This window comes from Quercus suber, unplaced genomic scaffold (genome assembly GCF_002906115.3).
Source record: "Quercus suber isolate HL8 unplaced genomic scaffold, Cork oak 2.0 scaffold_423, whole genome shotgun sequence".
Taxonomy (NCBI): domain Eukaryota; kingdom Viridiplantae; phylum Streptophyta; class Magnoliopsida; order Fagales; family Fagaceae; genus Quercus; species Quercus suber.
The window spans coordinates 99,813-170,503 of NW_027069874.1; the positions used below are offsets into that span (position 1 = coordinate 99,813).

The following is a 70,691-nucleotide window of genomic DNA, read 5'->3' on the forward strand; positions in this document are numbered from 1 at the left end:
CATGAGGGGTAACAAATTTCAACCATATGGTGCACGGCACTTGCTAATTTTCTTTTCGTTTGCGACCTGGATATCTTTGTTTTCATGTTTCATTCGCATTGTTCAGCACTCTTTTTTCCTAGAAAAACTAACAATCCATTGACATTTTGTTTTTTTGACTTGAACAAAAATAAGAAAGAGAGAGAAAATTATTAAAAAATAATATAGATCCATAAACCTCTCACTTTCTAGCATGCTAAACTTCAACAAACGCATCAGCGAAATTGATTAAGACTTATTCCATAGAAAAAATTATTATTATTATTATCATTTTGATTGATACGGTATAATTTCAACCTATAACGCTGACTCTTGATGATATCATTAAGATAACGTACCAATCGATTTTTGATATAGATAGGATTTGAATTCCCCAACAAAAGACTTAATTAATTGAGTTAATTAGACCCCAACCACCAAATAAAAAAATATTAAAAATGAGTAGTGCTTCCAGCACACAATTGACAATAATTGAGTTAAGAAGTTTTTATTGGATTTTAGCTAGACCAGTATCGAATCACTTATATCTACTATCAACATATATTTTGTGACTATAGAGTTACTATAAAAATAAATTAAATAATCTCAGAAAATTTGAACCAAAGACAAATCCCATGGTTGACAATTGGCACTATTCAAACTGAGATAAGTTAAGTTATGGTAGTTGGTTGGACACAATGGTCCCCAAAAAGAAAAGAAAAAGGTAGGCTGGAGTCGGGTGTAGTTTGGACCAGTGTTTGGTGGTAGTTCGGATTCAGAGCCCCAATTTGGGTTGCTTCTGCCCAGATCTAGATCCCTATCATCAGTTGAAGCATCAGACTCCACTGATGTGATGTGGTGTCACCACAGGATAAGATCTTATAGAGATTCCCAATAGAAAATACTAGTCCTCTGCTTTCCTAAAACAAATAGTTTGTAAATAAAGCCAACAGAAACCAATCTACAAAATTAAAGATCAACCCAACAAATATAATATATCAAAAAGAAAAATGATACAAACCCCAACACTTGAGTGTTCGAAATTAACCCATAATTAAAAACAGAAAAGATAGATAGATAGACAGACAAACAATCAAATAAGTGCAAAAAAGAAAGAAAAAAAAAAGAAGAAAAACAAAGATGGACTCAGATCTTTACATTAAAAAACCTAGCTATGATAGTAGTAGTAAAGATACCAAAGAAAACTAGGCATGCATGAACACGAGGTGGTTGAAATAATATATCAGCGTCTGATATGCTTGACTTTATTCCAGCCTTTCTTGCATGAATCTCCCACAATCTTCACACCTTTCTTGAAAAAGATCTTGAGCTCCCTGGCCCTTTCCTTCACCTGATGCTCAAACCCAGCCATTTCTTTTTTTTTGAAATAGAGAGAGAGAGTGAGAGAGATAGAATTCTTTAGAGAGAGAGAGAGAGAGAGAGATATGAATTCTGAATATATGTATATATATAGAGAGAGAGAGGGATTAAGGAGGTTAGGAGGCTCTTGGTTTAGGTTTTTTTGTTATTTCCAGTTTTTAGGTGCGAGCTGCTAAAAAAAAAACTAGGAAGTAGTTTCTTGCTTGTGATAGTCTAGGTTGTTTTTTAAAACCTATGACCTCGTGGGATCCAGCGATTTAGGGACACGTGTCGTAGATCTAGTAGCTGTCTTGGTTTTCGGGGATTTTTGATGTTTTCTTGCTGAATTTTGACGCTAATTGCGGAATAAGCAAATGTGGATGTGGGGTATCTATTTGGGCCCACATGACCAATGTAGCCTTTTTATTTCTCCGCCCAACTCAGCATACCGAATTAGCTAATGTCTGCGGGGCCCACTCTACTTGGCCCAAAAACAGGGCAAGAATAATAAAAAACAACTTGCTATTTGAAAATTATTTGTTAGATAGAGTTTCAAATGCCTATCTTAAATGTCTTATTCAACTATTAAAATCTTTATTAAGATACTAATTAATTTTTACTATTTAAATTTGATGGTTGATATTTTACTGTATATATATATATGAGTTGGGTTCAAATTACACTTGGTGTTACTCTAAGTAATGTTATATCATTCAATAACTTGTTATAAAATTCATATTTTGAAAATCTCACAGTTAAATTACATATTTTAAATGTTATTAACATTTATGCCAATTTTCATGTCAATTGAATTTTATTTATCATTCAATCCATAAACTTATCTCTTATACATTATTTTAAATTACAAAAATTTGAATTTAAATAATTGATTAATGACATAGCTATTAATCTTTGATTACTATGAAATTTTGCAAGTATGGAGAATATACAAAGATAATGTAATCTAACAGTGAATTTGTCAAAATTCGCATAAAAAAAAAAAATAAATAAGTAGTGTAATATTACTTAAAATTATCTAGATGTATCTTAAACCCAATCCTATATATACAATAGAAATTTATAAAAATTGATTGATGCATTTTAAAACTTTTGTATCTTTATAGGCATGTCATACGGTCACTTTCTAGCATTTTTAAAGTTACCCTAGATGCATTTTGAATCCAAACCTTATATATATATATATATATAATAGAAATTTGTAAAAATTGATTGATGCATTTTAAAACCTTTGTATCTTTATTAGGTATGTCATACGGTCACTTTCTAGCATTTTTAAAATGGTGAATTCATGGACAATCAATAATGACTTATAAAAGCGAGTTCTTAAAATGAATTTTTTTTTTTTTTGAAGACCTTAAAATGAAATTCAATAGTTTTTTTTTTTTTTTTTTTTTTTTTTTTTTTTTTTTTTTTTTTTTTAAATATGGTTCGTGAATTTCATTCAACACCAAACTGCCCGAGACTTTGAAATTATCGCAGATGAATTAGAATTTTGAGATTTTCAAACTTTTTTTTTTATGACAATTACACAATAAATTTTTTAAAACTTATCATTTGGAGAATAAATTGGATTTTTGTATATCATCCTCAATAATTCAAACAAATAACAAACTATTTCTAAAAATAAAACACAAAATATGATTAGTATTGTTTAAATATCGATGAGGATAAAGAATGTCATCCACTCTTTTTAAAATGAAGGATAAGATTTTACAAAATTTTTGGTGAACTTATCATTTAAGAATACTAGATATCCTATAAACTTATCTTTTTGTAAATGCATATCCATCTGCCACACAATCCAAAGATGAAACGCGTCACAACGGTCAAATATATCTTTTGGTTGAACACAACGGTCAAATATAAAAGCTTTACACCATGGATTAATGATTAATGATTAATCAACTATAAATATTATGCCTACTTTTTTAGTAAAATAATTGCAACTTTAATGCCAACACAGACACAGTTATAGTATGTTAGATTACAAAAAAAAAAAAAAAAAAAAAAAAAAAAAAGGCCCCGGGTACCGAAATTGATTTCACCAGCTGGAAAATGAGCTTAAGGAGTCAGAGATGAGCCTTTTGATACTTTAAGGTCATTAAAAAAGTACATCAACGACTTGGAAAGTAAAGTTAAAGTGTGTAAATTGCCATGTACCTGTGCGTTATTAGATTTAGTAGTTCAATTTTGAAAATGCATAAAAAAACATACGGTAAAAACTTGGAAATCATGACTTGATTTCAGTTTTTTTTTTTTTTTTTTTTGCCTTGTATATTAAGGTGTGCATAATAAACATGGCTCAAAACTTAATGTTAATTATGGTTTGATGTAATCCAGCTAAATGTGCCTGTCAATTCAAGTTGAGGATAATGTTTAAGACATTGGTGGATAAAAAAAAAGAAAAAAGTTTAAGACATTGGGAGCACAATCATTCTAGGAATTCTTCTTAAGAGTGGGGCCTATTGGCCTTCCTGTCAAATTAGTAAAGCATCACAATAAGTTGGTGGCACAAAGAAAATAAGTGGGTGACAAAGAGTGTTGTGTCAAAGGAAAAGACGAAGAAAGAATTCCCTAGAAATTTATTTATTTTTGGATAACCAAGAAAGATCTGTCTAGAAGAATATGAGGAGATGAACCCAAATTCAGACTGCCAAGTAGATCTGTCTCCTTTTAATGTCACCAAGGCCATGGCCACATGAAAAAGCTTCTTGATTCAAGAATACCACCGTGTCCAAGAAATAAGTAACCTCAAAAAGTAGTGGGCTTTTAATTTTGAAGCCAATTTAGTATAAAATTAAGGGAAATGTTTATAAGCTTTTGGGATACTGATTAATAATTTATTTTTAAAAAAATTTTGATACTATTTTTTATAAAAAATAAAAAAAAATATTAAAATATTAATTACTTTTTTTTTATAAAAATTTTCTTTAAATAAATTATTAACTAATACTCTAAGAGCTCTCATTAGCATTTCTTTAAAATCAAAACAACGAGGGATCAAAGTTGGTGGGATAAGTCAGTTCATGCTCAATTAATATTATCAAGCAACCACCTCGAAGTGGATAAGTGCATATTAATTCCAACTCGTTGATAATTCCCACCACCTATTTAGATAGCCTCAAAATTGGCAATAGTAACGAGGGAAAAGTTAACGGAGGTACTGATTTGTGTAATATTTTTAGAAATTTTTTATTGCAGAGTTTTTTTTTTTTTTTAAGAAAGTAATATTATAGAAAATGGTCTATTGTAATAATAAGTAACACTACCTTTACAGGACTCATGATAGTAATGACAAGTAATGCTATGTTAACAATATTTTTATAATAAATTTTAAGTGACAAATTATTATTGGTTATAATCTTAGTTCACTATTGACATCACTTTTTTAGTACTAGTCATATAAAATTTGTTATGAAAATATTATGATTTATGAACATAACATTACTAATATTGAGTCATTGACAACAAAAATTGAATAATATTAACTTGGGACCGTCATTGCAAAACTAAAAAGGTGGTTGAAAGAAAAAAAAAATTAAAAAAAAGAAAGAAAAAAAAAAGTAATTCTAGAGATATAAATTTTTTTACAAAAAATTTTACAAATAACTGAAGTGATAAGTAATTATTGGTAAATGAAAAAGGGAAGTTAGTTGTGGGTTTAGATGAAAACCAGTAAGAAGTTGCTATAGGGTCTGCATTTGTAGCCCAAGCCCAAAAGATATGGGTTAAAAGCCCAACGAACTCAAGACAATGAATTTGTAGAGAGTGGGCGAAAGAGCTGGGCTAGTTATGAATTAAACAATGGTTGGCTAGGTTACTTGCAGTGTTGATAACATGAAATAATACTTGAAAAACTCCCTGAATGAATGTCCGAAGAGGTGTTTTATTAAGTGAACAGTAGTTACAACATTCAGAGTTACAGTAAAGTTTTTCTTTCTTTTTTCTCCGTCCCCCATTATCAGGAATCCTTCTTCTTTATATAGCACCCTTTCCCATCATCTCCATCGTCCACCTGTTCTTCATCTGCGTATCTACTCAAGTACATGTCACGTCATGTGTCTACTTTAGTTCTTTGTGAGTGGCGGTAGCTGAGGTTACACTGTTCAGGGGTCTTCTCCACATAAATACGGCCAGAAAAGCTGTTGCAGTGCATTAAATATGGTGGTAGCAGCTTTTCCTTTAGATATTTTTTAGTTCTGATCATCTCCAGACCTACCCAGAACTTATCATTATCATTGAGATTGCTAGGAAGATCATTTGGACCTTCCACACGTTTGATTGATCAAGGTTATTTGTGACCGAGGAGTAAGACATCTTTGGACCAGTAGTGGCCTCTTCGAACGGTACTCCCCCTCTACTTCTGGGCTTCCTGCCTTCAGATGGGCCGTTCCAGCCAACTATTGCTCCTCGGAAATATAATACTCCTCAACATGGTGCTCCAGGCCCATTGAGTAGCTCTGGGTTTTTACCCCCCACAGTTGCCATAACAACATTTTATAAAAATATTATAAAATAATTTGTGGCTGTAACATTACTCATCTGAAAAGAAAAGAAAAAAAAAAAACCTTACTGTTATTTGTCCACAATTTTGTATACAAATTGTCCCATGCTAGTTATGTAAAAGGAACAAGGACGCTGATTGCAGCATTCTATTATCTTCTTTCTCTTTGTGCTTGAGTTGTAGGGCAAGATTTGATCAACTTGAAAGAGTACGCTAAGAGTTTTGTAATTCAACTGATTGACATCTCGTGGTGTTTCCAATATATCTAGGATTTAAATCCCATTAAAAAAAAAAAAATACTTGAAAGAGAATGATCTATCATCTATATGATGTAATGTGTGATCACTTTAAATTGCAGTTCCAGGGTTCTAAATTCAACTAAACATCAATGGTTTATGTGGATTAGTTTGATCCCCTCAAGATTGGCTTTAGAGCAAACACAATCTCTTAGACTAGGTTGCTCTTGGTGTTGCTGTAAGGGGTTACAAAGGAAGCCTTGTAAATTGTAATGATCATACACTTGCTACAAATTCAGCTCACAGGAAGCATACGCTTAAGATTACAAAAATTGTTTCATGTTGCAGTACTTGGGGGATTCAATAGAATTTCACGAGGTGCTAATCAAGGCACTAGGAGGGTCCACAATCCAATTGACTATGATATTAGTAAAGCTCTCCGTCCAAGCTATGGTGGATTCATAGATCCTAAGAATTCTAATCATACAGTAGCATTAGAAGAGCCATTTCCTGCCCTATCAAAAAGGCTCTGTCTCCTGAAAAAAAGAAAAAGAAAAAGAAAGGCTCTCTCTGGGCTTTGTTCCAAAGAGAATCTATTAACCATTGTCTTTTTCTCTTCTTTTCTTGTCTTTCTTGCATGCCGTTATCATATAGCCAAACAAATAATGCAGATAGCTAGATACCTATATTTACATACATTACTAGGAAGATAGTAATGCATATGTAGTGTATATTACATACATTACAGTATAGGGGCAATGTAGAAAGCCTCTCTTGTTATCACATTTTATTTATATAAAAGGAATATAAAAAATTAATGAGTAGAAGAAAATCTTGGGTTTGAAGAATCCTTGAGCTATGGAAAACAAAGGAAAGAGTTTGTCAATTGAGTTCAAGCAGCATACATCCTGTCATGCTTTCCAAACGTAGATGATCTTACAACATATCTATCCCAAAATAGCATACTAAATAGTTTGCTACAAGAGCAATTAAACATGATATATGAAAAAAAAAAAGTAAGAAAGAAAAACAATAAGACTTAGGAGATTTTAAAACAAATTACTCAAACATATAGACATATATTGACCTGGCTTAAGAGAGATCCGTTAGGAAAATAGATCATGAAGTTCTCATCCTGTGGATGCTTACAGGTCCGATTTCATAACTGAATGTAAGTGAGCATAATATATTATAGTTAGATTTAATATCAATGACCCGAGGAAAAAAGTAGGTCCAACTTCCACAAAATCCCTGGCTATCAAAATGGCTAAAATAAAATTTTTAGGACAAAAATGTTAATAATAGTGTCATGGCATTGTACAGCGAATGTATTAAAATGGAGGAACTTAAATTTCCAGTCCAGCAATAAGAACATCCAAGGACACACCCAATGATGAATAACTGTAAAGAGTTCTCACCGGAAAAGTGAGCTGCACTAAAGATGACTGAGCTTATGAAGACTGCTCGCTGCCATTTCATTGTGGCTGAAATTGATCTCAACAGAAACCCTCTGTAAACAGTTTCTTCCAAAAGGGGAGTTGTAATACAGTAAACAAGGAAACAAGTTGCTTTTGAAATGTTGCTGCTTAGGAGGATCTCCTTCAATACAGGGTTGTTCACAGCCTGCATGCAAATGTCATAAGAGAAGTTACTTGAAAGAAAGCTGCATTTCCAAAAATTCAGAGCTCCAAGTCCTGTGAAACCCCAGCCTCCACTGATTAAAATATCTCTTTTCATGAGATATTTAGGAACACATAAATATGGAGGAAATAAAACCCCCAAATTCCCCCTCCCAAAAAATAAAACTAGAAACTCAACAAAACGAGGCAAGAGGTGAGAATTTATGAGTTCCTTCTAAAGCAATAAGGTGTTGTATGCATACACCAAAGCCTTGAAGCATATTACCCAAGCAAATGCCCTAAGATGAAGTTCTAAGACAAGAAATCAAGAACTCTTTGGTCCACACTGTAGATTGAAGAATAGATGCCACCAAACTCATCATTCTTTTTCCTTATTCCATAATATATAATGAGGTAACATTTAAACAACTGTGGAAATTTAACGACTTCTTTTTGTTCCCCATAGCATTTGGATAGAATATAAAGCCTTCGAAATTAACCCATAACCAGGAATGATGATCAGGTGATCCTTCACCATCCAGCTTCCAAAATATAATAAATTCCAGATTAAAAAATAATAATTCAGATTTTTTATGAGTGTAAATTCTCCAACCTTTGCAACTCTTGACCAGCACGGCTGAATTCCAAAGATGCAATTACAATGTTCACTCGAAGAGGTTAAAGAAAAGATAAAATTACAGGCATAAGATACCTTAGAAAATACTATCTAAATTTGATGTGAGACCCACTTGGGGAATTTCTAGTTACCAAGTTATGTCTAATAGTCTATCTTTTCTATAAGGTTATATGTTGATGTTTTAGTTAACCCATGTTCTATAGGTTTCAGAAATCAAGAATGGTCTGTTAATTTCTAGATTTTGAGAACAGACGCAATAATGTGGTCTGGTCTCAGGTCCAATGGACTATAACTTTAATTTCAAGTCCTAGTCTCTGTTAGAATCAGAAGTGCCAATTATCTAATTACGTCAATCCAATCTATCAAATCTTCAATTAAAAAAAGTGCAGACAGCAGCTCAGAAGCTCCTTTTGAGGGTATGATTGAATTCTTTGACATAGTATATGAGTGATTGCTTAAGAAACATATGAATGATTGTTGAGACTTTTATCCTAAATTGTTTCTTCATCTTCTTCTTGAAAGCATTCATTTTTAACTGCTTGCAAAACAGATGTGATTTGCTACTTAATGCATCAGCCTGGAAAATTCTAATTGTTCAATTAAACCTATAAAATTTCCTTTAATTGATCCCCAAGGTGTGGCACAATTGGCTAGGCACCACAGCTCATGAAGCTGAAGTTGCTCTGAAAACCTCTTCTAAATGCTTTAGTTGTCTGAAGAACTATGCACATCATAATACAAGTTGTACAACCTATAATTCTCAATGAAATTTTCATCATCTGAAAATTTTTATCAAGCTCTATGCAAAGAATACAACCCCTTCAACTACCAAAACTCATCTTCGATCAATTCCTAAGTATACTAACACTCTAACTGGCTCACTGTATCTTTATCCAGTTTTCCAATAATAAACATGTATGCATTAGGCAAATGAGAAAGCAATTCCTCAGCAGTTTGACATAAACAGCTGTGGCATCTCTATCAGCTAGTTAGCTAGTGTCATTGGCCTTCAGCTTCTGGTTTTCGGACTAGTAGCTAAATTGCTTTTGCAAAAATCTTCGGATCATATCAGTCTTTTATTCATTTAAAAGATTAACTTACTCAAAAACTATAGATAATCTCATGAACAAAAAGGAAAAAACTAATCTCAAGATTTGGTGTGGATCAGCAGAAAACTGTAATGCACCAACCTTGGGCCCAATCAATCTGTCAGCAAGGATTGATGTAATGAAAACCAACAGAAACAGAAACCCACATCCTAGTACTGATGCCAACAACCAGTTCCGCTCTTTCGATAACTTGTTAGCTTTAAAGAAGTTTATAAACTTATATTGCGGCTTAGCAGTCCACTGTAGTAGAAACAGAGTCCCAATGAGCTCTAGAATTTGAACTGCAAGCAGTGATAATATCTGCAAGGGGGTCAAACATCAGTCATCAGTGAGCAAATTCATTATCAGAATCACAGGCAAAAGTGAGAGTTTAAACAAACAAGTGCAGCAGAAAGCAACTTGGGATTCTTAATTTGAACACTGTGCAAGAATGTAATCAGAAAAAGAGCCCACAAAAGAGTTAGACTGATGCACTCAGCATCATCATTGAAGAAAAGAGAGAAAAAAAATAAATGCTTTAGTTGTCTGAAGAACTATGCACATCATAATACAAGTTGTACAACCTATAATTCTCAATGAAATTTTCATCATCTGAAAATTTTTATCAAGCTCTATGCAAAGAATACAACCCCTTCAACTACAAAAACTCATCTTCAATCAATTCCTAAGTATACTAACACTCTAACTGGCTCACTGTATCTTTATCCAGTTTTCCAATAATAAACATGTATGCATTAGGCAAATGAGAAAGCAATTCCTCAGCAGTTTGACATAAACAGCTGTGGCATCTCTATCAGCTAGTTAGCTAGTGTCATTGGCCTTCAGCTTCTGGTTTTCGGACTAGTAGCTAAATTGCTTTTGCAAAAATCTTCGGATCATATCAGTCTTTTATTCATTTAAAAGATTAACTTACTCAAAAACTATAGATAATCTCATGAACAAAAAGGAAAAAACTAATCTCAAGATTTGGTGTGGATCAGCAGAAAACTGTAATGCACCAACCTTGGGCCCAATCAATCTGTCAGCAAGGATTGATGTAATGAAAACCAACAGAAACAGAAACCCACATCCTAGTACTGATGCCAACAACCAGTTCCGCTCTTTCGATAACTTGTTAGCTTTAAAGAAGTTTATAAACTTATATTGCGGCTTAGCAGTCCACTGTAGTAGAAACAGAGTCCCAATGAGCTCTAGAATTTGAACTGCAAGCAGTGATAATATCTGCAAGGGGGTCAAACATCAGTCATCAGTGAGCAAATTCATTATCAGAATCACAGGCAAAAGTGAGAGTTTAAACAAACAAGTGCAGCAAAAAGCAACTTGGGATTCTTAATTTGAACACTGTGCAAGAATGTAATCAGAAAAAGAGTCCACAAAAGAGTTAGACTGATGCACTCAGCATCATCATTGAAGAAAAGAGAGAAAAAAAAAGAAGTAAAATTAAATGAAGAACTCTCCATCATGAGATAAAAAAATAAAAAATAAAAACTAGGTTACACAGTGCCCAGATTACCACACCCTATTGCTTAGCCACATTATAGAGCGAGAGGCATGAAAACAAGACTCGTTGCCATTAAGTAATCATTGTCCCTTTTACCAAAAAAACAGCAAGGGTTTGGCGAGTACATGATTACATGGTGTGTCATTAGCCTTAATTGCAGATGCCTATTCAGACTTGTCCAATTTCAAACAATATAAGCCCCCACCCAAAAGCACCTTCTGAGCTAGATAAGCTGCATTTTATGAGAAGCAAAGAGAGTTTTATATAATAACAAAAACAAATACTAAAAGAAAATAAAATAACAATGATTGGTTATTTTGTTTCTTGACTTTGCCCCCACAGTACATCCCCAACGTACTCAGGCTGGCTAGTTTCTTTTTAAATAACATTTTTTCTTTACTTATCCCAAAAAAAAAAAAAGCCACAATGATGATTGGTTTCCTTTGTAAATCACTTTTCATCATTTTCTTCTCTCCTATTTCATTGTTACCGGTAACCAAACAGAGTGTAATAAACGGCAACTATTGATCAGAAAGATCAAATGCACTCACTTCAGTCTGTGGATCCAGATGAGGTTCATGCAAAATCTCAGCAACCACAGACAACCCTCCAAAACTCAAAGGAATGTGCAAAATAAACATATAAAAAGCCATGGTGCTCCATATACTCCCACTATCCCATGGAATATCTGTTGACAGCACCGAGAAGCCCTACAATCAAGGATCACAAAAGACCCCATCCCCGTATTAGTAACAAAATACACATAATTGAAAATGGTAGTTAATGCATGCTAATTATTCAGCATACATGTCACAACCACATTTTCTGTATTGATAAAAAAAGTAATTGAAACACAAACCCCATTTCACATTCACAATATATATAGCCTATAATGTTTTTTTTTTCTTCTAATAACAGAAAAACCTTGGCAACCAAAGTCTTGCACACCCATTTCTGAAACACCCATGTCTGTATTTTAGTATGTCAGAATTGTTAGAATTACTTATCAATTAATGTAGAAAAAAATAATCTTTAACAAAATTTCGGATAAACCCAGAATATGATACGAATGGAATTAAATTAAGATAAAGCAAGTAGTAATTTAGAATCAACCTGAGAAGAGGCTTCATGGTCATGGGTGTTTTCATTTTCGGTGCAATAACACTGGAAAGAAGCTTTGGATCTTAGCTTGAGTTTGCATTCCGAGGAACAGAGAAGAACACTTGAAGATGGATATAAAGTTGGGTTTTTGCTAAACTCTTGGCTTAATTTAGGCGGTGTAGGATAGCATTGTAAGTGTAACAATATCATTTCACTCAAAACGCTTTCCTCAGCTACTCACTCTACAGCGTTAGAATGGCCCTTTTATCTGGTCATCTGCTTTTTATCTTCTTTTACGTCTGTCTAGTCCCCACCCACCCCGCGGAACTTGACGGTATTTGGGGACTAGCACAGTAAAGAGATGAAATATAATAAGTTAACACGGGTTTGAAAATTTTTAGCAAACTAGCATCTCAAGTTTTAAACTTGAGATCCATATATAACTCGAGACTTAGGTGTTGTTTGAATTTTGCCAAACTCAATTAACAAAATTGAGTTTTGTTAACTCATATCTCAAAACTCGTGGGCCTCACATGTATAATGTTTGTTTGGCTTTTTTTCCGGATGTTAACCTAGTTAACAAAACTGAGATTTTTGGGATATGAGTTATCAAACTTGAAAACTCTTCCGGGCTGTTTTCAATTTTTTTGAGTTTTGAGTTATGTTAACTCAATGGCANTAAAATTTCTCCAAACAAACAGACCCTTATACTTGAATCGGACTTGAACTTATTGCTAGATCTGTAATGTATTCGTGACTTGAATTAGGTTTCACGCTATGTGTATATGTAAGAAAGAATGCAATTAAACTAAAACAATCCTCATCAAAAGCACTGTTGGCAAATATTGGGGGGGGGGGGTTAAACTTTGTGTTTTTTTATAAAAGATAACAAAAAGGTTTTGAAGAAAACAAAGTCTATATTTAGAAATCATTTGTAAAGAAAATTAAACAAAGGGAGCAACAATTTATTTGGGAAAAAGGTTTTGAAACCCCAATTAAACATGAGAAAGGATTGATTTAGAGAAAATGGTTTCATGGGTTTTCTTTTGAAAATGGGAGCTTTAAGCTAAAAATCCATGGTTTTTATTCATCTTTGAAGAAGTAAGAAACTGCCTTAACTCCAGTAGAAGTTGCAACAGCTCTAGCAAAGCTGGAAGCTCCAATAGAAGCTCCAGCAATTGACACATCCAAAAGTGACATCATCAACCCATTAATGTCCAATCCTAGCAGCTTGTTGCCATACCCAAATAAGCAAGGGTCCTATAAAAGAAACATATCATTTTAAACTAAGATTCTTACCTCCAGCTGCAGTACTAGAAATAGGAAAATCCCATAAAAGTTATCCATTTTAGCCAAACCCATGAATTTAATATAGAATATTTTCTCTAGCAAAATACCTCATACAGCTACATCATCCAGCTTGTTAGAACAACTACTGCTGTAAAGCTGTCAGCCGAGCAATACTATTATATTGTTGTGTCAGCTGCAGCAGCAACCTTAAAATTTCAAACTTTCTTCTTTTAACTAAAAACCAAAAAGCCACTAATGAAATCACTTACTTTGTAAAAACTTTTTCTTATTTGCTAAATTTCCCTTAAACTAATTCTAATCTAATTACATATTGGCTCTATATAAAGAAAATCAAGTCACACACTAACACACCCACTATCCATCTCTCTCTCACTTTCTTATTCTAAAACTTCATCATTTTGCTGCCCATAAACATATCTTCATTTCCTTCTCCATCTCTCTCACAAAATCTTTCTCCTTTGAAGGCAACATAACCCATGACATAACACAAAAAACACTCCAGCACCAGCTATAATCTCATGTATTTACTATATTTAACTTCAATATCTCTCAACTTCCTATATTCTACAAACACATTCTCCAAAATATCCATACATACTTCTCATGATCTTTAAACTCCATGTCTCACAAAGTATATATATACAAGATCCATATTCAAAAAAGTTTCTACATATACTTCCCATACATATTACAACACTATTTCTCACAAAACATATATATTTCTTTTCATCTCCGTACGCCTTAAAAGACATCAAACACTCTTCCAATAACATATTACAAAGTCCTTTCTCATGGAAGGCATATGAACATTAAAGACTAAAAGTCATTCTCTAGAAGACACAATGATTTCATATTAAAGCCATTCTCATGAAAGACATAAAATTTCTAATACTAAAAGTCCTTCTTATGGAAGGCAATATCACTCATATTTGACTAAAAACTAAAAGAGTATTACATGAGGAAAATTATTTAAGTGCATGATAAAGAGGATAAATTAACCAACTTATGCACATGGCTGAACATATTTTCTTTCCCTCCAGTTGCACCTATTTTTCTCCTTTAATTGTGAAGTCACTAGAAATGACTCATAATATCACATTGTACCGTTGGACTCATTTTATCATGATAGAATGCAATACCACTCATATTTGACTAAAATAAAAGAGTATTACATAGGGAAAATCATTTAAGTGCATGATAAAGAGGATAAACTTAACCAACCTATGTACACGGCTAGACATATTTTCTCTCCCTCTAGTTGCACCTATTTTTCTCCTTCAATTATGAAGTCTCATGAAAGAACTCATAATATCACATTGTACCGTTGGACTCATTTTACGATGTTGCTTAAAGTTTATAAGTCCACTGATATTATACGACTGAAGCCACAAACTATGAGATAAGTCATTATATTTTTATCTCCAAATTATACTGTTGAGTATATTTTAATTCATTATCATTGTACTGTGGACTCATATTATTATGCGCTAGAATGTTATCAGCTCATAATGCTATACGGCTGGAGCACAAATTAAATAAATAGTAAAGTGATGCTATACAGCTGGAGTCAGAAACATAAAAGATAAGTCAAAGTTTTCTCCATCTTTAAAATTACATTATTAAGTATATGTTAACTCATTATTATTGTACCTTTGGATGCAAGTTACTTTAATATCATCTCATTATTTTATAAAACACGATCTCACTAATACTTCATTAATGAACATAGTATTAATAAATTGATCTACCATCGTTGAGCATATTATTCGACATAAACCACTGATAGACATATATTATTTGGACATAAATCACTGCTGGACATATATTACTTGGACATGAACCACTTTGGATATGTAATATTTGGATATAAACCACAACTTGATATATATTATTTGGACATAAACCATCACTGGACATGCATTATTTGGACATAAACCATTGCTGGACATACTTTATTATATTGAATATGAATTATACCACAACTGGATATAAACTATTGGACGTATCCCATTACTAGACATATGACTACTTAATTAATTATGGTCTATCGTCAAATAATTTGGTCTAGCAAACATCTCAGCATTAAAGACACTGATCTGAAATACTACGAGATAAATGTTGATCATTTCGTCACTCTTGTTTCGAAAGAAGCTTTCTACCAAAGACCTCGAGAACGCTCGAATTCACATCATTTACCAGCACAGTACCTTGCCGCGACCTGTTCACTGGTCCTAAGCAGGTCTCCAGGCTTCAACAGACAACTTAGCACATTTCCGACCTGTCTTTTATGAAGCCTAGTAATGGAGAGCTTTGATTTGATGTGGAGGTTCTTGCTTTAGTTTCTTTCTTGCGCCATCCCTGAAAATGCCCTCACTGTTGAGAGACTTGTGGTGTTACGATCGAGAATTTAACCTTAGTTAGAAATTCGTCATTCAGTAGAGAAGCACGGCTATTCGTAAGTGTCCCCCTACTCGTGAAACCGAATTCCGGTCAGAGTTCCCCGTACCGATTGTTCTATTGCTCTGTCATTCGGATCAACCCTTCCACCGACTTACTCGTGCTGCTTACCACTTCAGATGTACTTTCTCATGTGAAAGTCTTAAAAGCCAAGAAGTTCATCCCTACTACGCAAGAAAGACATCGTGGCTACGTAGCAAAAATGGTCCCCAACAAATATACTATTTAATAACTTTTCATTAAATTAATATTTTGAAAATTATACTATTAGATTACATGTTTCTTACGTTCTTAACACACTTACACACATACTAAATTTTGTATCAATCGGATGTTATTTGCTATTCGATTTAAAATCTATCTCTTATGCACAAATTAAATATATACAAAAACTTAAAATTTAAATATTTGATCAATGACATGGTTATTGATCTCAAATCATCTTGCAATTTTGTTAGAGAGTATAAGAAGAAAATCTAATTCAATAGTAAATTTGTTCAAAATTTTTCATCTATTAAAAAAAATGGGTAAATTACAATTTACCCACCTGTGATTTGGCCAAAATTTAAGTTGTCTACAGTGATTTGAAATTTGCACTTTACCCATTGAGTCTGTCCCATTAGGGTTTCGTAACCCACTCCTCACTTTTTTGTTATAAACATGAAAAACACAACAAAATTAGCGCGACGATTGGCAATGAGGTGAGGCGAACGGAAAAAAGATCAAAATGTGGCATTTGTATATATTAAAAAAATTATGTCTTCTCAAAACATCAATAGAATATTGAATTTAGCAAATCATCCTTAATTCCTTTAATAACTCTGCTTGATTCTCAAGAGAATCAATCAACTTGAACCATTGAAACCCAAAATTTGCAAATTAGAATTAGAAACTACCATAAACACATCTCAGTTACTCAATTCAAAGTCCCACTCAAATTTTCCACACACCCATTGAACAAAATTCTAAATGAACAAAGATAAACCTAGAATTCAAAATTGAATTTTGTTCCTTTTCCCACACTTTCCTAGCAACAATCAACTTAAACCATTAATTCCTAAATTCCGCAACTTAAAAACCACCATAACACATCTTAATTATAAAGGCCAACTCAGATTTTCCACAACCCCCACTAGAAAAAAAAAAAAAAAAAAAAAAAAAAAACCAAAATATCCAAATACCCAAACGATCAAAATACCCAAATTATAGCATGCAAAACCATTCAATCAAGCCCAAAGCAAAGAATTTTTACCCCACCTTGTATTGTTTCAGTCTCCAAAGACTAAACAAATAAAAGCCCAAAATTTAAAATTCAATTTCATTCATTTTCCTACACTGTCCTAGCAACCAAATAAGGAAGGAAGAAGTTTGGAAGGCTAGAGAGAGAGACCTTGGAGCAAAGGTGAGAAGAAGTGGTCAAATTATCTCATATTGTGGTTCGGTGGAGCTCAATTGTGGGCCTAGACTTTGGATTGAGAGAGAGAGAGAGAGACTAGTATGAGCATTTTCATCTTTACTAAATACCAAAATGTTGCTCAAGTAGTTGATTTGATGGTACAAGCTAATGTTTGAGTGACTTTTGTGTTCTATTGAAATTCTTGAGTTGAGGTTTTAAATTTTTACATGTATCTCATTTTGATCTTGTTTTCTTTAATTTTGTTATGTTTTTCTTGTTTATAATGGAGAAAGTGAGGAGGTTGGTTACGGAACCTTAATGAGTCAGACCTTTGGTGGGTAAACGCCAAATTTCCAACCACAGGTAGACAACTTAAATTTTTGCCAAAATGCAGACAAGTAAGTTGTAATTTACCCAGAACACATTGGGTGGAGACTTGAATGCAACTCATTTAACATATATGTATAAGAACCTATATGACCTAAACGTACAATCTATTCTACAATCTTTTTTTTCTTTTCTTAAAAAAAAAAGTACCATCTATTCTACAAAAATTTTCAACAAACAATAATGATCACCAATAGAATCATCTTACTTCCAATAGTAATAAGCTGAGTTTTATTAAACCATTGTCATGATAGTTATGTCCATGAAAGTAATGATGCCATATGCTTCTATTGGAACTCTTATCAAACACCTAGAAGGCTAGAACCATCTAGAATGAATATTTTATTATTCATGCATATTTGTTTATCTTTTTAATATATATATATATATATATATTTTGCATCTAGCTTGGATCTTAGCTAGTTTTAAGTGAAATCCAGATTAACTAAAAGGAGATAGGAAAAAGAAAAAGAAAATAAAGGTATATATGTATTATTGAAGTTTCCATTAGTTAAGATTATAAGTCTTAAAAATTAAAACTTAGTAAATTAGTGTTTTTTCTTAAGAAAATAGTAAATCGGTGTAGATATTAAAAATAATCACAATTTTTATTGCTCAAAGTTTTCTAGGAAACAAATAGAATAAGTGTAAAAATATATTACTAAAGACCATAGTCATAAAATTTGGATATAAAATTTACTTTTATTTTTATTTTATTTTATTTTATTTTTATTTTATTTTATTTTTTGATAAGAAGACAGCACTTTTATTTAAACAAGAGAAACAATGATAGAATCCTGGATGAGGGCTTGTACAATACAAGAAGGAGGCTCCCCAATCCAAACACATGAGTCCTTTAAGCTAAGTGCAAACTTTGCTAAAAGATGGGCAGGTTGATTCCCTTGCCTTCGGACATGAGAAACATTAACCGAATGAAACTCCGAGCTGATTAGCTACATACCAAGGCACAAAGAATCAACAGATGAAAGGGGGACGGACTGACCACAGAGAGCACGTACCATCACCAAAGAGTCTCCTTCCAAAACCACATTTTGAAGACCCAAATCCCATGCTAGTTGAAGGCCAACTTCAAAAGCTTTTGCCTGAACTTCAAGTGGGCCCAAAGGAACATGAAAATGTTTGCCCATAGCTGCCATAATACGCCCAGCATCATCCCTTATCACAACTCCCATTCCCACGGAGCATCTAGGCTTGGATAAGGCGCCATCCACGTTAATCTTAAGCACGGATGGTGGTGGTGGGGTCCAGGTGATTGAAATGAACTCCGGTATGACTGTTATAGAATTTGTCGCTGCTGCATAATTTATCAGGTAATGAGAAGCCCATTGAACAAGAGCTTCTGGAGTCTTCCTAGAACCCCTATGTCGGACCGAGTTACGGTTACTCTACAATGACCAGGCTATCGTGACCACCAAAGCCACCTTCTCCTCATCAAACTCTTCTATCATCAACAAGAACCACAACAGATCAAAAAAGGAATGGAACTGGCCTGACCTGAGTGAACTAGGAAGCTTCGAATAGCTCAGAACCAACTGTGCTCTAGGACAAGACCAAAACAGGTGACCAGTAGATTTGGAAGCAGAGCCACATTGGTCACATTGGTTATCCGTGAGCACTTTACGTTGAAACAAAATATCTTTGGTAGGTAGAATATTACGACATGCCCTCCAAGCGAGGTGATGAACCTTGTGAGGGATGGGAAGACGCCATAGTTTCCTCCAAAAACTCCGATGACTGGAGTCTTCCTAGAACCCCTATGTCGGACCGAGTTACGGTTACTCTACAATGACCAGGCTATCGTGACCACCAAAGCCACCTTCTCCTCATCAAACTCTTCTATCATCAACAAGAACCACAACAGATCAAAAAAGGAATGGAACTGGCCTGACCTGAGTGAACTAGGAAGCTTCGAATAGCTCAGAACCAACTGTGCTCTAGGACAAGACCAAAACAGGTGACCAGTAGATTTGGAAGCAGAGCCACATTGGTCACATTGGTTATCCGTGAGCACTTTACGTTGAAACAAAATATCTTTGGTAGGTAGAATATTACGACATGCCCTCCAAGCGAGGTGATGAACCTTGTGAGGGATGGGAAGACGCCATAGTTTCCTCCAAAAACTCCGATGCGAACTATCTGATGAGACTATAGCATTCTGGGTAACACGATGACTCTTCATAGCCATCGTATAGGCACTACGGACTAAAAAGCAGCCATTATTAGTTTCCACCCAAATAAAACAATCCCCAGGCAATCTGATACTCAGCGGTATGCCCAAAATAGTATCGGCATCAACAGGTAAGAAGATTTGGCGAACAACATCTTCATTCCATGTTTTCCTCTCCGTATGGATAAGCTTACTCACCCTAGTATCCTGATGAAGGAAAATTCTGGGAGAAATAACTTCATAACATGATCCCCTAGGCAACCATTTATCCCCCCAAATACGGATATCCTTGCCATTACCAACCCTCCAACGAACACCCTGCTTGACAATGGATTGAGCCGAAAAAATACTACACCAAGTATAAGAAGGGTTGCTTTCGAGAGTAGTGTTCAAGAAGTCACCATTAGGAAAGTATTTGGCCTTGAGGACCCGGAAAAGAAGAGAATTATGGCCAGTTTGAAGCCGCCAGCCTTGTTTAGCTAGCAAGGCCAAATTGAATAATTTTAAATCTTTGAAACCCATCCCACCACACTCCTTTGGTTCACACAACTTATCCCAACTCAACCAAGCCATCTTCTTTTCCTCTCCTCGTTGCCCCCACCAAAATTGCCTAATCATACTAGTAAGCTCATCACAAAGAGAATTCGAGATCTTGAAACAACTCATGATGTACGTTGGGATGGCTTGGGCCATCGCTTTTATCAAGACCTCCTTACCTGCCTTTGAAAGAAGTTTACCTTTCCAACCGGCCAACTTCTTGGAAAGTTATCTTTTATATCATTAAAGCTGGCTCTTTTGTTTCTCCCCACTAGAGATGGCAATCCCTATTATTTTTCATGTTGCTTAATAACTTTTGCTCTAAACCTATTCTAGATTTCCTTCTGAATCTCTCTTGAGGTGTTGGTGCTAAAAAGCAGAGACATCTTAGCACGATTGAGTTGTTAACCCGATGCCTTCTCATACACTTAGAAAATCCGTTGTAAAGAATCACAATCGGATAAGGTAGCCTTACAAAAAATGAGGCTATCATCGGCAAAGAACAAGTGTGAAAGTTTAGGACCCCTCCTGCAGACAGAAATACCCTCTAGAAACCCTTCCTCCACTAACTTCTTAATCAGAGCAGATAGACCTTCAGCCACAATGAGAAAAAGATAAGGCGATAAATGATCACCTTAGCGAATTCCCCTTGAAGGATAAATGTAATTGCTAATCTTCCCATTAATTCGAAAAGAATATGAAACTGTAGTCACACATCTTATAATCAAACTCCTACATCTTGAATCAAACCCCAATTTCTCCATAATCTTCTCCAGGCACACCCATTCAACACGGTCATATACCTTGCTCATATCAAGTTTCAATGCCATCTCACTCTTCCTCCTAGCATTCTTCTGGCTAATGTGATGCATAGCCTCAAAAGTCACAAGAACATTATCTGTAATCAACCTACCATGCACAAAAGTACTTTGGGTATCACTGATGATAGAGGGGAGAACTTTTTTGAGCCTGTTAGCAATCACTTTAGAAAAATTTACTTTTATTATTTGGTGGGAAAAAACCATCCAATTGGATATATTGTAGGTTTAGGGTTCGTTTGGATACAACTTATTTTACTAAAAACTAAAAATACTACAGCAAAATAATTTTTAAATATATAAATAGTATCGTAGGACTCATTTTTAATGAAAATATTGTTAAAAAATTAAATTTATGAGTCTCATAAACAGTATACAGACCTACTAATATCCTGAAAAACGGCTGAAAAGTAAGTAGGTAAGTATTACCACTACTGTGTACTTTTTTACTGTTCATATTCTTGGTGCACTGTTCATATTCCATGAACAGAGCATCAGGCGCTGGTCTCAAAAAAAGGAAAAAAGAAAAAGGAAAACGCGCAATGAACGCGCTGAAAAAAATACTCCTATTTTTATTTAGTTTATTTTGAAAAAGAACTTTCATCATTAATTTAGATTTAAGAGTGAAACCAAAGCATATGAATCGAAAGTTGAAACAGAGCAAAGGAAGAAAAAAGAACGCTGAAACTCATCAATGTCGTCGAGTGGGGTCATAGCGGAACTGCATAGAAACTCCAGCAATGGGGCCAAAGTGGTGGATGAGATTGTGAAATTGGAGAGAAAGATATTTCCCAAACACGAACCGCTTGTTAGATCCTTTGATGATGAGATGAGAAAGAAGAACTCTGGATTGCTTTACGTGGAGGTCGATGGGGAAGTTGTAGCCTATGTCATGTATTCTTGGCCTTCTTCCTTAAACGCTTCCATCACTAACCTCGCAGGTTCCCAACACTTTTTCCTTCTTTCAGTTTTACAAAGTTTTCATCGTATGAAATTTGATAATTTCAATATATTGTTTCTTTTATCGATTGGTTCTGTTCTTTGAATATGAAATTGATGACCTTTAGAGACCCATATGCAAAAACTGTCTGAAATTCATGATTTTTATCCGTGTCTGAATAGTTGAAGTGCTAAAGTTTTGTGTCCCTTGTTGTGGGGTTGTGAGTTGGTGAAACTTCAAATATGCTTGTCACCCATTTGATGAAAGTACCAAAACAGAATAAAGGCCAAAATACATTGTTGGTCTCTAACTTTAGCTTATGAGCAATTTTACTTCTTGGCAAACTTAAAGTGATTGCTTGTTATCCCCAAAAATTTAAGGTGATCAGTTTTAGCCCCTAACAAACTCAAAGTGATCGCTTTTAGGTCCCGTAAAGTGATGGTGTGTCAGTTTTTAATTTGACCACATCATCTAAGTACTATAAACTCTAGGAACTAAATTTGCTCATAGATTGAATTTTAGGGATGAGGAGTATATTTAAGCCAAGAATAAAAGAAATGAGAATAAAATATGTGCTCGCATGCACCCCCTTCTTCCATCATTCAGTGGAAATGAGACTGATTTGGCAAGCCCTTAAATTCCTAAATTGGTGAAACTATTTATTATTGTTCAGGTTTTTGTCTTTATTGAAGATAACCTATTTTCTTAAATTTGGGTGTTCTTTTTGATTGAAAACAAACTCAGTGAAGGCGAATTTTCGGAGACTAGGACATGGACAGGCATTGTTGAAAGCAGCAATTCAAAAATGTAGAACCAGAAATGTTCACCGTATAACACTTCATGTTGATCCGTTGAGGACTCCTGCTGTGAATCTTTACAAGAAATATGGTTTCCAAGTTGATAAATTTATAAAAGGTTACTACTCTTCTAATAGAAATGCCTATAGAATGTATTTGGATTTTGATGCTGATTAGTGAAATAGAGATCAAAACCTGGTCCAAAGTTTTGCAGCAATTTTCTTAATTAATATTTTGTAGCCCTTCAAAAAAGAAAGAAAGAAAAAAAGACACATTTAGTAGCCGCATTTTGAGATTGCTGAACAGGATCATTCAATGAATCTCAATGCGATATTGAAGGTTGTGATGTGATGAGAAGTGTCGGATAAATGAAGTAAATACTCTGTTTTCTGTAACTGGAGTTCTTATTGTCTTTAAGAAATCAATGTATTTGCCTGTCAACATGCATTCATGTTGCAAGCTTGGGATTGCCTGCATAATGCAACTAGAAATTTAGGTTAGCTTCTTGGTTGCCCCCATTCTGTGCTTGTTTGTGTCTGTGTGCAAAAGAAAAAAAAAAGGGTTGTTTGCTAGAAAATACGAACTCTTCATTTAGGCTGCTATACCCATGTCATACCGATGTCATATCTGTGTCATATCGGTGTTGTACCCATCATGTCATGTTATAATTTTTCAAAAATTGCTCGTATTGTCGTGTCATACTTGTACCTATATCCATGTCTGTGCTTCCTAGGTTATTTATTCTATAAACTCCTATGTCTTCATAATGGTCACATGACTTGCATACAGATCCGAATTTTATGCTACCTTGCTACCATTTCAGGAGCATGAAATCAGGTTCACTTGTGCAATTGATTAAAAAAGACAAAAAGAACTCATGCTAATTTGTGCATAACAATCGTATAGACTTTTTATGAGCATTGAATTGTCTGTATACAAATATTTGAGCCAAGAAGTAGGGCTGTCCAAATCAACCCGTCACCTGCCCAACCCGCCCCATCTGCCTGGACCCGACCCAAAACCACCCGATCCAACTACTTTGGCGGTCGAACTCAGGTCCTAACTTCAAAAACCCACCGCCGGCGGGTCGAGTGGCGGTTTTCTTCTCCAAAACCCGAGCCACCTGACCCGACCGATGTTATCTACAAACCCGGCCAACTCCGGCGAGATCAAGCTCAAAGTCGAAGAGATCTGGCGAGATCTCGACCGTATTTGGTAAGATCGAGCTTAAATTCAAGAAGATCCGACGATATAAAGCTTAGATTCGAGGAGATCCGGCGAGTTTTTCCAGAATCTGGCAAGTCTTTTTTTTTAGATTTCGATGCTTTCTTTATTCTGGCGACCCGACCGGCTCGACTGACACTCATCCTCACCCAAAACTGACTTGACTGATTTTCCGGCGGGTCGAGTCTAGGTTCCTCCGCCCCTCACCTGACGTCGGCAAGTCGAGTCCGGGTTGGGTCCAAACCCGACCCGTGGACAGCCCTACCGAGAAGTACTAGTGAATTCAAGATTTGTAAAATCTTAAAACAAGACATTTTGATGAAAGGAAAAAGAGATTCAGCGACAAGATTATCCAATGTTTTGTCACTTTATGGTTATCTTCTTAAGTGATGTGTTAATAACACAGGTGTAAAAATTTAGTTCCTTGTTGAGCAACTCCAATTGAATATACTAGTGCATGTACTGTACATGTGCGCATGGTGTGTTCGCATAATAATTCCCCTTCTGTTATGTTGTGTATTTGCTGAAACATTGCTATCATGACTTCTGAGAAGACTAATAGTTCCAAAACATAGACAATTTCATCGTCTTATTCTCACATAAAGTGCATTATTTGTCTACCTCAGCACAAGAATAGCATGACTGCACATGCTGATAATTTACTTCCAGTAGTATTTCTTAGCTGAGAATTTGGGAGGTTCTTGTTTTTTTGCTAGGAACCTAAAGTAGATGGGGTCTGAACAAAAGACAAAATTTCAAGTTAACACAAGAAAATTTGTAGTTCTAGCCATACAAATTTGCTCAAATTACCCCTGTTTAGGAGCATATGATGATAATCTTTTGGAAATGACTTCTGAGAAGACTAATAGTTCCAAAACATAGACAATTTCATCGTCTTATTCTCACATAAAGTGCATTATTTGTCTACCTCAGCACAAGAATAGCATGACTGCACATGCTGATAATTTACTTCCAGTAGTATTTCTTAGCTGAGAATTTGGGAGGTTCTTGTTTTTTTGCTAGGAACCTAAAGTAGATGGGGTCTGAACAAAAGACAAAATTTCAAGTTAACACAAGAAAATTTGTAGTTCTAGCCATACAAATTTGCTCAAATTACCCCTGTTTAGGAGCATATGATGATAATCTTTTGGAGAAGTAATCAAGATGTCATTTTATTAAGAACAATATGGGAAGATGATATGCAAGCAAAATGCATCTGAAATATTGTCCGGAATGAAGTTGTATTATCACCGTACCTTTCGCTGTAGTTTGGCTGACAAGTCAAGAACTCATCGGCTGAGAGATGGCATTCTCTGTCCAAAATAGTTTTTAATAAATATAGTGAAACAATAATTTCAATAAAAATATCAGATATAATAAATTTTGATGTTTTAATCCTCTAGAGTCGTGAAAACTCCACTCAAAACGGGCTTTTTTAGTTTTCGAAAACTCCACAAGCATGAAAAAGAATTAAATGTAAAAAATTTTCCTTTTGAAAAAAAAGCTTTATTTTAATTTGAAATGTTGCTGCCCAGGATTGAACTGGAGACCTTCAGTGTGTAAGACTGACGTGATAACCACTACACCACAGCAACGTTGATGCTGTGTAAACCCAATATGTTTAATTTATCAAGAGTAAGACTGGTTAAATAAACTGAAAATGAAAATATTCGCTCAGACAAAAACACTTCGAAAAAACAGAAATTAAAATTTTGTTTGGAAGCGTGTAAAAATCATTTCTCTAAAAATAATTCCTTAAAATTCGGGAAACTTAGACCAGAAATCTAGGGTTTTCCTGCAGTTTTTTTTTTTTTTTGGAATTATTAGTGTTATTGGTGAATTGGGTTTGGGCAGAAAATGGGTAGATTGGTGAGGAGCTGCATGCAATCGATACTGAAGCTGGTGAATTCATTGATTGGGATGGTTGGGATGGCCATGATTTTGTATGCTCTATGGATGATTAGGGTTTGGCAGAGGCACATGGCTGACTTGCCTTTTGGTGGTGGCTCTGATTATCCAGTTTCATGGTATGAATTTTATTTTTCCTGGGTCTTTGTTTTTTTGGTTGGTTTTGAAATATTGCATTTTGGGTTTGTTTGGTTATTGAGAAAATGTGGGAAAGGAAAAGATATATTGGTGTATTGACCCTTTGTGGCTGAGAAATTTTGTGTTTTGCAATAAGAGCTGCATTTTAGTTGCTTCTTTATTTTTTACCATTTGTTTTCCCTTCTCAGTTATCTCTTTATTTCATCTTCCATATAGCTGTTGAGAGAAGAGGAGGAAACATAAATAAAATGGAATTTGGTTGTTAATTGATCATATACTAGTTTACTAGGCTCAGAAAATTTGTGACCCCTTTCTGTTTCTATAGGTCTTTGACAATCAAGAAGGGGGCCTTGAAGTGACATTTGCTTGTCTTTTTCTCTCGAAATGCTTGTTAACCACTACTGTCTAATTGTTTTTACTCTTCTAAGGATTTGTAACAGTTGCTTTTGGTTGGAATTTGCTTACTTATTAGTTAGTTTTCTTGTAAATTTATTAAAGAAAGGGTTAAAAAAAATTAAAGGAAGATTCTTGCCCCATAGAATAATGTTTTCTTAGGTTGTGTTTGGCTGTCGTGAATTTAAAATTTTCAAGAATTTAAACTGCTTCTTTTGTATGAATTGCAGGTTCATTTACACTTTCCTTGGCCTTGGGGTCACTTTATGTGTGATCACATGCACAGGTCACATTGCTGCAGAAACTGCTAACGGTTGTTGCCTTTATCTGGTATCCTTTTCTTGAATGAATTATGTTGAATATTGACGTTCCAACTTTTTCTCCTCTTCCTAAAGTAAATGTAGAGCTAGGATTTATATTACAAAGTCTTTTACTTGTGTTTAGAATATATTGTTCGCTATAATATCAACTATTTAAGTAACATGTTTAAGTATTTTAATCCTCAAACTTGAAAGCCTCAGTAATTTGCAATGAATTCATTTCTGTATAGGACAGTTGGATTCTGTTTTCAAGTTGGGAGTGTTATTAGTATGATCAATCTTGGTTGGCTGAATTTTAGTAGTTCCGTCCATTCTTAGAAAAACCAAAGTTGATCCTATAATTCAACCTTGATTGCTGTATTATTATAGAACCAGATTGTTCCATTTCTTTTCTTATTGTAATATAAATCTTAATAGTCTGTATTTGTTACATACATTTTTGTGTTGTGCTTGGGAGTTTCAAAGTCAGAATTTCAATTGAACTTAATTAATATTATTAATTTGGGTTGACATGCATATCTGACTGTACAATTGTTTTATCTGTCAATTTAAAATTAGGATTGATCTTTTCACAATAACCCTTATTTTGAATCCATAGTCATTGTTGCACCTAGTGCACGAAACTCTCACTTTTGCAGGGTCTAGAAGAGGTGATTGGTTGGCGGCCTTAACAATCCCACCCCCCTTTTCTCTTTTTTTGGAGTGGCTGATTCCTGTAATCCTAGAGTTATGTTAAAAGAAAAAGAGATCTTTTAACCCATCAGCATTGTTTTTGAAAGTGAAATATGTAAATTTTCTAAAACAAGGCTTATGGCTTTGCTTTCTTTACCATTCTTGAAAATGCTCTCTGGTTGCTCATTCATAACCTTTTTAAAGCTCTTCTTTCACCCCAGAATGGGATATTTTGATGCTAAACTAGAGCGTATGGTATAATCTGTTCGTACTTCATAGTTGTCCTTAACAGAAGCAGTATATGCTGCTTCTAATTCTGCTCCTCATGTTGGAAGCTGGAGTGACTGCGGATGTATTTCTAAACCGTAACTGGGAGGAGGTATATTATGCATACAAACTCATTCTGTTATTTCCTATTTAGTTACTCATGAGGTGATTGACCTAGGAAAGATGCTTTTATGTGGTAATGATACTGATTTGATTCAATTGGCAAGCAGGACTTTCCAGTGGATCCAAGTGGGAACTTTGCTCAATTGAAAGATTTTGTCAGGTCGAACTTTGAGATCTGTAAGTGGATAGGCTTGTCCATTGTGTCTGTCCAGGTATCTCTCTCTCTGAATTTTGGCAACCTTTGAGGGAATTTACATATAAGCAAGGATGTGGAGCCCTTGGCTCAAGTGGTAAATGAGAGGGCAGTGGGCACAGGTTCAATCCCTGAGGATCTTGTCCCCTTTACTGGGATCCCCCTTCACTTTTAGATTAATATTTTTTTTTCTCTCAAAGGATTTACTAATTGACACTATTTACCTCTCCATAAGTAGTGAAACCAGTAGAAACTTTTAATATATTCCATTTTACAGTCTTAGATGCATCTTTCCTACATATGAGGTTTGAGATATATAAATCCTATCATTTAGGGATTTGATCTAGTAATTGTTCTCCCAGAAAATGCGCTTTGCTTTGTCACAATCAACCATTACATCGTTTCTTATCTATATCAATTGCAAAAGTTTTAGCTGTTGTGATAAACCTCAGTACGGTGTTCTTTTCCCCCCTAATTTCCTAGGCACATTTTTTAGATAGTTATGTTTTCTACAGTAATAAGATACAAAAGTCTTTGGGTCCTTGAGAATGAATTTTTTTTATATTTTGTTTTCAGGGACTGTCTCTATTATTGGCAATGATTCTCAAAGCTCTTGGGCCACATCAATATTATGACAGTGATGATGATTATGCTCCTGATAGAGTTCCACTCCTGAGGAATGCTGTTGTTGTCGGTGACCCTGTCTATGGGTCTAACCGTGATGCATGGAATATAAAAATTAATGACAAGGTATAAATGCTTTAATCATTTTTTATAACTACTCCTATCCCATTTTGTTGGTTATATTTAGAAAATTCTACTTTTTAAGGAATTATAATTTCATGTGTTGTCTTTAAACTAAAAAGATAATAGTTTCTAAAACTACCCTCATTAATTTAAACTTTAATAAAAATGGGGTATTGACTTTTTAAATAGTGTTAGTGTCAAGGGTAAGCATGGTGTTTTGTCGAGTCTTAATTTAAACTACCTTCATTAATTAATTGTTGTATCCCTGCCCTGATTGTCTTAGTTTTTCAAGAAATGCTGTAATGTCGTATTGTGTCCTGTGTCAGTGTCCATGCTTCATAGCTTGGAGCATTATAACTTAGGCAAGATTTATGAGATCGAAGAACTCTGATGAGATTTCTGCCATCATTTTTTGTTTTCACTTATTCTTTCTGTCTTCAACTTTATCTATATAGCATCTGGCCAGCACAATGGTATGAAGCTGCATCTTTTCAAAGTACAGTGTTTTTAAACCTCACTTTTTCTAGGTACAGCTTTTTCAAATTTTTATTTTTTGGAAAGCAGACACACACTTACTTTACTATCATTGTTATTTCTAGTTTATCAAACAAAAAAAAAAAAAAAATCATTGTTATTTCTAAGATAGGTTGTTATGAATTTTCTTTACCTCATTTTTCCTGTTTATGAATTAGACAACCAGGTAACTGCATTCACATCAGAAAGGAGCTGACTTGTGGATGGATCGAAGGTGTAGGGGCCCAAAAAGCTTGTTATCTGTTTTGACCAATGGAGGTTGAAAATGGAGAAAGACCGAAGGACTTTCAGAGGGATTGATGGTGATATCATATACATATTTCAATAATGTCCAACTGTTAATGCCCAAACCTCATAAGAATGAAATTACATGTTATATGATTTTTTTTTTTTTTGGTTTTCAGCTATGCATAATATATCTAAATAGTTATTTACAAAATATGAATTATGTATAATGTATCTCTTTTGTCAAGATCTGTATATTTTACTGGGGAAACATTCCAATATTTGGAGTTGCAATGGAACAGTTTATACAAATAAGGAATCTGGATCTTAAAAATTGGATTCCAAACCCTTTTTTTTTTTTTTTTTTTTTTTTGTGGAAAGTGCAAACTGAACCCAGATGTTCACCATTAGTATTCTATTTCTTCTTCCTTCCAAAAGGAATTAGGATCTTCAAGATCTGGATTCCATTTTTTTTTAAAATTTTTTAAAGGAGAGAGAGAGAGAGAGATGTAATCTGGATGTTAAACATCTTAATCCTCTTTGAAAAAAAAAAAAAATAGAATCTTGATTTTGAACATTTTGGTTAAGTTTTGTACAAAAAAAAAAAAAAAAAAGAAATTGGAATCCAATATTTAAGATCCAAAATTTTGTGCAAAACAAGAAATTGGAATCCAATCTTTAAGATCCAAAGTTCTCATATATAATTAAAATAATTTAGTTTAAATCATTGAATTTCTTGGAACTTTTTGTAATGTTCTTTTCACTGGAGTAATATTTTTTAAAATTTTTTATTGAACCAAAAAATACTATAAAATTTAAAAATATTTAGTAGTACGACCTTCTCTTCTCTCTACCTTCTTCCTCTAAAATTGCCAAATTCTATAAAAGGAGATTCAAACCATCACACACATTGAGACTTGGTCCTTGCAATTGGAGACTCAATTGCAAATTTGGAGACTATCAAAAAGAAGGGAGTGGAGTAATCGGTTGCTGGCAAGATCTGTAAGCTCAAGAATATAGACCTTACTTAACTTCAAGGGTTTTGGAAGTGATCTGTACTACAACTATTCTTGATTAGTGAATTGTTTGGTGCTAGAAGCCCCAAAGATATTTTTCCACCTTGATTTTTTATCTCCGTAAGCCCTTCAGTGTTCTTGTGGCTGTTAGAATTTTGTGACGGGTAATGCTAGAGATACAAACTTTTTTATAAAATTTTTTACAAACTACTAATGTAGTGAGTGATTATTAGTAAATGAAAAAGTGATACTAAGGTTGGGCCTAGATAAAAACCAGTAAGAAATTGACCACATTAATAATTAGTAAAAATGTTATAAAATAATTTATGGTAATAATATTACTCTTTTGTGACTAGGATTGTTTGTATGCTTATCTATGGTTGTTTATGTCAATTAGTTAATAACTTGAACAATTGGGCCTAATTTCTCTACTAAGCTTAAAACTGACTTAAGAGCATTCACAACAGTGGAGCTAAATAGCTATATTGCTATTTTAACTCCACCAAAACATAAAAAACACCCTTACAGCAGTGGAGCCATAGTTAAAAATTTTAGATGAATTGCTACCGTGCACATCTATCTATACATGTGCACTATAGCTTGGAGCAACAACAAAAAAAAAAAAAAAAACAATTTTTTATTTAGCCAGTACAATGTGTTTCTTTTTTTTTTTTAATCAAATTCGGTCAGAGCACTCATTTGCCGGCCCAACCATCATCAAGCTCACTCTGGTACATCGGCAGTGGCACCTCTCTGTCTCAAACCCACGCCGATCACCTCTCTATCTCACCGATGGTGGTGGTGATTGTGTTGGTAGATCGGTGTTGGTGGGTGGCTGGGTTTGTCGGCATTGGTGGGTTATGGTGTGGTTGAATAGTCGCTGGGCTGTGGTGGGTAGATCGGCGTCACTGGGCTGTGGGCTATGGTGGGTAGATCGGCGTCGGTTGGGTTCATCGGCGTTAGTGGGTTGTGGTGTGGTTGGTGTGCTATGGTGGCTCGGGTAGGTTTTGTGGCGGTGGGTGTGGGTGTTGCCTAGTTGGTCAGGTGGGTGTGGGCTGGTTGATTTTTTTTTCTTTGTTGTGGTGGTGGTGGCGATGGCTATGGTCGTGTGTGTGGTTGTGGTTGTGGTTGTGGCAGTGGTAGTGGGTTGTGGTTGTGGTTGTCATGGCTGGTGGTCTGTGGTGACTGGTGGTGATGGGGTTGTGATTGTGGTTGTGGTTGTGGTTTTTTTTTTTTTTTTTTTTTTTTTTTCTATATTGTGTTATGGTTGCCAAAGTAAAGTGCTGGTTGTGGCCAGTGGTGACGCGGCGGCGGCGGCGGCGTGGTTGTGGTTGTGGTTGTGGCTGATGATAGAGGTGGTTGTGGTTGTGGTTGGTGTTGTGATTTTTTTTTTTGTAGTAGGATATATTATTTTATTGTAGAGAATATATTATTTTATTATGATATTTATATTATTTTATTGTGTTGAAAGCTAAAATAGATCCACTGCTGTAGCATGTGTGTAGGTAAAATAAATAGAGTAATTTTTGGTGGAGCTAAAATGCTAAATTTTTATTTCCACTGCTGTGAATGCTCTAAGGCCTAAAATTTGAGGTCTAAATTGGTAATCAACAATTGTAAAATATCAACACTAGTCGCTTACATTTGTCTGTCGTTATCAACACATTCCGCTAAATTCCAACATGCTGCGCATTATTATGTGACTTATGTCTAAAAGGATTTGGTTTTAATTTCAATATAATAATTGGGACAATTTTGTGCTATTTGCCGATTGGATTCACAAGGTATAATCTTCAACGGTAGCCACTTTAACTACTAGATAATCATACTAGTTTATTAAAACATCATGGAGATGAACTTTTTTAGTAACTTTAAGGCATTCCTCTTTTAACATATCAATCGTCGTGGCCTTTGTGTATCTTATTATGTATGTGTTTGGATCCACGGCTCGTTTTCAAACCGTGTTCTCTCTCTCTCTTTTTTTTTTTTTTTTTTTAAGCAGCAGTTATTGACTTTTAAGAGAAAAATTCACTGTTTAGAAGCATGTATGACTGTTCATTACTGTGCATGCACTGTTTACTATTTAAAAATATAAAATGGACCACGATACTATTACATATTTAAAATTATTTTATACAGTTTTCTCGTTTTCAATTTCAACAAAAATAAGTTGTATCTAAACGAACATTGTGTTTCGGTAAAACTATTATTATATGTTTGTTAGGCACTTTGAAGTGCACTTATTTCATATGCTTACCCTCCACTGACATTAGAAGAGAAAATTTTGATCAATCATGGAGGAGAACGGGAAGAGGTAGAGGCGAAAAATGCTTCCCTTTTCAATTATTTGATTTTTACGTGTTTTATTTAAAAGATCTGCTACAATATTTTCAAGATAGCCAAAGAAAGACAAGTATATCATAATCTTCTGTTTTTTAAGCACCCACTAGGGCCACTGGCCTTTAGTTGTTCGGTTGGATGTGTTATTTTCAGGCTTTATGATATGAGTGATTTTTATTTTATTTTTGGAAAATATTACAAATTACATAAACTTACAAATTAATACGTTAGTCATAATCACTTGTTAATATATGTAGAAAAAATAGTACTAGGTTAATATATTGTAATTTTAAAAAAAACATAGCACATGATTTACGTTTAAGGACTAGTATAAACAATAATGTGTAGCGGAAACAAGGATGCTACATCTATATGACATTAGCATGATTCTTGGAGTTGAGGAATACAAATTTTTTCATCTCATTTTTTGTGTTCCACTTTATACTTTACCAAATATAATTTGTCAAACTTTTTTTTTTTTTTTTTTTTACTTTCCTTCTAAAAAAAAAAAAAAACTTAAAACGGAAAAAAAAAAAAATATATATATATATATATATATTAGACACATGATATACTATAATTGGTGAAGTATAAAGTAAAATACAAAAAGTAGGATAGAAAATTTATACTCAAAGCATTGAATAAACTCAAAATAGTTGCTTCATTGATCAAATGGATTTTCTTTTTTAACATTTTTTTGATTTTATATTTGGGGTTGGATGAAAAATATTTGGTCAAATAGATAACTTAATAATAGAAGTTCTCCAACAAAATGACATAAATAGATTGAAAATTTTAGAATAACATTGCCTCCTTCGCTATTAAAGCAAGTTTAGACAATAAAGAGAATGCAAAAATTATCATTTTGGTTTCTATATATTTTTTTGAGTAATTTTTAATTTGGTTTTTACATTTTGTAACAGTAATTTGGTCTTTATTATTTTCAACTCATAATGGATTTTTTTTTTTTTGAGAAGAAACTAATTGAAATTGATTGCAAGTTGAAATAATAAAGAGCAAATTACTTGTACCAAAATGTATGGTCCAAATTGACAATAACCCTAAAATGTAATAGCCAAATGGTATTTTCGATTAAAAAAAAATAGAATTTTGATACAGCTAGGGTCCTATCCTTTCCCAAAGTGAGTGGGAGGTTTGGTTTTAAGTCGGTGTTGTGTGAACTCATCAAAAGCACAATCGTGCGCTTAGTCTCTAGATCCTCCATTCATTCATTTTGATTTACGGCTATATAATTCATTCACACACATGAAGCAAGCTAGAGTTTGCTTCTACATTCACACACATGATAGCAAACTTGTAAAAAGTATATTTTAAGTTTACATTACTAATAATATCATTCTCACAAAAAAAAAAAAAACCCAAGCTGAAGCTAATAATGTCACGTTTTAGTGTTTCACTCTTTCATGTTGTGAATTGTGCCTTTGGCTTTGGACTACAGCTAAGCGAGTCAATTGACTTAGATTCTTTTTTTTTTTTTTTTAATGATTGTGTTGTGTTGCCTAAGTCTTGTCTCATTCTCTCATGTCATGTCTGTGGAGGCAGTGGAGCTGAAGCTTTATTGGTTATGAATCCCTCAAATAGTCAAATTGCATGTGAAGGCTGAAGCTACTGTCTTGTCTTGTAATTTATTGATTGTTGGTTTGGTTATGGTGCTTTGTGCTTTATGCACCTAGTATTAGGTTGTAGTATAAATATTTTTTTAGCAAATTTTTTTTAACGGGCCGGGTTACGGGTTATCTAGGTCAGGTTGGGTTGACCCGCAAAAAAATGGGTCAGGTCATGAGTTAACTCGTTTTTACTTCAGGTAAAAAAATCGGGTTTGGGCTAGGTCGGATCAGAAAATTCTAACCTGTTTTGCCATGTCTTCTTATAAGTAGTAGCACGGAGCCAAGACTCCGAGTTAGGGAGTTGAAGTATAAAAAGAAATTATTATGAAACTCTAATTTTTTTTTTTATTGAATATTATGAAACTCCAATTAGTATTAATAAATCAAGGCAGTCAATTTGACTAAAGAAACAAAATAATTATGTACCAGTTGATACCAGTATGTCGTTTTACAATTACCGCTACTTTAATATATATATATATATTTATTGCACATTATATAATATCAATATATTAACCTAAAATATAGTAATATAAAAATATATTATACTTGGACTAGAATTATGGACCAATTTACTTTAGTTTTCTCATCCACTGGTCCATCAACAAGCCAGGTTTTTTGTTTTTATTTCCATCTGATTTATTCTCCTCCACCCATTATTTTTCTTTTTTTTTTCCTCTTCCTTTTCCATATCTGCACAATTTAGGGTGTGTTTGGATATCGTTTATTTTACTGAAAACTGAAAATACTATAGCAAAATAATTTTTAAATGTGTAAATAATGCCTTGGGACTTATTTTTAATGAAAGTTTTGTTAAAAAAAGAGGTTTGTAAGTCCCGTGAACAGTGCACAAAATCCACTGGAAACACACCACAACCACAGAACGCGCATCTAAAAAAAAAAAAAGAGAAGAAAACGTAGATGCAAGATGTTGCCTTTTCATTAGTACCCAAACGAGTACTTAGGGTTCATTTGGATATTGCTTATTTTGTTGAAAATTGAAAACTGAAAACATTGTAGTAAAATAATTTTCAAATGTGTAAATAATGTCGTGGGATCCATTTTTAATGAAAATTTTGTTAAAAAAAGAGGTTTGTGAGTCCTGTGAACAGTGTACAGGACCCATTGAACAGCGTAATTTTAGTGAAAATTTTGCTGTAGGTAGTGGGTTCTGTGCACAGTGCATGGGACGCACTGACAGACAACATCCCATGTTATAGAGCACTTCTTAATTTAAAAAAAAAAAGAAAAAAAAAAAAAAAAGAGAAGAGGAAAACGCAAACGCACAACCACCAGCCGCATTCTTAAGACCTGTTTAGTTTACTCCTAACTCAAAACTCAATTCTCAAATCTCATCTCTCATTTCTCATTTCTCATCACTCAAACTCATATTTCATATCTCATATTTCTATCTCTACTTTTTCCTTAACTCTATCTTATTTTTGTTTGGTTTCAAATCTGGGTAAGTTTAACTCAAAATTTTGACAAAGTGGTGGAGCCCATGTACTGTGCAGATCAGAACGGTAACATGTCTCTCTCCTCCATCTCTTTCATTTTTTTTTCCTCTCCTCTTTCACGAAGCCTGAAACATTGAAACCTTTCTCCTCCCATTTTCGGCCTCTACCACCTCCAACAACCCACAAACCCACCAATTGCAATTCTCAAATATCCAACCCACCGCCATTGCATCCACCACAGTACAAATCACCAAAAACCAAACCCATCCACCATAGCAGATCCACCAACACCTTCAACATCACAGAAAATTCTTTTACATATATATAATGAAAATAAAAATAAAGAGAAACACCAGAAAAAATTACCTCACAAAATCCACAACTCCAAGCCCAAAAAGCACACCTTAACCCGATTAAAATGCAAATCACAATTGAAATCGAAGCCCTCTGCCATCTCTGCCATCATCACATGAAGAAAAAGAAAGAATGAAGAAGAATAATAAGGGCTTGTTTGACAACCCTACTCAAACACAAAACTACACATTTTAAACAACATTACACACATTTTCATACACTTTTTCACCAACACATATATCAAAAACACTCAAACAACATTACTCAAACTAACCCACCAAACAGGCTCTAAGAAGCTGAGAAAAGAAACTAAAGTGAAGAAGAAAGAAAGAGAAGAATAAAGAAAAAGAACCTAGCCGTGAAGAAGAATAGAAAAAAAAGAAAAAAAGAAAAAAGAAAAAAGAAAAAGAGAAGCAGCTGAAAGAACCCACTAGCTTGAAGAAGAAAAGAAAGAAAAGAAAAAAGAGGAGAGGGAGAGAAGAAATATCAGTACGGTGGAGAGAAAAAGTGAAGAAGAAAAAAAATGCTTGAGCACATGTGTGGGTCCATTATCATCAAATATTTACAAAAATATCTTATATCTCACTTTTCAGAATTTGAAAACTACTAAAATCTGTTTTCAATTCTCATAACTCTAACTCAAATTTTTTTGAGTTTTGAGTTTTGAGTTATAAAAATTCAACTCAAAAATTAAACCAAACAACATACTTTGAGTGAGTCCCACAATTTTTGAGTTTTGAGGCCCTGTTTGGTGAGTGAGTTTAAACTCACATTTTCACATTTTAAACAACATTACACACATTTTTTTATATTTTTTCACCTACACATATTTCAAAAAATTATAAATAACATTATTCAAATTATTCTACCAAACACCTCCCAAAACTGAGTTATATAACTCAAAACTCCTCAAACCAAAATGTTTTCAATTCTCCTTCTTCAGCTTGTTTCTCTTTCTTCATTTCATTTTCTTCATTTTTCTTTATTTCGTCCACTGTAAACCCTCTCTCTCTCTCTCTCTCTCTCTCTCTCTCTCTCTCTCTCTCTCTCTCAAGTCACGTGTCCTTCAAAACATCAATTATGCACTTATCTGTATGCTTAATTGCTATTGTGTTGTGTTGTAACAATATTACTTTTTGCTTTTCTTTTAGTTCAGTGCCTCTCACTCTCTTCTAGAAGGGATTTTTATTTTTATTTTTTATTTTTTTCTTTGGGAATTTGATGGAAGGATCAAAACTTTAAATTTATAGACTAGTTTTGTTTAAAAATTTTTAAAGGTTGGCCTTTTTTTTTTTTTTTTTTTTTTTTTGTTGGTAAAATTAGTAGATTGGGCTTAATTTTTTTTTACTTTGCTATTGGATTTGTTATGGACTTTTTTTGGAGCTTGCTATTTTTAAGAGAGCTTAAGTGTAATTTATTGAACAAAAATGCTAAATTAGTATCTATATATATATATATACTTTTTTTTTTCAAATTTTAGTTAATTATTATTTTAGGAATAATTTAATTAGTTCCCTCTTCAACTCTCCAAGTCTAAAAATTTCTTTTCCTTTTGGGCTAGTAATTTGTTTTTTTTTTTTTTAAAAAAAAAAAAATCATTTCTGTGTTTGCTATTCTCATCATGTATTCCAGACACGAAAAGATTAGGACCAATATTGTTCCAAGCAGTCCCATTTCAGAAGATGTTAAGATAGATGTAGCGAGACAAAAGAGAATAAAGATAGTAGGGAGAGAAAATGCAGGATGGAGCAATTAAGGGCAACAGTCAACCCAAGTAGTCCTTCTGATCATACAAATGATCCCAATCAGGCGGCAAGTTCATCGCAGTCAACGGAACAGAATAGTACATATAGATTCATTGATCTTGATTTGTGCAGAGCTGCAACAAAAGACGATGTTGATGGTTTCATTGGTGCCCTTGAACGGATTTCAAAGGACAAGGAACTACCTTTATGTGCCATTTTTAAACAAGTAATTAAGCCCCTCTGGGAGTGGGAACACTTTGCTGCATATAGCTGCAGCTAGCGTGAAAAATCGAGAGACGGTGCGGCTAATAGCTGGCAACGCACCCTGGCTTCTTTCCAAGAAAAACTCAAAAGGTGATACACCACTTCATATTCTTGCGAGAGCTGGATACGACATGCGTGATAGTACTGAGATCAGTGAAACTTTAACTAGGTTGTTGTTGAAGGATCAAAATGAGGAGGGAAACACTTGTTTGCACGAAGCCCTGATTCATGGACACGAAGAGCTGGCCTCTTCTTTTCTATCGGGGATCGAGCTAGAACCTGATGAGACGCCGCTGTTTTGTTTAAACAAAGAAGAGAAGTCACCCTTGTACCTGGCCACTGAAACTCGTTCCTCTTCTTGTCTCCGGCTTATGTTGGAACGAATAACTGTGTCTGAGAACCAATCTGGAAGGCTAAGAGGAAAGTCACCTGTTCACGCTGCCATTATGAAGCGGAACACAGGTAAAAGTAGTGCTGCTAGCTACTTTCTAAACTTATCATTCTCTACCTTATTTTAGTTTGTGTTGTGTCATGTGTGTACACTATATATATATATATATATTTATCATTAGTCTTTATCAAAAAAAAAAAAAAAATTTTAAACAAAATAAGCTAATGAAAATAATCAAATGCCTAACTTTTGTAGTATTGTGTTAAAGTTTGTTTGTTTTGTTTTGTTTTGTTTTTTTTTTTTTTTTTCACATTTGGATTACAATTAGTTCTTTTTCATTTATATCTACTTATCTACTTAAATAATGAAATCTCTAGCTATAATATTATGGTTATTCTTGAATTTGAGTAAGTTTAGTGTCACAAATATTTTCATAATTTTACCACAACTTTGTTATGTGGCAAGTTGCAAATAGTGGGCCTATGATTTTACTATTTACGAGTTGTCACATAATAATATTATCTAGTAATATAATATATATATATATACACATACACACTATATTATGGTATAATTACCCTTTATTATTGTCAAAAAAAAAAAAATCACCATTTATTATATACTAATACGTATATTTGAATGTGTTTGTTTGTGTCTATTTATATGGGTAAATATTAGTGCACAGATTCTTTCAATTATATTTTGAGATTAAAATCGGGCCTTCCAAGCAAAATGTTTTTATTTTGCCCGGAGAATACTACCTAAAGATTTCAAATGTGTGTATATAGTTCTTATAAATACACATATGTGTCGTTTGGTACAGGGTAACGTTTTAGGATTCTTAGGAATATTTAAAGATTTTCATGTTTGGTTGTAAATCACGCTAGGGAATCAGATGCCAGGGGAATCTGGATTCCCCCCTTAAACCCCTCTCAGTAGGAATGTGGATTCCCTTTAAAACAAGTGGGAATCCAGACTCCCAAGCTTAAAAGAAATTGTATTTTTTTATAAATTGACAATTTTAATCATTTTTTCTTATCATTTAAGTAATTAAGATAAAATATAAAACAAATCATCAATATATTTTCCCTTATCTTTATCTTTTCCTACCAAAATAACATAAATAAGATAGACAATTCTGTTAATATATTCTTTAACAAAGTTTTATTTAGGTTTCACGTGTTGAAAAAAAAAAAAAAAGGTTTGAAGGGGACTCTCCATTATTGCCAGGTATTCACTTTGGTTGTTGTATGTGTGTTGCTCAACAAATAATTAATGAATTTATTTTCATGGAAAATAAATAATTTTAATGAATTTGTTATAATTAATAGTTTATATTTGGCTTTTCATTATTTATTTAGAGGAAGATTTTTTTTTTTTAAATAACTTGGTAATTCACATTAAAATCTAAGGATCAAATGGAAAAAATAAATAATTTATTTAAGATTACTGCGAATAAACCAAATATTATCATCTCACATTCTTAGGAATTTTAAGAGATTCCCAATAAAACTAAACATAGGAATAGTTACATTCTTAAGAATGTGATTCCTAAGAATCACATTCCTAGAAACTTGAATGTCAGGAGTAATGTGGATTCTCTCGTACCAAACGACACCATATATTTTTTCAAATGTCAGGTGGTTTATATTTAATATTGGAGAAAAAGCCAGATTGGATCCTTTACCAGGATGAAGAACAAAGGAATCCACTCCATTGGGCAGCATCCATGGGCTACCTTGAAGGTGTTCGTAACTTGCTTGGTAAAAATACTTCCACTGCCATGGAAAGAGATAAAGATGGTTTCTTTCCGATTCACATGGCTTCCGCCATAGGTCATGTTCATGTCATTCAGGAGTTGCTACAGCATTGGCCATACGTAGAAGAGATGCAGAACAGTAAAGGTCAGAATATTCTTCATGTTGCAGATTGGGAAACTTAATGTAATTCAGTACATTCTTGAAACTCCTGGACTGGAGTCGCTTATAAACGAAAGGGATAAGGGTGGAAACGCACCCTTGCATTTGGCCACCATGCACTGGCATCCCAAACTTTTAAGTACTCTAACATGGGATAACAAGGTGGACCTGAGCTTGGCTAACAATGATGGATTAACAGCTCTTGATATTGCTGAATGCTACATGGAAAACTCGTCGACCTTTCGACAGGTATGCTTAAGTAAGAGAAATTTGCTCTCTAACTGTTTTTATCACCAGATAAATAACAACAAACACATATTTGGAATTTTTTAAAAAAGAGTACCATCTGTTCAACATATCAGTAGCAACATCAAAATATATCATTTAGGGCCTATAGTTATGAGCTAATCTTTTAACAAAAGCTTAGAATTGAATCAGAGTACCAGAGCTCAGCTATTATGTAATTTATGTGCTGTGTATTGTTAATTTCAAGCTTATATCGATAGACAATATTCCTTAATTCGTGGCAATCATTAGTTGCAATGCTGTTACTTGTAAAATGAAACTTCATCTTTTCAAATGTTAGGCGTGTCATTCTAAATTTAAAACTCATTTAAGATTGTTTCTCGTATACAGTAAATAGAAAAATCAAGCCCGACATATTGTCAAAAAATATGTGTAGATAAGAGATCATTCCATTTAAAATTCTTTTCCCCTTATTCTTCTTCTACTACTACTACTATAATGATTTTACATGCTATAAGTATAAGTTCCTTAAGATTTCAAATATTCTAAGATCACCTTTACATGTTGCAGCGGCTAACATGGACTGCACTGAAAGCTGCTGGTGTGCCACGAAACCCCAATGCCAGTTCTAAAAAACAAGGTTCTAATTCGTCAGAGCTGCAGAGCACAGACAACTATAAAGACAGAGCCAACACGCTTTTATTGGTGTCTACCCTTGTTGCCACAGTGACCTTTGCGGCTGGATTCACAATACCTGGTGGCTATAACTCCTAGTCTCCTCTGGTAAAGATCAAGGCATGGCCACTATGCTGAGCGACAGCATTTTTCATGGGCTGACATGGCTTTATTTTCTGCAATACTATAGCAATGTTTAGCTCCATTTTCGTTGCCGTCACTCTCATTTGGGCCCAACTAGGCGACATCCATTTGGTACTTATCGCACTCAGAGCAGCATTACCACTTCTTGGAGTTGCTCTGGCCACGATGTCTCTAGCTTTCTTGGCTGGCATATACCTGGTTGTGAGCAAACTCAGTTGGCTTGCTATTACTATTATGATCATGGGCCTGGTCTTCTTGGTGGCTCTTCTATCACTCTACTTCTTCCTTTGGTTCCCAATGTCATCAAGTAACCGAACAATGCGTTACATATCTTACTATCCCTTTCGCCTTGCAATTTTGTAAGCAGAGTATAAGAAATAAACCTAATTCAATCGTGAATTTGTTTAAAAATTCCATCTATTAAAAACATAGTGGCAAATTACAATTTACCCACCTATATTTTGACCAAAATTTAAGTTGGCTAACCGTGATTTGAAATTTGGTACTTTACCCACTTGAAGTCTGTCCCATTAGGGTTCCATAACTGACCTCCTCACTTTCTCTATTATAAACATGAAAATCATAAAAAATTAGCGCAACGATGGGTAGTGAGGTGAGGCGAACAAAAACAAGATCAAATTGTGGCATTTGTATATATATATATATATATATAATTATGCCTTCTCAAAAACATCAATAGAATTCTGAATCTCAATAAATCATCCTTAATTCCTTTAATAACTCTGCTTGATTCTTAAAAGAATCAATCAACTTGAACCATTGAAACCCAAATTTTACAACTTAGAATAAAAAACTACCATAACACATCTCAGTTACTCAATTCAAAGTCCCACTCAGATTTTCCACACACCCATTGAACAAACTTCTAAATGATTAAAGATAAACCTAGAATTTAAAATTGAATTTCGTTCTTTTCCCACACTTTCCCAGCAACAATCAACTTAAACCATTAATTCCTAAATTCCACAACTTAAAAACCACCATAACACATCTTAATTATAAAGGCCAACTCAAATTTCCCACAAACCCTGCTAAAAAAAATAAATACCAAAATATCCAAATACCAAAACTATCAAAATACCCAAACCATAGCATGCAAAACCATTCAATCAAGCCCAGAGCAAAGAATTTTACTCTCTCTTGGACTGTTATGGTCTCCAAAGACTAAACAAATAAAAACCCAAAATTTAAAATTCAATTTCATTCATTTTCCCACACTTTCCTAGCAACCAAACAAGGGAGGAAAAAGTTTGGAAGGCCCTAGAGAGAGACCTTGGAGTGAAGGTGAGAAGAAGTGGTCAGATTAACTTATATCGTGGTTCGGTGGAGCTTAACCATGGGTCTAGACTTTAGAGAGAGAGAGAGAGAGAGAGAGAGAGAGAGAGAGAGAGATGGATTGGAGAGAGGAAATAAAGAGTTAGGGAGAGATAAGTATGGACAAAATATACCCCGTTACGGGTGTATGTTTCTCTCCTCTCACAGCTGGTGGAACCCACCAACTGTGGGTCCCACCAGCTTGTGAGAGGGAGTAAGCATACACTTGTAATATGGTGTACTTCCTCACAAGTATGGGCGTTTTTCTCTTTACTGAATACCAAAAATGTTGCTTAAGTAGTTGATTTGATGGTACAAGCAGACGTTTGAGTGACTTTTGTATTCTATTGAAGTTCGAGTCAAGGTTTTAAATTTTTACATATATCTCATTTTGATATTGTTTTCATTAATTTTGTTATATGTTTTCTTGTTTATAATGGAGAAAGTGAGGAGGTTGGTTAGGGAACCTTAATGAGTCAGACCTCATGTGGGTAAAATGCCAAATTTCAAATCATGGGTAGACAACTTAAAATTTTTTGCCAAACTACAAGCAGGTAAGTTGTAATTTGCCCAAAACATATTGAGTGGTGACTTGAATCCAACCCATTTAACATATATGTATATCCAGTTGACTAAGTTTATGAGAACCTATATGACCTAAACATACAGTCCATTCTACAATCTTTTTTTTTTTTTTTTTCCTTTTCATAAAAAAAAAAAAAAGTACACAATCTATTCTACAAAAATTTTCAACAAACAATAATGATCACCAATAGAATCATCTTAATTCCAGTAGTAATAAGCTAAGTTTTATCAAACCATTGTCATGATAGTTATATTTATGTAAGTAATGATGCGATATGCTTCTATTGGGACTCTTCATTAAACACCTAGAACCATCCACAATGAAGATTTTATTTTTGATACAAGATTGAAATTCTACTCTAGTCTAATCTAAATGAATATGTGTGTGAAGCTCCCTCTTATACTTGTAGAGTGACCATCATAATAAAGATTTTATTATTCATACATATTTGTTTATCTTCTTAAATCCTTTTTTTTTTTTTTTTTTTGCATCTAGCTTGGATCTGAGCTTAGTTTTAAATGAAATCCCTATTAAGCAAAAGGAGAAAGGAAATAAAAAGAAGCTAAAGGCCTTGTAGGGGGGAAATAGATCGAGTTGTAAGATTAGCAGAATGTTGTAATTATTTCTCAAAAATAAATAAATAAAAGTATATATGTATTATTGCAGTTTATAAGTCTTAGAAATTAAAACTTGGTAAATTAGTTTTTTTTAATAGAAAATAGTAAATCAGTGTTGATATTAAAAATAATCACAATTTTTATTGCTCAAAGTTTTCTAGGAAAGAAATAGAATAAGTGTAAAAATATATTACTAAAGACCATAGTCATTAAATTTGGAAATAAAATTTACTTTTATTATTCAGGGGAAAAAACCATCCAATTGGGTGTATTGTTGACTTATTATTATTTTTATTTAGTTTATTTAGATTTAAGATTTATCATAAGGGGTACACAGGCTGAAATTCTCTGAAACAGAGCAAAGGAAGTAAAAGAAGGCCGAAACTCATCAATGTCGTCGAGTGGGGTCATAGTGGAACTGCATAGAAACTCCAGCAATTGGGCCAAAGTGGTGGATGAGATTGTGAAATTGGAGAGAAAGATATTTCCCAAACACGAATCACTTGCTAGATCCTTTGATGATGAGATGAGAAAGAAGAACTCTGGATTGCTTTACGTGGAGGTCGATGGTGAAGTTGTAGCCTATGTCATGTATTCTTGGCCTTCTTCCTTATACGCTTCCATCACCAAGCTCGCAGGTTCCCAACCCCTTTTCCTTCTTTCAATTTTACGAAGTTTTCATCGTATGAAATTTGATAATTTCAATATATTGTTTCTTTTATCGATTGTTTCTGTTCTTTGAATATGAAATTGATGACCCTTAAGGCCCATATGCTAAAACTGTCTGAAATTCATGATTTTTATCCATGTCTGAATAGTTGAAGTGCTAAAGTTTTGTGCCCCCTATTGTGGGGTTGTGAGTTGGTGAAACCTCAAATATGCTTGTCACCCATTTGATGAAAGTACCAAAACAGAATAAAGGCCAAAATACATTTTTGGTCTCTAACTTTAGCTCATGAGCAATTTTACTTCTTGGCAAACTTAAAGTGATTGCTTGTAATCCCCAAAAATTTAAGGTGATCAGTTTTAGCCCCTAACAAACTCAAAGTGATCGCTTTTAGTTCCCGTAAAGTGATGATGTGTCAGTTTTTAATTTGACCACATCATCTAAGTACTAAAACCAATCACTATAAACTCTAGGAACTAAAGTGGCTCATAGGTTGAATTTTAGGGACGAGGAGTATATTTAAGCCAAGAATAAAAGAAATGAGAATAAGATATGTGGTCGCATGCACCCCTTATGTCCTTCTAACCTGTATGTTTTGCTCTGCGGACTGGTTTCTCCAGTGGAAATGAGACTGATTTGGCAAACCCTTAAATTCCTAAATTGGTGAAACTATTTATTATTGTTCAGGTTTTTGTGTCTTTATTGAAGATAACCTATTTTCTTAAATTTGGGTGTTCTTTTTGATTGAAAACAAACTCAGTGAAGGAGAATTCTCGGAGGCTAGGACATGGAGAGGCATTGTTGAAAGCAGCAATTCAAAAATGTAGAACCAGAAATGTTCACCGTATAACACTTCATGTTGATCCGTTGAGGACCCCTGCTATGAATCTCTACAAGAAATATGGTTTCCAAGTTGATAACTTGATAGAAAGTTACTACTCTTCTGATAGAAATGCCTATAGAATGTATTTGGATTTTGATGCTGATTAGTGAAATAGAGATCAAAACCTGGTCCAAAGATTTGCAGCAATTTTCTTAATTTAAAATTTTGTAGCCCTTAGAAAAAAATTAGTAGCCGTGTTTTGAGATTGTTGAACAGGATAATTCAATGAATCTCAATGCGATATTGAAGGTTGTGATGTGATGAAAAGTGTCGGATAAATGAATTAAATACTCTGTTTTCTGTTATTGTAGTTCTTATTGTCTTTAAGAAATCAGTTTATTTGCCTGTCAACATGCATTCATGTTGCAAGCTTGGGCTTGCCTGCATAATGCAACTAGAAATTTAGGTTAGCTTCTTGATTGCCCCCATTCTGTGCTTGTTTATGTCTACGTATGCAAAAGAAAAAAAAGGGTTATTTGCTAAAAAGTACGAACGCTTCATTTAGGATGCTATACCCATGTCGTACTGGTCTCGTATTTGTGTCATACCGGTGTCATACCTGTCATGTCATGTTATAATTTTTCAAAAATTGCTCGTATTGCCGTGTTATACTTGTACCTGTATCCATGTACGTGCTTCCTAGGTTATTTGTTTTGTAAACTCCTATGTCTTCATAATGGTCGCATGGCTTGCATACAGATCCCGAGTTTTATGCTACCTTGCTACCATTTCAGGAGCATGAAATTAGGTTCACTTGTGCAATTGATTAAAAAAGACAAAAAGAACTCATGCTAATTTGTACATAACAATCGTGTAGACTTTTTGTGAGCATTGAATTGTTTGTATACAGATATTTAAGCCGAGAAGTACTAGTGAATCCAAGATTTGTAAAATCTTAAAACAAGGCATTTTGATGAAAGGAAAAAGAGATTCAGTGACAAGATTATCCAGTGTTTTGTCACTATGGATATCTTCTTAAGTGATGTGTTAATTACACGGGTGTAAAATTTAGATCCTTGTTGAGCCACTCCAATTGAATATATCAGTGCATGTCCTGTACATGTGCGCATGGTGTGTTTGCATAATAATTCCCCTTGTGTTATGTTGTGTATTTGCTGAAACATAGCTATCATGACTTCTGAGAAGACTAATAGTTCCAAAACATAGACAATTTCATTGTCTTATTCTCACATAAAGTGCATTATTCATCTGCCTCAGCACAAGAATAGCATGACTGCACATGTTGATGATTTACTTCCAGTAGTATTTCTTTGCTGAGAATTTGGGAAGTTCTTGTTCTTTTGCTAGGAACCTGAAGTAGATGGGGTCTGAGCAAAAGAAAAAATTTCAAGTTAAAACAAGAAAATTTGTAGTTCTAGCCATACAACTTTGCTCAAATTACCCCTGTTTAGGAGCATATGATGATAATCTTTTGGAAAAGTAATCAGGATGTCATTTTATTGAGAACAATATAGGAAGATGATATGCAAGCAAAATGCATCTGAAATATTGTCCGGAATGAAATTGTATTATCACCGTACCTTTCGCTGTAGTTTGGCTGACAAGTCAAGAACTCATTGGCTGAGAGATGGCATTCTCTGTCCAAGATAGTTTTTAATAAAAATAGTGAAACAATAATATCAATAAAAATGTCAGATATAATAAATTTTAATGTTTGAATCCTCTAGAGTCGTGAAAACTCCACTCAAAACAGGCCTTTTTAGTTTTCGAAAACTCCACAGCAACGTTGATGCTATGTAAAACCAATAGTTTTAATTTATCAATATCAAGACCGGTTAAATAAACCAAAAATGAAAATATTCGCTCAGACAAACCATAGTTGATCCTATAATTCAACCTTGATTGCTGTATTATTATAGAACCAGATTGTTCCATTTCTTTTCTTATTGTAATATAATTCTTAATAGTCTGTATTTGTTTCATACATTTTTGTGTTGTGCTTGGGAGTTTCAAAGTCAGAATTTCAATTGAACTTAATTAATATTATTAATTTGGGTTGACATGCATATCTGACTGTACAATTGTTTTATCTGTCCATTTAAAATTAGTATTGATCTTTTTACAATAACCCTTATTTTGAACCCTTAGTCATTGTTGCACCTAGTGCACGAAACTCTCACTTTTGTAGGGTTCGGAAGAGGTGATTGGTTGGCGGCCTTAACAACACCCCCCCACCCCCTCCCCCCTTCTCTGTTTTTGGAGTGGCTGATTCCTGTAATCCTAGGGTTATGTTAAAAGAAAAAGAGATCTTTTAACCCATCAGCATTGTTTTTGAAAGTGAAATATGTAAATTTTCTAAAACAAGGCTTATGGCTTTGCTTTCTTTTCCATTCTTGAAAATGCTCTCTGCTTGCTCATTAATAACCTTTTTAAAGCTCTTCTTTTACCCCAGAATGGGATATTTTGATGCTAAACTAAAGCGTATGGCATAATCCGTTCATACTTCATAGTTGTCCTTAACAGAAACTGTATATGCTGCTTCTCTTTCTGCTTCTCCTGTTGGAAGCTGGAGTGACTGCGGATGTATTTCTAAACCGTAACTGGGAGGAGGTATATTATGCATACAAACTCATTCTGTTATTTCCTATTTAGTTACTCATGAGGTGATTGACCTAGGAAAGATGCTTTTATGTGGTAATGATACTGATTTGATTCAATTGGCAAACAGGACTTTCCAGTGGATCCAAGTGGGAACTTTGCTCAGTTGAAAGATTTTGTCAGGTCAAACTTTGAGATCTGTAAGTGGATAGGCTTGTCCATTATGTCTGTCCGGGTATCTCTCTCTCTCTCTGAATTTTGGCACCCTTTGAGGGAATTTACTTATAAGCAAGGATATGGAGCCCTTGGCTCAAGTGGTAAATGAGAGGGCAGTGGGCACAGGTTCAATCCCTGAGGATCTTGTCCCCTTTACTGGGATCCCCCTTCACTTTTAGATTAATATTTTTTTTTTCTCTCAAAGGATTTACTAATTGACACTATTTACCTTTCCATAAGTAGTGAAACCAGTAGAAACTTTTAATATATTCCCTTTTATAGTCTTAGATGCGTCTTTCCTACATATGAGGTTTGAGATATATAAATCCTATCATTTAGGGATTTGATCTAGTTATTGTTCTCCCAGAAAATGCGCTTTGCTTTGTCACAATCAACCATTACATCGTTTCTTATCTATATCAATTGCAAAAGTTTTAGCTGTTGTGATTAAACCTCAGTATGGTGTTCTTTTTCCCCCTAATTTCCTAGGCACATTTTTTAGATAGTTATGTTTTCTACAGTAATAAGATACAAAAGTCTTTGGGTCCTTAAGAATGAAGTTTTTTTTATATTTTGTTTTCAGGGACTGTCTCTATTATTGGCAATGATTCTCAAAGCTCTTGGGCCACATCAATATTGGGTCCTTAAGAATGAAGTTTTTTTTTTTTTTTTTTTTTTTTTTTTAATATTTTGTTTTCAGGGACTCTCTCTATTATTGGCAATGATTCTCAAATCTCTTGGGCCACATCAATATTATGACAGTGATGATGATTATGCTCCTGATAGAGTTCCACTCCTGAGGAATGCTGTTGTTGTCGGTAACCCTGTCTATGGGTCTAACCGTGATGCATGGAATATAAAAATTGATGACAAGGTATAAATGCTTTAATCATTTTTTATAACTACTCCTATCCCATTTTGTTGGTTGTATTTAGAAAATTCTACTTTTTAAGGAATTATAATTTCATGCGTTGTCTTTAAACTAAAAAGATAATAGTTTCTAAAACTACCCTCATTAATTTAAACTTTAATAAAAATGGGGTATTGACTTTTTAAATAGTGTTAGTGTCAAGGGTAAGCATGGTGTATCTTCGATTCATTAATTAATTGTTGTATCCCTGCCCTTTTTGTCTTAGTTTTTCAAGAAATGGTGTAATGTCATATTGTGTCCTGTGTTAGTGTCCATGCTTCCTAGCTTGGAGCATTATAACTTAGGCAAGATTTATGAGATCGAAGAACTCTGATGAGATTTCTGCCATCATTTTTTGTTTTCACTTATTCTTTCTGTCTTCAACTTTATCTATATAGCATCTGGCCAGCACAATGGTATGAAGCTGCATCTTTTCAAAGTACAGTGTTTTTAAACCTCACTATTTGTAGGTATAGCTTTTTCAAATTTTCATTTTTTGGAAAGCAGAGACACACTTACTTTACTATCATTGTTATTTCTAGTTTATCAAACAAAATATATATATATATATATCATTTTTATTTCTAAGATAGGTTGTTATGAATTTTCTTTACCTCATATTTCCTGTTTATGAATTAGACAACCAGGTAACTGCATTCACATCAGAAAGGAGCTAACTTGTGGATGGATCGAAGGTGTAGGGGCACAAAAAGCTTGTTATCTGTCTTGACCAATGGAGGTTGAAAATGGAGAAAAACCGAAGGACTTTCAGAGGGATTGATGGTGAAATCATGTACATATTTCAATAATGTCCAACTGTTAATGCCCAAACCTCATAAGAATGAAATTACATGTTATATGGTTTATTTTTTAGGTTTTGAGCTATGCGTAATATATCTAAATAGTTATTTACAAAATATGAATTATGTATAATGTATCTCTTTTGTCAAGATCTGTATATTTTACTGGGGAAACATTCTAATATTTGGAGTTGCAATGGAACAGTTTATACAAATTAGGAATCTGGATCTTCAAAATTGGATTCCATTTTTTTTTTTTTAAAATTTTTCAAAGAGAGAGAGAGAGAGAGAGAGAGAGAGAGAGAGAGAGAAGAAGTAATTTGGATGTTAAACATCTTTAAAAAAAAAAAAAAAAAAAAAAAAAAGAATCATGATGTTTAACATTTTGGTTCAGTTTTTTACAAAAAAGAAACTGGAATCCAATAGTTAAGATCCAAAGTTTTGTGCAAAAAAAAGAAATTGGAATGCAATCTTTAAGATCCAAATTTCTTATATATAAATATGACATCTAATTAAAATAATTTAATTTAAATCATTGAATTTCTTGGAACTTTTTGTAATATTCCTTTCATTGGAGAAATATATTTTTTAAAATTTTTTATTGAACAAAAAGCTACTATAAAATTTTAAAATATTTAGTAGTAAGACCCTTCTCTTCTCTCTATCTTCTTCCTCTAAAATTGCCAAATTCTATAAAAGGAGATTCAAACCATCACACACATTGAGACTTGGTCATTGCAATTGGAGGATCAATTGCAAATTTGGAGACGATCAAAAAGAAGGGATTCAAGTAATCGGTTGCTAGCAAGAACTATAAGCTCCAGAATATAGACATTACTTAACTTCAAGGGTTTTGGAAGTGATATGTACAGCAACTATCCTTGATTAGTGAATTGTTTGGTGCTAGAAACCCCAAAGATATTTTTCCACTTTGAGTTTTTATCTCCGTAAGCACTTCAGTCTTCTTGTGGGTGTTAGAATTTTGTGATGGGTAATTCTAGAGATACAATTTTTTTTTATAAAATTTTTTATAAGTTATTGTTTTTGTGAGTAGTTATTAGTAAATGAAAATGTGATACTAATGATGTACTTAGATAAAAACCAGTAAGAAAATGACCACATTAACAATTTATAAAAATATTATAAAATAGTTTATGGCAATAATATTACTCTTTTGTGACTGGGATTGTTTGTATGCTTATCTATGGTTATTTATGTCAATTGGTTAATAACTTGAACAATTGGGCTTAATTTCTCTACTAAGCTTAAAACTGACTTAAGGCCTAAAATTTGAGGTCTAAATTGGTAATCAATAATTGTAAAATATCAACACTAGTCGCTTTCATTTGTCTGTCAACATATTCCACTAAAATTCCAACACGCTGCGCATTATTTTGTCTAAAAAGATTGGGATGAAGTGCATCACTAGACGATTAGTGACACTGACTGACTGACAGAGATATTCTACCATAGTTGTGTTGTGTTTGGATAGATTATATTTCACAGTTTATTTTACTATTTAGTTTATTTTTGTTACTATATTTACAGATCTCACTGCACTTTTTTATATTATTTATAGGTCTCACTGTATTATTTCAGCCAACTTTTACATTTATCTCCAGTACTTTTAGCAAAAAGTTTTCAGTTTCAGTAAAATAAGCGAATTCCAAACGGACTTTTGGATCTTCTGTTTTTTCTCTGCAACCAGAGAGCTTCAATGTATCAAATATTGTTGTTGATAACACATATTTTCGTTAGGTTCAAACAAGAACCAAAACTCAAAATAGTAAACAATAAAATTGCATGTGGCTACCAACTCATCAAAAATAATCGGCACACCCTAGCATGGAAGATTCATACAACCCGTAAAGCTCCTTGACAACTTCTAACTCACGAGGTGAGGAAAGAGGAAGGTAAAAAAAGAAAGGAAATAAAGTGATTAAACTACACTTTTCTTGTAGCCTTTTCTCTTCTCCCTTGATTTTGCCTTTTAAAAGCATGATTCGAATACTCGATTCTGTTGTGGACACCCATGCTATATATTCTTGAATATATAAAATAAAACAGTAACATGCAAAAGTAAAATAAATTGGTTTTGATTTCAATATAATAATTGGGACCGCTTTGTGTTATTTGCTGATTGGATTCACAAGGTATAATCTTCAACGGTAGCTTCTTTAACTTCTAGATAATCATAGTAGTTTATTAAAACATCATGGAGATGAACTTTTAATAATAACTTTAAGGCATTCCTCTTTTAACATATCGATCATCGTGGGCCTTTGTGTATCTTATTATATATGTTTGTGTTTTCGTTAAAAGTATTATTATATGTTTGTTAGGCACTTTGAAGTGCACTTATTTCATATGCTTACCCTCCACAGACGTCAGAAGGAGAAAATTTTGATCAATCATGGAGGAGAGCGGGAAGAGGTAGGGCGCGAAAAATGCTTTCTTTTTCAATTATTTGATTTTTACGTGTTTTATTTAAAAGATCTGTTACAATATTTTCAAGATAGTCAAAGAAAGACAAAAGTTATATCATAATCTTCGTTTTTTTTAAGCACCCACTAGGGCCACTGGCCTTTAGTTGTTCGGTTGGATGTCTTATTTTCAGGCTTTATGATATGAGTGGTTTTTTTTATTTTTGGGAGATATTACAAATTGCATAAACTTACAAATTGATCTGTTAACAAACAAAAAATAATTTTGATAATTATTTATTACGTTGTTAAAGTAACACTAATCATATTTATTGTCGTGTTAATTTATAAGTAACTTTAACATTTTTCTTATTACCAATAATTATACTAGTCATAATCACTTGTTAATATATGTAGAAAAAATAGTACTAAGTTAATATTTTGATAATTAAGAAAAAAACATAGCACATGATTTAGTTTTAAGCACTAGTATATTGATAATTAAGAAAAAATCATAGCACATGATTTAGGTTTAAGCACTAGTATAAACAATAATGTGTAGCGTAAACAAGGATGCTAGATCTATATGAGTTTTGACATAAGCATGATTCTTGGAGTTGAAGAATACAAATTTTTTTGTCTCATTTTTTGTGTGTTCCACTTTATACTTTGCCAATTACAATTTCCTACACTTTTTTTTTTTTTTTTTACTTTCCTTCTAAAATAACAAAAACTTAAAATGGGAAAAAAAAAAAATATTAGACACATGATATACTATAATTGGTGAAGTATAAAGTAAAATATAAAAAATGAGATAGAGAATATATACTCAAAGCATTGAATAAACTCAAAATAGTTGCTTCATTGATCAAATGGATTTCTTTTTTAACATTTTTTTTTATATTTTATATTTGGGGTTGGATGAAAAATATTTGGTCAAATAGATAACATAATAATAGAAGTTCTCCAACAAAATGACATAAATAGATTGAAAATGTTAGAATAACATTACCTCCTTCTCTAGTAAAGCAAGTATAGACAATAAAGAGAATGCAAAAAATATCATTTTGGTTCCTATATATTTTTTTGAGTCATTTTTAATTTAGTTTCTTACATTTTATTAATAGTCAATTTGGTTTTTATTATTTTCAACTCATTAACGGAATTTTTTTTTTTTTTTGAGAAGAAACTAAAGGAAATTGATTGCAAGTTGAAACTAATAAAGAGCAAATTGACTTGTACCAAAATGTATGGACCAAATTAACAATAACCCAAAAATGTAACGGTCAAAATGATATTTTCCTAATAAAAAAAAAAATTAGAATTTTGATACAACTAGGGTCCTATCCTATCCTACAGTGAGTGGGAGGATTGGTTTTAAATTTTAATAATAGAAAACACGAGCAACATGCCTATATGCTGATGTGAAATGTCGATAATAATCAAGTACATTTAGGATTAAATACCAACGGAAACTATAGCTATACAAAGTTTGATGGTTCGAATGCATGATACGGATTAGATTCGTCTGCCTAGTCACATGTTCTGTTAGAGCTTGCAGACAAATTAGAAAAATTTTAAACACACAACCCGGGCATCGAAATTGGTGGAGATTTACCTTCTATTATGGTAATCACTATCTTTTTTCTAGAACTGTTAGGCCTTGGATCATTCACATTTACCATCCACATTCAAAGGAACAAACAAAAGTGTGCTAAAAACAACAAACTTCTTAGACCAATGTATGACCTGCAATCAGCATTGCCCACTATTTAGTGGAGGCACCAACACCATTAGAGTGAAAACACTGCAATTTGTATCTTTGATTTTACGCGAGTCATGTCACGCTTGTGCATATTTGAGGCTTTGGTCATTCATCTGGAATCTGGACAATACCAATTATAGTTCTTTGATTTGGTCTATCAAATGGGCGGCCCATTTTTTGATTGAATAGATAAGATATATACAAGATACCAACACTAAACAAAAATTGCTTCAATGGACCACACATTGGCCAGTAATTCAGAACTTTAGCCCCGCAATGTTCTCAAGTACATCTTTTTGACATTTCATTGAAATTTTATGTTAGTATTTGTTTCCAAAATTAATGCATCCATTTATAGTTTGGCCTCTTTAATTTGGGCAGAGAGAGAAGCTTTGTAACATAGTTTCTTAAGGTAAGAATTAACACATTGATTGAAATAAAGTCTAAAACTACACATAGTTGAGTAGCAGAAAAAAGAGAAATATTAAAAACAACAGCTGAAATAGAAAATGGTCTTGTATTTCGAGGATACACATTTCTCAACCAAATAGACCAAATAGGTCAACAAAACCTGCAAAGCCCTTTCACATTTTTGACCGTAGTTGTTGTACCGAAACACTTTCCAAGGTTTTTACCTGTTTGCACAAAACGGTATCGTTCTCAGACACTACGTTGCCGACGTCACTTCCTCTAAGTCTCAGCAAACTCAGTGACTCACACATGACACATTACCGTTTGCTTTCCCCCAATAGAGAACAAGACCAACGGTAGAAACATCAATTTACATGAAATGACCAAAAACACCCTCACCTCACTACTCTCATTTCTCATTAGGCTAATGCTACAAAAATTTCACAACAATAATTATTACCTCACTACTCTCATTTCTCGTTAGGCTAATGCTACAAAAATTTCACAACAACAATAATTAAGAGTGTTTTTGGTCATTTAATGTAAATTAAAAAAAAAAAAGGCTTTTACCAATTGAGAAGTGTTATACATATAACATTTTTACAAAATTTTATAACAAATATTACGTGATAACTGATAAGTTATGGTCGATTCTAATTTAAACTTATTATTAAATTTTTTTTTTCACCAATAACACTAATAACAATTTATCACTTAAAATTTTGTAAAAATACTTTCGGATAATAGCATTTCAGTTACGAATTTTTTTAGAGATTTTTTGCTTATCACTAACCATTAGCTAAATTTGTTACTTATCACTAACAATTAGGTAAATTGTTATGTCGTCCAATTCTCTCCCTCACTATTCAATCTGACAAGTACGGCCGAGCGGAATTAACGCCTTAACTGTCCGTGGGACCCAACTGCCCATGGCATTCCCTAAAATAAAACCAAGAATAATGGCTCACATGGTCATTAAAGAAGAACATAGCTTTTCCTGTGCTCTATAAATTACTCCAATAATATAACCAAGACATCCCACCTTCAAAGCAAGAAAACACTACAAGCTTTCCCACTTTAGACTACACAGAAAAAAAGTGTCGGCGAAAAAAAGCTCTCTTCTTGGGCTTTGTGCTTATCGGAAAACTGACATTGTGAGCTGCTTGAACTGGTGGCGCCACCGTCCCTTATGAGCCACACAATGCTGCGTCACGGTAGCTCTGGCCGCAGGTTTTTTAGCATTTGGTTTTTGTTGAAGTGTTTGGTTGTTTCAGCTCAGGTTCAGAAACGTGTTCCGGACCTACATTGGTACCCCGCCACCGCCACCTGGTACGGCGACCCCGAGGGCGATGGTAGCACCGGTAGGTCCCACTCACCCCAACCACATTAGCTAGTTTCCCACTTCCCATGTTGCTTTTTTGAGGTTTTCAGATTCTCTTTTTGTTGGTTTTTTTTTTCTTCTATTTAGTTTAGTGAATCAGTTTTAGTTTAATTGGCATTGTAGGACTAGCATTTTGGTTATACTCTTTTCTAATTTGTAAGAAAATTTTTGGTTCTTAAAGGGTGAGAAAATCATTAAATTCAGCTTAGACCGAATACTTTATTTTTATCACAAAGAATCTAAGGATGGTGGGACCAATGATGTCTAGCTAAGGTAATTAACTGTGTGTCTCTTTCTAAAGAAAAAAAACAGTGGACGGATAATTCAACTGTTTAAATTTTTCATGGTTGAATGAAAAATTTAGCGTTCAATATCTATCTATATTAAAAATCGATTGAATCGATTAATATTTTAATCTGATAATAAAGAGCTATCATCGTATCGTTGAAATGTCTTAAAAAAAAAAAAAAAGAAAGGGTAATTAACTGTGTGTATGCTGACAAATTTAATTTGTATGTAAATATATGTAATGGCATTTAATTGGGTTTTGTAGGTGGGGCATGTGGGTACGGGTCCTTAGTGGACGTGAAGCCATTGAGGGCCAGGGTTGGTGCAGTGAACCCAGTACTGTTCAAGAATGGCGAAGGGTGTGGGGCATGTTACAAGGTTAGATGCCAAGACAAGAGCATGTGCTCGAGACGTGCCGTGACCATAATAGTCACAGACGAGTGTCCCGGATGCTCCAGTGGGCGCCACTTTGACCTCAGTGGCGCAGCCTTTGGACACATGGCTATAGCCGGTGAGGGTGGTCAGCTAAGGAACCGAGGTGAACTACCAGTCCTTTACCGAAGGTATGTGTTTTGTACTGTGTAGTATGTCTTGCCTTTTAAGTTTTTAACTGCCTCTGTTTTTGTCACTTGCAATTTTGTCACTTTTCGGTTATCTGTTTGTTAATTAATTTATATTTTATTTCATTGATTCTTGTATCTCTGGCCAACTAGTAACTAACATTTGGCATGACTTATGTGATTTTTATTTCTTAAATTTGAGAATAAGGGAAATTTGTCTTTAGATTACCAGATTAATTTTCCTTTTCTTTTACCAAGATTATGCGACCGGCTCGTTTTCATAGTTCCATGCATTGACTATTGCCCACATCTTGTTGCATTGCAACTATAGCATAATTAATTAACCTCGTCCCTTTACTCGCCCCCCAAAAAAAAAGAACCTCTTTTTTTTTTTTTTTTTGGAGAATGAAACCTCAACGTAGTTTCGGTAACAAAAAAAATAAAAATAAAAAATAAAAAAGAACCTCATCGTAGTTTTTCTTAAGTCATCAAAAAAAAAAAAAAAAAACCTTAAATTCCAGTGCTAAGGCTAAGGTGAAAAGATAGATTGGAATAATGATTAACTGATTAAATTTCTTATTTTCTAGTTGTTTAAGATTTAAGGATAAGTAATGATACATGATCCACAAATTAACTATTTCATAACATCTTTTGGAACTGATGTTGTAGCAAATATATATTGAATCTGATCTGAGCCCATTATTAAAGTTTGTAAAAAAATTTATAACTCTAGCATTTTTCTTTTAAGATAAATGTAGTAGAATATCAAGCGGAAAATTGTATGCTACAGAATAAAAGGGTTTGCTTTTACTTTTCCTTTCTTCTCTCTTTTTGATAAATGGATCAGGCTTTTGCTTCTTTTTCTTTTATTCTCCATAAAAGATTATGCTTTACTCTACACTGGCTTGCCTTTATACAAAAACTCTCCAATAAATTGGAAATGTTTCTGTACCTATAGGACACCATGCAAGTATCGTGCAAAGAACATTGCCTTCCATGTCAATGAAGGTTCAACAGATTATTGGCTATCACTTCTAGTGGAATTTGAGGGCGGAGATGGAGACGTGGGGTCAATGCATATAAAAGAAGTATGTAGCTTTCTTCTTTTGCTAAGTTTTTATCTTGTTTATTGTTTCCTTCCTCTTTTCTAGTCTTCTAGTCCACCATCTACAGTATTTTCGTACTTGATCACCGAACAAAAAGAGATTAAAAAAAAGAAAAGAAAAGTAAAAGAGCATGTCTCTTCACGCTCCACAAAATTGCATATGATTAATAAACTTCTCAAATCAATGAAGTTAATACTTAATAAATATGTCTCAACTTTCAACTTTAAAGTGATAGTGTTTAACTAAAAAGTAATGCATAAGCCCGCTCAAATAAAGATTTTCATTCCATGGAATTATTGGTAGTAGTAGTAGATAATTCCTAATATCGCGGATGTCTCGCTTCTTTATCATGTGCCACCCTACTCAGCAATTCATAATATTTTTTACAATAATTTGTTATTAATAGATAAAAAAGTAATATCAATGGTGAGTCTAAAGTAAAACCAATAACCACTTATCACTTAAGATATGTTATAAAATTGTTGTAGGCATGTGATATTGTTCTAATTCACTTGCCTTTTTACATTTTTTTTTGTTAGCTATTGTTGATGGGGGCCAAAGTGCAATGTGCTCAAAAGCACATTTTAGCCTTCATTTTTGTTTTTTAGTTTGGCTTCTATTCAACCATTCACTTGAGTCTTGAATCAAAGCATGTGAAATGGATAGGGGCCACGATCTTAAAAGTCACGTTCTAAGCATGTTCGAAATGATATTTTTCTGCCATGGTTACAATTTTATAGCCCGACTGTTGACCAGCCTCGATACAAGATACGTACACTGTAAAAATAAACAGCTCCATTTTCTTTTTCCTTGACAAATGTGTGTACATGTTGCATACTATGCCCCACATCTTTTGAAGCCAAACTTTTTTTTTTTTTTTTTTTTTTAATTTTAATATTGTGGCTTAATCAAGTTTCGAAAATCTGAAGGATTTTGAAGCCAAACTTTTTTTTTTTTTTTTTTTTTTAATTTTAATATTGTGGCTTAATCAAGTTTCGAAAATCTGAAGGAAAATGTTTTTGGACATAATATATTTCACAATTCATTAAAAGTGTAAGTTGTGATTAGAGCAACTGTTGATACTATTTTTATTATATACTAGTAACAACAGATCAAGTCAATAATTATAAAAGATAAAATAAAATTTAATCTCTTTCTATCTTTATGTGGGCAGGGAGGTTCTACAGAGTGGCTGCCGATGAATCATATATGGGGTGCAAACTGGTGCATAAATGGAGGACCCATAAAGGGGCCATTTTCTGTAAAGCTAACAACACTATCAACGGGAAAAGCTCTCTCCGCCAAAGATGTCATTCCAAGTAATTGGTCACCAAAAGCCACATACACCTCTCGCCTAAATTTCTTCCCCTAATATTATTAAGAGAAATGGTGTTTTGACAAAGCAGGGAGATAAAACAATAATCACTTTCTTGAGCACTTTTAATGCCAAGAAAGGCTCGATCTCTCCCCCCACCCCTAGTCCCCATGGCCAAAAAAGTAAACGTTGTCTGTTTGGTCTTGTTCTTTTTTGAAAGAAAAGTAGCAGTTGGAGTCCATCTTTTGGCATCCAATGCTCTTTTCTTTTTTCTTTACTTTCGTAGTGTGTTTTAACCGTGTAGTAGATGTGTAGCCCTCTCCAAAGGAGAGAGAGCGTATTTTTAGTTTTTATATGTTAATGTTGGTCAGTTGGTGTGAGAGGTTGTGATTGTAGTTGTGGGGTACTGTAGTTTTTAATGAATTTGGACCGTTGAATGCAGCATTTGTTTCTGTTGTCATTTTGCAAAACAAACAAACCCTCAAGATATTTGTGTACCTTACGGTCTTATCTTTATTTTTTGGTAATGACAAAATTCATTTCAAAGCTTAAACTAATATTAAAATGTATAGATTAAATCAAGAGCGCCGTCTGTGGGAATCGAACCCACGACCACATGGTTAAAAGCCATGCGCTCTACCGGCTGAGCTAAGACGGCTGGACAATACAGTAATGTATAACATTTTAGAAAATCCGAATGGAAATTGGTTCAAAAGCAACATACCTTATATATGAAACAAATCCTGAAAATACTAAGACGCGAACCAATGCACCTAGCAACTCCTTGCGCTGCAATGAGTTATATGACCACAAGTCTACAAGAAAATAACCCTTTGTGGTTGAAAGAATTTATTTTTAGGAATCCTATTCCTATAGATCTTTAAGATGCCAGAAATTTATTATTATAAAATCAAAAGTGAAAGCTCCACAAGTTTGGGGGATCCCCCGACCACGACCGCGAGCCAAAGATTGTCAGTGCTTCTAATCTAACTGTAGGATTGCTGTGATTACATAATCAGTCACATGCACACAGATTTTTACATCTTTCTTCACAACTAGCTAGTTGGTGCTGAGTGACAAAGTTGTGACCACCAAGCGTGGAGGCGGTCCCATTAATTGGCCCATCACTTGTCTGATCACATGTGAATTGTCTTGTGTTGTGTTTTGATTCCATAGATATGATAGAATTCCTCCAATCATCTCTACCATCGTCAACCAGCCAATGATTACAATCATAAGTCTTTCCTTAAAAAATGCTCTTAAAACACTCTTGATGTTGCTATGAATTAATTCTATTAGAAATATATACTTTTTCTCCAATATTTTTTTTTTCCTTTTTAAATCTTTTTGACAATTAGGTACCCAACAAGAGTTCAATTTCAAATTTTCGGAACCGTGATTTGTATGCTCGGCAATGAAATCTTTCTTGTATTTGTCTGCAATTTGAACCCTTTTATGTGAGATGGTATATCATTCACCAAGTAATCATGTTCCTCAAGTAAACTTCTTCTTTTTGCAAACTTATAAACCTGATAGCTACAGATTCAGGGTGTTCAAAACATTGAATGACCATTGGAACCAATCGACCTGACTCAACCCAAAAGGGTTGGGTTGGTTTTTGAAAGCTCAAATTAGTGTGAAAATGCTAAAACTTGTTCAAACCCCAAAATTAAAATTACGGCTAAATTACTTTTACTTTAACTTAACAAAGTGCGGAATAAGAGTAAATATACGCAATAAACCAGTAACTCTACTCTAAGCCATATTCAACCACAATGAACAATAAAATAAAAGTTTAAAGAGTAGGAAGGAGAGATGCAAACACAAGATAACACCAAGACGTATTATCAAAAAGGAAACCAAAAAACTCGGCAAAAAACCTCTCTGCGACCCTCCAAATTAAAATCGATCAACTAGTGAATAAGTTGGAGTACACAAATAATAAAAGACCCTTCAATCCTAGTTTACCCCATGTACTTGAGCCCTCTAAGCTCCTGCTATCAACGGATTTCTTGGAATCTTGTCTTCACTAGCTTTCTGGATCTTGCAATTCAACTCAATTGCATCTGCCACTTAATGGCTCCTTCCAATACTTCCCAAAGGCATCAAAACTTGACTCAACATTCAGATTGAGTGAGGTAAGTGTTTGGGCTAAGAACCTTTCAAAGATGTAGAGATGGAGAGGTAAGAGTAAAGGAAAACCAAGAGAAAATGTGTAGATGATTGTGGGTATAACAATCTCTAACTCTTAAGTGTTTTTGCTAAGGATTTCTCTCTGAAAAGCACTCCTTACATTTTGTGGATAATGAGGGTATATATATTGTAGGTAAAGAATTTGGTAAATTACTTTATCTTTTTGCCAAATAGAATATTTCACAGGTACCTTGCGAGATGGCATTTCTTGCGAAGTACTCGCGAATTAGACAGCCTGGCATAACTTTTTAGTTTCTATTTATGTGCTTCACATGTAGACTTTCGCGAGCTTGCGAGCTAGTTGCGAACTATACTGTTTCTTCTTTGAAGCTTGATTATTTACCAATCTCTCACACTCATTCCTTACAAATAAACCCACATAAATACAAGGAAATGATTGAAGAAATTACAATCAAATTTGGCACGGAATTAAGGCCAACAAAAGCTAGTTGAAAATCGCAACTTTACATATTTGATGCATCATTCGATCAAAACTGATTCCTCCACTTGACATGTTCAATTTGGATGTTGGGTTTCTAGACTCGGCCCAAAGAAAACCTAACTTGAATCTGGACTAATTAGTAAGCCGTGTGTACATCATTGGAACTTAATATTTCAATACCGGTCTTTTCTAGTATATCATTTTATCATAAACCACCCCTTTTCAAACACAAAGGAAGATCACCAGCCAGAGAATTTATTCGAGCTCTTTTGTTTTTGACCTTTAAAAGTCTACTTACAAGGCAACAAGTCAAGGTAAATGGTTTCCTCTTATAACCTTTTACAATATAGGTTCCAAAAAAAAAAAATCCTTATGCATTTTATAATATCTCAAGCCTCAAGACAAATAATTCTTCCTCACTAAAAAGGATGACCTTACAATACGCAAAGAGAAGATTCTGGAAATCATGGATGAACCAAATTGAACGTCAAATGCTCAGACCATTCTCCTTTAAACCACAAATGATCATGCCAAGCAACAAAAAGCAACAGAATTAATGCATAGGATGGCATACAAATAGTAATTGTTCTTAAGTTAGATAAAAATTTAGAGTGAATATTTAGTTACAATACAGATGTCAAAACAAGTGAAGCGAGAGAGTCAAAAATTACATGTAAAGTCTACCATATCCTAAGGGGAAACAAAAATGAATAGAAAGGATGAAACCTCTTCATGAACCCATCTCGTGGACTCTAAGAGGATCATAAGATAGTCGTGCTTATTTCTTCATAACAAATGGTATGTGAAAAAGAAGCAATCTAAGAAAGAAGAAACGAATATAGCGTGTCATTACTCAGCAGGAGCTGGCTTGGTTCCAGCAGTTGCATCGCTCTCAGCAGCAGCAGCCGCCTCTGGTTTGGACGGGTCAGAAGTACCATTAGTTGTAGCATCTTTTGCAGGTGATGCAGATGCATTTCCTCCCGCAGCCTCTGCTGCAGTTGGTGTCTTACCTTTCCCATTCTTGGCATCCTTCCCTTCCTTTGCATCCTTGCCATCTTTGGCAGGTGCAGGTGGGGGAGGTATCATGTGTTGAGGAGGGTTTTGTTTCAGCTTAAAGAGAATTTGCCGCATCCTAGAAAGATCAGTGGGTTTCCCTGGCTTGGGACCCTGAACAACCACAATCGAAGGATTCTTATCAGCATCTTTCTTCCCTCGCTTCCTCTCAATATTAGGGACCTCCCGAGGAATGATCTCTGCTATTGCTTTCCAGTAATGCTTGTCAGCTTCTTTGTGGAACTTCTCTTGGTTAGCCAAGTTAATCTGCCAAAAAAAAAAAAAGTTCAAATTCATTTATCTTAAACTATGAAGCATGGAAATAAATGCAACTCAGAGGAGAGAGAGGTAGGACCAGAGAGGATTAGCTGGGAGGAGGGGCCTGGAAGGGAAAGAACAATGAGATTTGCAACTTGTACCTTCTCTCTTTCTCTGTTGTTAGTCTTGTTTGTTTCACAATTCAGCTTCCTTTTCTCATAAAAAGATCGTTTATACTCTTCAGCTTCTTCAATAATCTGATTCCGCATCTCCTTCTCTCTTTTCTCCTTTTCCTCAAGATGAATGGCATTTTGACTGCATCAATAATGTCAAAGGTTTTACAATGCACAAATTTAATGACCAAGCAGAAGTCTATGGCTAAAAACAAGAGTCAAACATGATTTTTGAACCACTTTAACTTCATAAAGATCACGCAAGCAAACAACAAAATTCATTATTTCATTGGACAATAAAATACACCAGAGGAATGTTAGCTTTCTCTGTAAATCATTCTTGGCTCATTCTACAGTATTATTTTCTCTGCCAGAAATGAAACTATAAAATATAAAAAATAGAAATAAAAAGCAAGAAAGGCAGACAAAAATGAGGATCAAAATGAAATCTGAAGTGAAATGTTACCTTAAGCAGTAAATAGTAAAGCAACAATCATTATTTTGATCAATCTCAAAGGCCATCCCAAACCCATAGATAAAACTTACAATTCACTAATAGGATCTAATCTCTATATCCCCTTTCCTGTAATAAGGAGGACCTATTCTACCTGACTGCATAGCATGCCTAATGCTCAAATGCAGCTATAAACTTTCAATAATCACATCCCAAGCCAGCTAGATAAACTCTAACCAGCAATGGCTCTGCTTTCAACAATATATGCACTGTTGCTCAACATAATTCAGATCTTTGACTTCAGAACACAAACTACCCGCTTAAAATCTGTGCTAATAGACTTATCAAAAAAAAAAAATCTGTGCTATTAGGTAGAGCAGTGCCAACAAATGGATTTGTCCATCTCAACTGAGAAACAACGATGATTGTTATATACCAAAAGTACCATCCTTATATTTAGAGAAACTATTCTAAGATACATAGCCATAATGAGACAAAAGCAAAAGAAAATAAATAAATAAGGATATACAATTACCAAATACACGGCGCTGTACCTTTTTTACCCCTTATTGGTAAGTTACACAAGCATCCACTACTTTGCTATGAGGACATACCATTTCAGCAAGGGCTCATTGAAAAAAAATACATAGGGCTGCACTCAATAGCAGCTATAGCATATTTCCACATACTCAAGATGTAACAAACAGATGAAAATATTACTTGAATTCAATTTATCAGAACCAGTCTAGAAACTCAACTTACTGTACTACAATCCACATTCCAAAAGGCCCAAGAGTATATAATTACTGCATTAAAGGACCATTTTTTTGTATGTACAAGTGAGATAAATTATACAAAGAAGAGAACCACGTGGATGTGGATGTAAGATCCTAATAAAAACAAGTGAGATAAATTAGGCTCCTGCTACATTGCAGCTGATGCATTCATTTGACTCAATTGATTTTTTGCTAGCTGCAGTTTTTTTTTTATTTTTTTATTTAAATGATGTATCTAATAGAACTTTAATGTTGGTAGACTTGGCTGTAGTTAACTCAATAATTTGCGTATACATGTCATGACTTTCTTGTGATTGATTGTTAGAAGGTAGATGTTCAGATTCCTGAATGAAATTTTTATGATTGATTGTGCTGCACTGACCCAAAATCATATTTAGACACAAACTATAATTTTTTAAAATTCAATAGTTGGGGGCGGGGGGATTTGAACTTTGAACGTTTCTGTTAAAAACAATGGTAGGTGCTAGTTGAGTTACAAAACTCTTGGCTAGACACAAACTATAATTTTAAAGCTCAGGCAAGTTCTGAACTAGCATAACCCTAATTCTCGATTATCCCAGCCACCTTGTTCCAAGATTCATCAATCTGAAACCTGATACACTTTTTGTTTCAATAAACCAATTTTTACAAACCAAAAATCTCACCCATTTTGCAGATGAGTATTCCAGCTTAAAACTAGCTTTATCAAATTCTAGCTTCTGATCAAACAATTTATACAAGCTATGTATAACGCTAAACCCCCATTGTTCCACATTTTTGGCTAAATAACATACAATACCACATTCTCCATCTGCATAACACAACAATTAGCATTCCAGGTAACTTAGTTCTATATAGCAGTAACACATTTTACAAGAAAAAATATGGAACAATCCGGAGTGGATCAACTAACATCAGAGCCACCATCACAACTTATGCTACAAGACTAGCTCTTCAAGGTTTTAGAAACTGCTTCTATTGAAACCATTTAAATTTTCTAACAATGATCACAGTTATCATTTGCTATAATGGTCCTAGTTCACAATGATAAATTAAAGGATTAATTGTAGTTATATAAGTCAAACTACAGGAACATTTGAAACGTGCACCCTAAATTACAAAGCTTTCTTATCAACATCCTTATTTGAGACTTATTTGCAATGTCCAGCCCATAGTAAAAATTAGTGACTGAATTAGTCAATTAGCAGGAAAATTAATCCCGAATTAAGGTGTAGCAAATTTTTTTGTAGCTTAGAGTGGACATTGCTATAGTTTGGGATTGATGAAACCCACTAATCAATTAACTTTGGACACTAATTTGGAGGATAGAATGGACAATGAAAATTAATGTAGAATTTAATCTTACACATTGCAAATGCAACCATTTTTAGGTTAACCAGCTTAACCTAAATTAAAATTCATTGATAACAAAAAAAGTCAATCAGCTCAAATCTGCAATACTCTTCAAAATTTCCCATTACCCACATCATGAACTAACCCAACTTTCATTCCAATTTACTAATTGAAAACCCATTTATGATTTTTGATAACTCAAAGATCCTAAGCTCATCCACAACAAATCCAACTGTCTAGAAACCCAGTTATGCAATCCTAAATCAAAGATCACAACCAACCAATACAACACAATCATTATAAAGATTGACAAAAAGAAAAGAAAAGAAGAAGAACAAAGTTAAAGAACTGACCGCCTCCATTCGCGCAACTTAGAGCCTTCCTCACGCATCGCCTCGGGGGGTGGCAAGATAGGGCCTTCAGAAGAGAAGACCGCACCACCATCATCATCTTGGTCTCCGCCATTGGCACCGGACTCAAATGGCGAGACGTAGTCCGGGTTGGAAGCTGTGGGAGCCCCGTAAACGTCGTCGTTCTCCTCGTAACCCGTTGCAACATCGTCAGATAGAATAGGCGGTGGCGGTGGATCTCCAGCGTAGTCGTCAGAGGAGACGAAAGCGGAAGAGTCTTCGTAGCGCTGAGAAGCGAGGCGAGGGTCGTAGCCGATGTAGCCATCGTCGTCAAAAGGACGCGTGGTGGCGGTGGCGGTGGCGGTGGATGACTCGTGGTTGTTCTGCTCGTCAACCTCGTTGCTGAACGAATCAAACGACGCCATTTCAGCTCTGTCTCTCCCTCTCTTTCTCTGTGAATTTGGTGGTGGTTTATGGTTTTTCTGTTGGGTTGTGTTGTGTTGCGTAAGAATGAAGGCTTATTTGTTGTTGTTGTTGTGGTCTTGGTCTAAGGAAAAAAGAGCGGTGTGTTCGGATCGCGGTGAGAACGTTGTCTGTTTGTTTGTTGGTTGGTATGATGAAAAGTCTTTTTATCTAGATGAAAGTGGAACCTGTTAAATATCATTTAAAAATGCATGTAGGGATTGATGTAGATTGTTGAAGAAGAAACCATATATGGCGGTGACGTTTGATGGACGAAACAAAAATAAAATGGGACAAAGAGAGAGATGCCATTTTGAGGGGCTTATCCGAATTTTGAATGGCCTAACTATGGTTAGAAATTCTATGCTATCATGGCCCCACTATTTGAATTTTTTCCTAAGATTTTTTTTTAAAGAAGATTTTTGTCCTAAGTTAAAATATCAAATATCCAAAAGCCAAAGGCTTATTATGTTGGGATTTAAAAGGAATACGAAAATAAAATCTATCCCCCCCACCCCCCCCCAAAAAAAAAAAAAGGGAATATAAAAAAGTTGAAAGATTAAAAAACTTGTACTTTCCAATTTGAGGGTACGTTGACAATGGACGGGTTTAAAACTTTAAACTTTATCATTTTTGGTTGGATTTGAACTTATTTTATATATTTTAATCTTGTCTAGTAAAAAAGAAAAAAAAGTACAAGAATTCAGCCCCCCAAAAAAAAAGTACAAGAGGAAAACAAACATTTTTTTTACTTGTTAAAATCCTTTTAAACCTTTCTAATTTATAAAAAATCTTATAAAATATCAATACATTTATGTAAATAAGGAAAGTTCAGGTGCTTGTATTTGATAAAAAGACTTAAGAAGGACTTAAACAGCAGGCTTTATATAAAACGTAATTACTTGTTTATTCTTGAAAAGTAGTGAAGTCTTGAGTGTTGCTGAGTTTTTTGTTTTTTGTTTTTTGTTTTTTTGTTTTACATGTCAGCCACGAGACCACTGAATCTTCTTATCTCTTTGTTGACTTTTTGTTCAACTAGTAACTTTGTTGATAGACATAAACATAGGACACAAGAGAGATACAGATAAGAAAAAATTTGTAAATTTGGAACTTTTTTTGGGGCTTAAATCTTAATTAATTGGTATAAGATTTACAAAAAATTTGAAAATTGATTATGAATTTTGGTTTTTGGAGCTTAGGTATAGATTGATCGCTTGGAAATTTATTCACGTGGTTGAATTGGGATTTATCGGTGTTGAGGGTCTGGCTTGAAAACTTTGTTATAAATTTGATATTTGAAATTTATGGGTCTTGGAATTTTGCATTGAAGAATTTGGTTGAACCATATATGTAATGTTTATGTACTTAGTTAGAAAAGTACTATGTCCACGATATTTTTATAACAAATCATAAGTGGTAAGTTGTTATTAGTTCTAATTTGAATTCGCAACTTAAATTACTTTTTTATCCACCTATAATAACTGATAACAACTTACCATTTAGAATTTGTTTTGAAAGTATTATGAACATATCATTTCTCTTATTGCTAAGGGTTTTATGACTTGTCTCTAAATATCATTGTATTAACTATTTACAACCTTTTGGTCTATGATTTGAAATCCATTTTGGTTAGTTCTTTGTGGGTGATTTTATTTGTATAAGTTCTGGTCAAATATTTTATAGCATTAGTATCCTTACATATTTTTCTATTCTGTCTCAAGAAGATAAAGGAAGAAGATTGATGTGAAAATCCAACTCAAAAGAATGATTATGTATTTTTTTCACTTGAATTATGGAAACATGTCCTCGACATGATAGATCACATTTGTATCATGCTCTAACCTTGTAATTCAATCCTTTGAGGACACCAATACTTCGGTCATAGATTCATTTTCCTCTCTCAATGTCCTCAAATAACTCTGGTATTTTCTATTGTTTTTAATTATCTTCTATAAGCTTTTAATTAAAGTCAAACAACGCCATTTCAGCTCTGTCTCTCCCTCTCTTTCTCTGTGAATTTGGTGGTGGTTTATGATTTTTCTGTTGGGTTGTGTTGTATAGGAATGAGGGCTTACTTCTTGTTGTTGTTGTTGTCTTGGTCTAAGAAAAAAGAGCGGTGTGTTCGGATCACGGTGAGAACGTTGTTTGTTTGTTGGTTGGGAAATATGATGAAAAGTCTTTTTTCTAGATGAAAGTGGAACGTGTTAAATATCATTAAAAATGCATGTAGGGATTGATGTAGATTTTTGAAGAAGAAACCATATGGTGGAAACGTTAGATGGACGAAACAAAAATAAAATGGGACAATGGAGAGATGCCATTTTGAGGGCTTATCCAAATTTTGAATGGCCTACCTATGGTTAGAATTCTATGCTATCATGGCCCCATTATTTGAATTTTTTCCTAAGATTTTTTTTCTTAAGAAGATTTTTGTCCTAAGTTAAAATATTAAATATCCAAAAACAAAAGGCTTATTATGTTGGGATTTAAAAGGAATATATAAAAATAAAATCGATTCACCCCCACCCCCCCCCAAAAAAAAAAAAAAAAGGAATATAAAAAAGTTAAAGATTAAACTTGTACTTTTCGATTTGAGGGTACGTTGACAATGGACGGGTTTAAACTTTACTTTATCCTTTTGGTTGGATTTGAACTTATCTTATATTTTATACGGTATATTTAATCTTGTCTAGTGAAAAAAGAAAAAAAGTACAAGAGAAAACAAACATTTATTAAGTTGTTAAAATCCTTTTAAACCTTTCTAATTTATATAATAATAAAAAAATCTTATAGAATATCTATACATCTATGTAAATAATGAAAGTTCAGTTGTTGTATTGTTAAAAGGACTTATGAAGAATTAAACGCATGCTTCTATTTATTAAAACGTAATTACTTATTTATCCTTGAAAAGTAGTGAAGTCTTAAGTGGTGTTGGTTTTTTTTGAGACCACTGATCCTCTTATCTCTTTGTTAACTTTTTGTTCTACAGTACCTTTGTTTTTTTTGTTTTTTTTTTTTGTTTTTTTTTTTTTTTTTTTGAGAATGCCCAGTAGCTTTGTTGATAGACATAAACATAGGGCATGAGAGACAGAGATAAGAAAAAAGAAAGAAAATTTGTAACTTTTTTTTGGGCTTAAATCTTAATTAATTGGTATGAGAATTACAAATAATTTGGAAATTGATTATAAATTTTGGTTTTTGGAGCTTATGTATAGATTGATCACTTGGAAATTTATTCACGTGGTTGATTTGGGATTTATCGGTGTTGAGGGTTTGGATTGAAGACTTTGTTATAAATTTGAGATTTCATATTTATGGGTCTCGAATTTTGCATTAGAGAATTTGGTTGAACCATAGATGTAGTGTTTATGTACTTAGTTAGTATAACTCAAGTATTGAAATATATTTTCTTGTTGGTTTGTAGTGCTGATGGATATGCTGATTTGCAAAATATTCATTTTTGTTTCATTTATCATGAATCATAGCCTTAGCT

At 33.8% G+C, this 70,691-nt stretch overlaps 6 protein-coding genes, 1 long non-coding RNA gene, 2 other non-coding genes and 1 pseudogene across 10 annotated transcripts; 6 read left to right on the plus strand and 4 right to left on the minus strand.

The window, feature by feature from the left end:
• Positions 1-7,177: 7,177 nt before the first annotated feature.
• On the minus strand, positions 7,178-12,447 carry LOC111986453 (uncharacterized). Its single transcript, XM_024018085.2, has 4 exons — positions 12,118-12,447; positions 11,556-11,714; positions 10,506-10,724; positions 7,178-7,761 (listed from the first exon to the last, which is right to left on the minus strand). Exons 1-4 carry the CDS (start codon positions 12,313-12,315, stop codon positions 7,420-7,422), a joined length of 918 nt encoding a protein of 305 aa, XP_023873853.2. The 5' UTR covers positions 12,316-12,447; the 3' UTR covers positions 7,178-7,419.
• Positions 12,448-21,771: 9,324 nt separating this feature from the next.
• Positions 21,772-23,377, plus strand: LOC111992420 (uncharacterized). The gene is made up of 2 exons (XM_024024285.2): positions 21,772-22,140; positions 22,884-23,377. The coding sequence occupies exons 1-2, from the start codon at positions 21,894-21,896 to the stop codon at positions 23,111-23,113; spliced, it is 477 nt and encodes a 158-aa protein (XP_023880053.2). The 5' UTR covers positions 21,772-21,893; the 3' UTR covers positions 23,114-23,377.
• A 2,305-nt stretch (positions 23,378-25,682) lies between these two features.
• On the minus strand, positions 25,683-25,755 carry TRNAV-UAC (transfer RNA valine (anticodon UAC)). The gene has a single exon. It is a non-coding gene; the product is annotated as a tRNA-Val (tRNA).
• Positions 25,756-25,850: 95 nt separating this feature from the next.
• On the plus strand, positions 25,851-29,927 carry LOC111992948 (tetraspanin-19). The gene is made up of 6 exons (XM_024024799.2): positions 25,851-26,187; positions 26,830-26,929; positions 27,890-27,970; positions 28,089-28,193; positions 28,751-28,924; positions 29,614-29,927. The coding sequence occupies exons 1-6, from the start codon at positions 26,018-26,020 to the stop codon at positions 29,623-29,625; spliced, it is 642 nt and encodes a 213-aa protein (XP_023880567.1). The 5' UTR covers positions 25,851-26,017; the 3' UTR covers positions 29,626-29,927.
• Positions 29,928-40,344: 10,417 nt separating this feature from the next.
• On the plus strand, positions 40,345-42,270 carry LOC111992812 (protein ACCELERATED CELL DEATH 6-like; annotated as a pseudogene).
• Positions 42,271-44,711: 2,441 nt separating this feature from the next.
• On the plus strand, positions 44,712-46,252 carry LOC111992958 (uncharacterized). The gene is made up of 2 exons (XM_024024815.2): positions 44,712-45,035; positions 45,825-46,252. Exons 1-2 carry the CDS (start codon positions 44,789-44,791, stop codon positions 46,052-46,054), a joined length of 477 nt encoding a protein of 158 aa, XP_023880583.1. The 5' UTR covers positions 44,712-44,788; the 3' UTR covers positions 46,055-46,252.
• Positions 46,253-48,497: 2,245 nt separating this feature from the next.
• LOC136062523 (uncharacterized) lies at positions 48,498-49,507 on the plus strand. 2 transcript variants are annotated; one of them, XR_010624248.1, is made up of 3 exons: positions 48,498-48,518; positions 48,637-48,706; positions 49,306-49,325. It is a non-coding gene; the product is annotated as an uncharacterized LOC136062523 (long non-coding RNA). The 2 variants fall into 2 exon arrangements; XR_010624249.1 differs by lacking the exon at positions 49,306-49,325 and adding an exon at positions 49,423-49,507 and having other exon boundaries at positions 48,509-48,518.
• A 6,525-nt stretch (positions 49,508-56,032) lies between these two features.
• On the plus strand, positions 56,033-60,125 carry LOC111992541 (expansin-B3). Its single transcript, XM_024024424.2, has 4 exons — positions 56,033-56,392; positions 56,966-57,263; positions 58,219-58,348; positions 59,541-60,125. The coding sequence occupies exons 1-4, from the start codon at positions 56,221-56,223 to the stop codon at positions 59,736-59,738; spliced, it is 798 nt and encodes a 265-aa protein (XP_023880192.1). The 5' UTR covers positions 56,033-56,220; the 3' UTR covers positions 59,739-60,125.
• A 141-nt stretch (positions 60,126-60,266) lies between these two features.
• Positions 60,267-60,339, minus strand: TRNAK-UUU (transfer RNA lysine (anticodon UUU)). The gene has a single exon. It is a non-coding gene; the product is annotated as a tRNA-Lys (tRNA).
• A 2,543-nt stretch (positions 60,340-62,882) lies between these two features.
• On the minus strand, positions 62,883-67,398 carry LOC111992532 (clathrin light chain 1). Its single transcript, XM_024024412.2, has 3 exons — positions 66,737-67,398; positions 63,789-63,942; positions 62,883-63,636 (listed from the first exon to the last, which is right to left on the minus strand). The coding sequence occupies exons 1-3, from the start codon at positions 67,156-67,158 to the stop codon at positions 63,166-63,168; spliced, it is 1,047 nt and encodes a 348-aa protein (XP_023880180.1). The 5' UTR covers positions 67,159-67,398; the 3' UTR covers positions 62,883-63,165.
• Between the last annotated feature and the right edge of the window lie 3,293 nt (positions 67,399-70,691).

What these genes read in the sequence shown, in the direction of transcription:
- LOC111992948 (XM_024024799.2), top strand. Translation starts at nt 26,018, where the DNA reads ATGGGTAGATTGGTGAGGAGCTGCATGCAATCGATACTGAAGCTGGTG. An exon ending in TCTGATTATCCAGTTTCATG is followed by an intron (nt 26,188 to 26,829) that starts GTATGAATTTTA and finishes TATGAATTGCAG; the next exon opens with GTTCATTTACACTTTCCTTG. An exon ending in ACGGTTGTTGCCTTTATCTG is followed by an intron (nt 26,930 to 27,889) that starts GTATCCTTTTCT and finishes TAACAGAAGCAG; the next exon opens with TATATGCTGCTTCTAATTCT.
- LOC111986453 (XM_024018085.2), bottom strand. Translation starts at nt 12,315, where the DNA reads ATGATATTGTTACACTTACAATGCTATCCTACACCGCCTAAATTAAGC. An exon ending in ACCATGAAGCCTCTTCTCAG is followed by an intron (nt 11,715 to 12,117) that starts GTTGATTCTAAA and finishes CCTTGATTGTAG; the next exon opens with GGCTTCTCGGTGCTGTCAAC. An exon ending in ACAGATTGATTGGGCCCAAG is followed by an intron (nt 7,762 to 10,505) that starts GTTGGTGCATTA and finishes ATTTGCATGCAG; the next exon opens with GCTGTGAACAACCCTGTATT.
- LOC111992958 (XM_024024815.2), top strand. Translation starts at nt 44,789, where the DNA reads ATGTCGTCGAGTGGGGTCATAGTGGAACTGCATAGAAACTCCAGCAAT. An exon ending in TTCCATCACCAAGCTCGCAG is followed by an intron (nt 45,036 to 45,824) that starts GTTCCCAACCCC and finishes AAACAAACTCAG; the next exon opens with TGAAGGAGAATTCTCGGAGG.
- LOC111992532 (XM_024024412.2), bottom strand. Translation starts at nt 67,158, where the DNA reads ATGGCGTCGTTTGATTCGTTCAGCAACGAGGTTGACGAGCAGAACAAC. An exon ending in AAGTTGCGCGAATGGAGGCG is followed by an intron (nt 63,943 to 66,736) that starts GTCAGTTCTTTA and finishes TTATTGATGCAG; the next exon opens with TCAAAATGCCATTCATCTTG. An exon ending in ACAACAGAGAAAGAGAGAAG is followed by an intron (nt 63,637 to 63,788) that starts GTACAAGTTGCA and finishes TTTTTTTGGCAG; the next exon opens with ATTAACTTGGCTAACCAAGA.
- LOC111992541 (XM_024024424.2), top strand. Translation starts at nt 56,221, where the DNA reads ATGAGCCACACAATGCTGCGTCACGGTAGCTCTGGCCGCAGGTTTTTT. An exon ending in CGAGGGCGATGGTAGCACCG is followed by an intron (nt 56,393 to 56,965) that starts GTAGGTCCCACT and finishes TGGGTTTTGTAG; the next exon opens with GTGGGGCATGTGGGTACGGG. An exon ending in GGTCAATGCATATAAAAGAA is followed by an intron (nt 58,349 to 59,540) that starts GTATGTAGCTTT and finishes TTATGTGGGCAG; the next exon opens with GGAGGTTCTACAGAGTGGCT.
- LOC111992420 (XM_024024285.2), top strand. Translation starts at nt 21,894, where the DNA reads ATGTCGTCGAGTGGGGTCATAGCGGAACTGCATAGAAACTCCAGCAAT. An exon ending in TTCCATCACTAACCTCGCAG is followed by an intron (nt 22,141 to 22,883) that starts GTTCCCAACACT and finishes AAACAAACTCAG; the next exon opens with TGAAGGCGAATTTTCGGAGA.